This window comes from Hirundo rustica, chromosome 1, assembly GCF_015227805.2.
Source record: "Hirundo rustica isolate bHirRus1 chromosome 1, bHirRus1.pri.v3, whole genome shotgun sequence".
Classification (NCBI taxonomy): Eukaryota; Metazoa; Chordata; class Aves; order Passeriformes; family Hirundinidae; genus Hirundo; species Hirundo rustica.
This window is the reverse complement of record NC_053450.1, coordinates 88,389,840-88,461,928: the sequence shown is the minus strand read 5'-3', so window position 1 is coordinate 88,461,928 and position 72,089 is coordinate 88,389,840. Positions and strand designations below refer to the sequence as shown.

The 72,089-nt window shown below is 38.2% G+C and overlaps 1 protein-coding gene across 1 annotated transcript; it reads left to right on the top strand.

Annotated features, from left to right (window-relative positions):
* Positions 1–21,692: 21,692 nt before the first annotated feature.
* Positions 21,693–41,248, top strand: SLC35B3 (solute carrier family 35 member B3). The gene is made up of 10 exons (XM_040075483.1): positions 21,693–21,771; positions 25,950–26,228; positions 27,488–27,609; positions 29,431–29,585; positions 31,074–31,181; positions 33,232–33,329; positions 35,992–36,084; positions 36,489–36,600; positions 39,433–39,502; positions 40,593–41,248. Exons 2-10 carry the CDS (start codon positions 26,028–26,030, stop codon positions 40,741–40,743), a joined length of 1,110 nt encoding a protein of 369 aa, XP_039931417.1. The 5' UTR covers positions 21,693–21,771; positions 25,950–26,027; the 3' UTR covers positions 40,744–41,248.
* Positions 41,249–72,089: the final 30,841 nt, after the last annotated feature.

The following is a 72,089-nucleotide window of genomic DNA, read 5'->3' as shown; positions in this document are numbered from 1 at the left end:
GACAGAAAAAGTTTTTATAGAGCACACAGAAACAGAATGCTTTGAATATTAAAACATGTTTTTGTAAATTTCTTTTGTCTCAGATGATTTGCTTACTGAATCTTAAATCCCCCAACAACACTCACATTAGCAATGCTAACATTAGTAGATGACGTGCAATCTTTCCCCACACATGAAGCCCAGCTGAACAAAGAGGAGTTAAAGAAAAATCTGCCAGCTTCAGTGATGACAAACATTAAATAAAGCATTTATTTGACAAAAAAAAAAAGAAGTCAAGAAAGTGATAAATAGCAAGACTAAGTATGGGCAAACTAAACCCCAAATTTCTAAATCCCTAAATCCGTATGGAAAATTTTATAAGGTGTTTTATACCCATCTGTACCTTATTTCTCAGTGGAGGAAAAATAGTCAACCATGATGTATTAAATTTGATACTGTTGTTTGTCCAAGTAAACATGGAATTTTATGACTATGACTGAAACATGAACAACAAATCCGAAAAAATTCTGAAACTTCCACATGCCATCCTCAAGCAGTATTTCTAATTTTTTATTTGCTTTTCAACAAAGTAACTCCCACTTCTCAGTATGTGACAATTTTAGCATTGTTTGAAGCAGATCTCAACAGTAGAAGGCTCAAAATTCATGTTTCATATGTCAGTTTCTCATAATTTTAAATTATGAGATTTAAACTTTAAATTTTAAAGAAAAAAATAAATTATATATTAAAAGAGAAAAACAAATGAACAAACAAACAAAAGACCCCAAATCTAGAACTCCTGTAAGTCAGGCCTCCACCCTGTCAAGTTCATGGGTGTTAGAGTTTGGTATAGTTTAATTTTTAATTCTTGGTGGTATGAACATAGACTGTAACTTGATTCCATTATTTTAATTCCTTTCAAATCAGATCTAAATGAAACATTACACACATTATCTTATTGCCTTTCAGTTTGGCTTTCTAAACTTAATGCTATATAAAGTACTCTTAATTAGTAGCATCTATGGAGAAACAAACACAAAAAAAACCAACTCAGAACTGGGTAAGACAGAGAGATCAACTACCACACAGCTTCCGATTCTTTTTCAAAAGAGCTCTGATATAACTCAACACAAACTTACAAGGATTTCTCTCAAATAAAGCCCAGAAAAAACAGTTTAAATGCATACATCAAAGCTATAAAATTTTTTAAAGATGTAAACCTAAGGAAGGTGAAGATCTGTGGAGAAATTAAAAAGTTGGACTCAATGATCTTTGCAGGTCCCTTCCAAACTGGAATTTTCAGTGGTTCTGGGATTCATTGCCCAGCTTTAATTTTACTCCTTTAGAAGGTGGCTTAATAAAAGCCAACAGCCAATGACAGAGTCACCTTGAGTGTCATTCAGTTTTGTGGTCAGCTGGCCTTGATGCCAGATGCATCACTCCATGGGAGGAAAGTGCAGTGTTCAAGCTGTGACAGCGCTGTGTCGTGTTCCCTCATACACCAGACTCCACAGTGGCTGACAGATCTATCTCAACAGACAGCTTCTCAGACAGACCTGCATTTACAAGGGATGATTCCATTTATTTTGTATTTCTGAGGGTCTTTATGCTGAGAGGTGACTGTTGACATTTTGGCAGCTTGATGTGAAGAACATGAATATCTTTTCCTGCAGTCCTGCATACGACATATGGGAACCAGAACTCACCTGTCACAAATTGCCAACCATAATACGTAGTTTGTAAGAAAAAATAACCTCTGGGAATATCCAAATGATATTAATACAGTATGGCTAAGGAGACAGAGGCCATAGGCAGGCTTGGCATATAAGGGCACAACTCCCTTTGACTTTGGATGGGGTAACACTTGCTTACACCACAGCTGTACATGGTCCCAAGCGACTTTCAATTTAAAGGAATATCATTCTCAATTAAAGAAATATCACAATATGTGTTAATGACAGGCATAACAGCAAAAAGACATATATATAACTTAATTTCTTTCAGGTTTATTATGAAATTGGTAGAAGCAGACTGAAGCAGAAATCACCTTTAAGCTATTGCATGGCTTTCCCCTGAGTATTCTCACTTTAAAACCTATTTGCTGTTTCAGTGCCTAAATGATGGGCTCACTCACCGACAACAATTCTTACTACACTGTAATTTCTTTAAAAGTAAATAAAAATTAAAAAGTCCCACATAGAAACATATCTGGAAATAAAAATAATAAATTTTCTGAAAAAAATAGTTGGTAGAATATGGTTCTTCACACCATATTCACACCAAGTTGAATAATACATAGCAACAGCTGAAAACAATAGAAGTTGTACAAACTTCTGAACTGATAAAGGATATTTTTTATCTGACAACAAACAGCAATGAAAAAAAGTTCTGCATAAAACTACAGAGGTATTTCCAGAAATACAAGCACCTGTGAAATTGAAATAATTGGTCTCCTCCTACAAATCATCATGAAACAGTAGTGTATCAATCAATACTTCCAATGGAAGACAATAAATTGCCAGATGATTTTCACATCTAACCCTTTAAGAGCTGTCCCCTTTTCAGCTCCTCTCCTCCAGTCAAATCCTAGCACGTTCTTAACAGGCAACTCACATAACTTCTCACACAAGCAGTACTTTTCTATAGTTTGTTTTTATTCATTTTGTTCATCATTTGCACTGAAACAGCAGTCACTGTGTTATAATTCACATGCAAACTCACCACAAACCCCAAATTTGTACATCTCTGAAAAGCTTGCAAAGCCCAGTCACACAATATTTAACATAATTACATATATGTGACACCAGACCTGACCTTGCATTCCAAAAAGGGTTTCAATGAACCAAAATTCCCACTACAATGAGCAGAAGCAGCAACATATCTCATGACACCCGAAGTCTCACATCCAATCAGTACAGTCAATCTCAATACAACTTAATTTGTGGCTGAAGAAGCAGTTCCTGAGTGATGTGCATCTCGCAATGCTATGTGCTGCAATCATTTTTGTATCAAGCCTGTGTAATCACCACACCACTCTGGGGAATGCTATTGACTAAAGAAACAACTGATATTTTAATATTCAAAATGCACAAGCTCACCAGATACCTTAAGACCACTCCTGGTATTTTTTTATCACTAGAAGTTGCTGTTCCTGAGAACAGGGATCAAATTAAAAAAAAAAAGTGTACAAGTGTACTTATAATATTATTGTTAACTCAATTTTCCAATTTTGAGTTAACAGCCAAATTGTGTTGCAAAGCAGCTTAATCCTGTAACCTTCCTATATATGTGACTTCAGACCGCCTAAAGCAATATAGCATAAAAAGCTCCCCCATACTAAGTAGTTTGTTTTTAACCCCTTGTTTTTGCTATTAAGATACTTAATGTCATGAATTATGAAAGAGAATACACATTACTGAAAAATGGTATAAAATTCACAATAGGTGAAATTTCATTACAGAAAAAAAGGGCAACCAACAGGTTTAGATTTTTTTAGGATGTTGTACTATAGACAGGAATATAGAAATTAATGGCATGGGTTGTCTTTAGTTTCAAAAGGTTGGCTTTCTGTAGGTTTTGAGCCTTTTTTGATTCATGTACAAATAAAACTAACAAAAAATTTATCATCCTCTGTTTTTGTCTATTTGTGTGTGTGTGTGTGATGATCTATGGTACTGCCTAGATGATTATACCTCACCATCTGGTTAACCTTATCAGCAAGACACTAGAAAACAAATCCTGTGCAGTACAATTTTATCTATACTTCACTTATTCTGATCAGAAGCAGTTACCCAAAACTATGAAAAATTGTTATGGAGACTTGAAATGTGCTGCATAAACCACTTGTGATTGAATTGAACTAAGGGCTTCAGAACTATTCAAGGAAAAATATTATCTCCCAAAACTCCACTCATGATCATGGTTTTCATGAGTGAGAATATACTATATTCAATACCAGACAAATAGATAATACTGGTTGGTACCAAAGTACTGAGAAGGCAGAGCACCCAGAAGCAGGTTAAAGTTTTTCATACGCAAAAAACCCCACAAACATTCATATGCAGGTAACTTATTTGGAATTTAGAAAAGATAAGCAGGAATTATTTTTTGCATTTGATTCTTCAGGACAAAATGGGCATGTTCATCCTACAGATCGACAATTACATTGAAGGCCTTACATAGTGGTTATCCATATACACATGAGAGAGAAAACTCTTGAATTTAAAGCATAAGAACTAAGTAGAACTAAATATCTCATGTACCACATGACAGTCATGCTGACAATCATAATCTCTTAATAAGAAAGCTACTTTCTAGAGGGATGTATTTCTGTATTAATTCTTGAAAATGGATTTTTCTCCGTGTTTGAGACATAGAATCTCCTAAACAGGCCACTGAAACTTGAGAACAAATTTAGTCTCTGCAGAAAGTGAAGTTCAAATCATCAGGCATACTGACTGGTTCTCCTAATTCCTTGGGGAAAAAGATCTGCCAGAGCAGACTTTTTTACTTGTAGTCATTCTCAAAGAAAGCACAATGATCTCCTTTTTCTAAATGGCAGTGAGGGAAGTGTTACCTAATCATTTCTCCATTGCTGGCAAAGGGAGAAGCCTTAATGAGGGCAAACATTCTAATTGAAGTTAATAAAAGAATACATCTCCAAGAGATGCAAAAACCTTGCTCAGCTTTTCTATTGCAGCTTTCTCTGGCAAAAAATACCAGAGTCTCACTGTCTACTGTAAGGAGGCTTCCAGCTGTCACAGTCATAAAGAAACGAGGAAGAGAAGACAATGCGTAGAGAGGTACATTGTTACTACCTCACAAGAGTCATTCAGTGTATTCCTCAGGTAATTCTCCAAGTAGATTGTCCAGCCTTTACTTTTTTATGCAGTAGGTATTTTTGAAGAAAGTATTAAAATTTATAATAATTTGAATCCTGTTTAGTGCTATGTACCATACAAGGTCATAAACAAAGAGATTTGCTCTGCAAAAGAATGCAAACCTTTCTACTTGGATGTAACATTCCAGTAGTTAAGCAGAGTTGCTCGGATTAACCACTACTGATGTGATAAAAAAGAAAAATTAGTAAATCAGAAGGAGGTAGGGAGAAATTACCACAGGAAGGCAGCACAGAGTAAATAAAACTTCTTTATAGCCCATGCCAGGCCCTAGAGTACAGAGTAGGACTAGGTGTGTGAAAAGCTTGGATCTCAGTGCTACAGCAGATACACAGTATATTGCATCCCACTGCTAAAGAAAGGCTACAATGAATTACAGCACTCCACATAAATACTCTAATTTATGCCAGAAACTGTCATAATCCCTCCCTTGACAGAACATTCTTTATTTCAACTCTCAGGAGAGTTGCATCTAGTAGTCTGCTACACTGAGTCATGCATATTACAGATACACACATCCTTTACAGCAGGACTTCAATGTAGTGGGCAGCCCAGACTGTTATTTTTAGAAAGAACAAAGGCAGAATCTTCTGATAAACACCTCACTTGAAAGGAATTGAAAAATTTTTGTTTGTAAAATAAAACAATCCTGTGTTTATTGTCACCCAAATGAAAGGCCAGTAATACAAGTTAGGCTTTCCCTCAACATAAAATCTCAAAAATTACCTTAGAGGACCGTCACATGCTGCTAACACAGAATTCAGTGTTCTACATTCCAGAGGAATTCCATCCTAACCCCTATTACAATCTCTCTCTTCCTCATACCTACAGAACACCAAGAGCTTTGAAATGCATTAGTATGCAAATACCTTGGGTGGCTTTACGACACATTTATATTGCGGAGTAATCAATAAATTATTATTTCAATATTTATTGGAATCCCAGAATAAGAAAGAAGACAGATTACACAAATCCATCTTAGTTGATTAATGGGTACTCCAGCAAAAGGCATACACTGATGGAGTGGGTCAGTATGCAGACTATATTACTGAATATTTCAGCTCGGTTGTAAATATAGTATCTGTTTCTCTTAGGGACTGTCACACTGAGTGCAGTATAAAAGGCAATAAATTTCAACAGATTAATTAACTCTTTGGTTACTGGGGATGCATGTCACCTATCCTGGCACCTAATAAAAAATCCTTTAATGCCAAGACATAAAGAAGGGCCTCTTTGAAAATGAGTTATTAACAGCATTTCGTGAATAGATGGAGAAATTGTAGCCCAGCCATTTAAGTGTCATAAAGTGCAGCAAAGGCTGCTGGAGGCCTCTGAGGGACGCCAAGCAATACCATAACAATCAAATCTGAGATGGAAGAGGGATTGAGCTGTCCACTCAGAATTTTTATATTGTCAAAGAGCAGTGAGAAAATAATGTGATCAAGAAGTGAATTAACCTTGTGTGTGAAAGAAAGGGGATGATCTGATGGAAAAGGCAGTAAAGTAAAAATCACTCCATAATGCCTACATTGCAGACTGGTCATGAGGGGCCCCTAATGTCTGCAGGCTGTCAGGGATCAGATACAGCCCTCTAAGTACCATAAACCCATTACCTGCATTAGTCTGTAATTGGAATACATTTATTCATACTTTCAAAGTTCTTCGGGTCCTGGTGCTGGCTAACCACACGGCATTAATTTCTAAAATGTTTTCTGTTTCTATCCTTGTGATAGAACAGGGACAGTCTTCTGGGGCAATTTATACTCAAAAAGACCTGAAAGAACTTACAAACCCTGTTATATTTATACATACATCCATATCACACCATACAGTTTAATCTGGTTTCCTTGGTGTCAATTCCATATGAAGTTGTTATTTCCAGTAAATAACATATAGCTACAGAAATTTACACAGTTGGAATTGAGGCAGCCATATGAGGGGACTCCACCAAGGAGGAAATAACCCATACCAAGTTTAACAACGTTGCTCTGACCTAAAGGTCTTTAGTGACATACTAGTCAAGCAAGAGGCTGTGAAAGTCATACAGTACACTTCTGCTCTATAGGAGTATGGAGTTTTTTTCTTTTACACAAGACAAAAATTTTCCTTGAGCCACTCATTATGGAAATTATGGACAGAGCCCGGAAGTAGATGATGTCTATTTGGCCCAAACCTCTCGCATATACAAAACTCACAATGAGATGTAACACCAATGAAGTCTAGTATAAGAAAAATCTTAGATGGACACACATATCTATAGCGACCCAAAACTCTGGAAAAAGGACATGAAGAGTAGACTCACACCTGATATTTTGTATGTTTAAAAGTATCCTTCTAATCTTGAGGCTGCCTTCTTTATAAAAGAATTGTTTACCATTACCTCAAAGCAGAACATATAACTGTGCAGCAAGACCTAAGACCACCTAATTGCAGCATCTCTATATAAAGCAAGCACTAGAAAAACATCCTCTGGGAAGGTCTCCTAAATTTTTATTCTGACTATTACAAGTAGGCAGAATTACACAATATAAATATGCAACTGACAAAGGAGGTATGACTGATACCAAAGAAGTCTTCAAGCATCAGCACCTTCTTATCTAAAAGTCTCTCACACCTTTTCTATGTAGCCTCCCACAGGCAGCTCCACACAGCTCTGGCTCTTTATCTCCTTCTTCTCTCTTCCTTCTGCAGTTCCAGCTCACTCCTTCCTGTCCCTAGCATGGCCACCCAACCCTGTCTATCTCTCATACAACATCTTACCCTTTCTATCCCTCACATGACCACCTGTCCCCCCTCCTCCTCACAACACACCCAGCAGACTGCAAGTGACTCCCTCCCAGCCACCTCACTCACACTTTCATCACACACACAGTTGTGAGAACAAGGCTGCTCCCACGCTTTGGTAATTAACACAGCTGCAATATATTGGGGGAAAGATTGCCTTCAGCACTATCTCTATCTGCCTTAGTACATGGAAGTTTAACAAATGTTTTAAAATGTACCATGGTTTTCTACGAATTCTTACTTTGTGAGGAAATTTTAGTAATCCTCCATTCCTGTACACTGTAGTTCATCTAGCAATCAAAGTCAGGTTGAGAAATGCAAGAATGAAAAGTCTACTTGTTGCTGCTGGCAGAATGTGCCAAAAAGTTAGCAACTGCCATGAGAGGAAAGGCACAGGACTCTGGTGTTAGCCATCTCCCTTACCAGCTCATGTTCAGTCACCATCCTGGGGTGGTACTGCTGGGCGTTGTTCTCCTCTGGCAAACCTCCCCATTCCAGCCCCTAGCACTTCTGACTCTCAGCATCTGAACACAGTTTTAGTTTAACCAAGATAGTTTATTAAGGGCTGCTGTTGTACTTACATTTCAGAGGGCCTAGAGGAAATACTAGTGCAGGCTATCCTTTCCTTTGTCAAACTGTCATGAAGAAAACAGAGATTGCAACTGATATTTCTGCAAATATCACTTCTTAGACGAGCTTTTGTGAAACAGTGTGTTTGTATTTATGTAGAGGACTTATTAACATTAGAAAGGGATAAAAATAATAGTAATATACAAAGTATTTTCCGCCCGTGAATGCATTATCATCTTCAAATTCTATTCAGCAGGTCAATAACAGCAGGACTTGAATGAGTTTGGGACGCTCTGGACATACTTATATAACAGATTACATTATGAACATAACCATTGAGTTATTCTTCCCTGCTCCATCAAGATTGTCCACACTCTTATGACAAACAAAATACCTTGTGTCTGTCAGTATTATATACACCTATTACCAGAAACTGTACAAAAGCTGCCTCTAGGCACATCTCTCCAGGGCATGGAAAAGTACATCCTTAATCACCCTTTCCCTGTTTGGCTGCCGTTCAAGCAGCCAAATATCCAAAGCAACTAAGTGAGCAAAAACTAGTGGAGAATACTTTAATAGCTGCAATTAGGTTAGTCTCTTCTGACTCTGAAGAACAACAAATAATGTACCCAAATCCACTACTCAAGAATACATGGAATCAAGCTGCGCCTCGCTGAGCAGATTAAAAAGCACTTTCACAAAAAAAAAAAAAAAAAAAAAAAAAAAAAAAAAAAAAAATCATTTTTGCAACAAAATAGATGAATGAAAAAGTCTTTCTCCAGGTCTGCAGAGCAGCAGGAAGCACCAAACAAGGCTCAAGCACAGCAAAATTAAATCTAGCAGAAGTCCAGGCACAGACTGTCAAGTATTGTGCACAGCAGGGAAAATTGTGTGTTTCTTCTACCAGACTTTCAGTTCAGTAGTAGGTGAAAACACCTCATCATTTTTAGTAACCTCACACTGATAATCCAGTTGCTTGAAATGAAAAATAGTTTTGCCAAAGAATATTAAATTCAAGCAATATTTTCTGAGCCCTAATAGCACTGGAGCACATGGCCACAAATGTAGCAAGACCTAAGACCAAAATTTCAGACTCTTGCAGATCGGTGGGAAACAGGCACTCTGCTCCTCAACAAACATTACAGAAATTTAAATCTCCGTGAAAAGCTTGTTTAGTAGTTCAGTTGCATTTCAATTCCTTAGAATTCGTTACTTAATCCACAGGCTTCATTTTCTGGTAATGAAATGGGCACAAACTATTAGGAAAATTTACTTATACAATAGTACTATTCACATTCATGATCAGAGAAGCCTTATTGATCCAAAGTCCAACTAAAATCAGGTTGAATTAAACTTTTTCCATGACTTTTCTACATGCACAAATATTTCTAAAAAAAAAAAAAAAAAAAAAAAAGAAAAAAAAATAAAAAAAAAAAAAAGAAAAAAAAAGAAAAAAGTCACAGAACATAAACATACATATATGAGTAAAGTTTTTTAAAAAGTTACAAATGCACTGAGCCAGCAACATTTTGAAAACAAATACAAATATGCCTGTCTTCAACAGCAGATTAAAAATAATATTATAAGAATCAGCCTACATTTTAAATGGCAGAGTAAAGTCAAGCTGTCCTTAAAGGTGGAGCATTCTGGGACAATGATCACTGGGCTGTGAAAGGAATTAATGAGCTCTAACAGTACAGGTACTACTGCCCACTGTGTTATAAATGTTACACTCACTTCTTCAGTTTTCTCACCTATAAACAGGAGCTGGAATAAAACCAGCGTGGTGCTGAAAGACTACTTGTGAGACCTTACATCAGCTTTAGAAATTATCAGACACTGTACTAGATTAAAGTATTACAGATAAAGACTTGGACTAAAAGGCCATCTATGCAGATGACTTTTCACTTCAGGAAATGAGCAAACAAAACGGTTTTCATTCTTTTGTAAGAGAAAGTGTTAAAAATGGATGGTGTGTCATAAAACATCAATATTCACTGCTTAAGGTCATGTCTATCACTACACTCATTTTGAACTGAGCTGAGTAGATGTTCAGTTTTGTAGTCAAGCAACTTAAACAGCTAGGTGGACACTCCAGCATGTAAAACACTGAACATCAAGAGACTAAAGAATTGTATGGAAAATTACACAAAGGAACTTATTTCAATTTAAAAAAATACAGATATTTTTTGTTTTGGAAGAGTCACTGAAAAATGTCCAGACACCCTAGAGAAAAACAATGATCCTGCTAAGGAAGCCCTGGAAAACTGTTCTGGTTTTCATGCTGGATAGCGTGAACTATCAAAGAGTTCCTAATAGGGAGGTTCCAAATGACCACGTTGCAAACAGTTCTAGATACTTCCCATATGAAATGGCCTTTAAGATAGCTGAAGTGAAATATCTTATAAGCAAAGGACCATGAAATCAATTTTTTTTATACAACCAGGTGCTCTTCTAATACAATGGTAGTATAACATGTTTTCAGAATGGCTGATTGAGATTATTGCTCACATGAACAAATAGAATAATTCTAACCAATGTTACTGAAGTATTTGCCACAGCCATTACAATTAAAAGAACACTGCCTTATGTTAATGAACCTACAAAATTTACTTTTTCTCTTTCTACAAAAGAATCGATTCATCTTCAAAATTAAATGCCATGGGTACACAGGACCTAAAAGCCACTAGTTTCTACCTAAACAAAAATCATTTAACACTACCTTTGCTCCTTTACAGTGAGCCCTGCTGATTCTTGCTTGTAGAAGGATTTTCTGCCACCAGCTTTTGTACCCCAAGTAATTTTTATCTTTCTCACACACCATTAATAATGCTCCTGCTTCAGGTATCACTAAACAATATAATTAATGGAGCCCAAGAACACTGCAACCTAGCCATGTGCAATGTGATTTGGGTCTATAAAAAACATGTTGAGGGCTTTGGCTGAATTGGCCAGATTACCCCAAATAATAATGCTGTGTAGGTTCAGGAAAAGAAAAAAAAAAAATGCAGAAATACACTGCCTTCAATATACCCAAGCAAGCAGAATATAACAGTATTAAACTGAGAATAATATGCATGTTATAATGCTGCTTCACTTATTTGTAAATATCAGTTTCAACTGCTTAGCAAAGGAAAAAAACTTTCAAGATGGACCATAGGGGAAAAAATACTTTAGATTATTGGCCTAAGTTCAGAAGCAGAGTTAGCAATTTATGGACTTGATTATATCTTCAAAATGAACAATAACTCAGTAACTACTGCAGTAGAAAGGTACTAAATTTTTATGATATGGGGTAATCAGGTTGGCTACCAAAGACATAGTAGACATGCTGCAAAGAAGAAACAATCCACATTAAAAGAGTCAAGTAACAAATTACCTTCTTGAAAAGGATCTTTTTCTTTATATGATGTCTTTAGCAGACTGTAGGCTGTTTCTTTAAATGAATGCTTATGACACTTAATTTTCAGGCACACTTGGTTGCAGAAACAGGCACCACAGTGTACATCATGTTTAAAAATAAATAGAGCTGTCATACTTGGATTCATATTGACATTTACATCAGACCCTTAATCTGTGTAGATTTTACAGATGGGAAAAATTCAGCCACACCACATATAAATGACACTTACATATTCATAATCAACATATTTTTGGTTGTTTACTCATGAAAGCAAAACTAGTTTATTTTTACATCTCTATTATGGCAGTAAATAGTCTGACATTTCAGCATATTTGGAGATGGTATGCAACTTCTTTGCAATTATTATTTCGGGGGGGGGGGGGAGGGGGGGGGAGGCGGGGAGGGTGAAAAAATAATGGTGCTTTTAAAAAATGTAATCTTTTTCACAGAAGATTGAAAAAAAAAAATTCTTTGTTTCATGATGTAATGGGTACTCACAAACTGTGGAATTAGCAATTTCATGCAAAATCAGTCGACTTTTCCCTTCTATTTAGTGCATGATTTGTTAATAAAAATGAAATTAAAATGAAGTACTTATGATAACTCAATAGATACTCAAAGAAATTTAGTGCCTTATAATTACTTAATGTCTACAGGAGTTAGCAACTCAGTTGCTATAAAAATTATGCAAATAAAATTATAAATGAGAACAAAAATAAAATTCAATAAAATTCAAAATTTAATAAAAAATACCAAAAATATTTTGGACTGTGCTATGGTTTGATTGTTTCAGGTTTTGCTGGTTTGGGTTTTTTTTTTTCAATTTCTTGCTATTATCTAGAATTTAAAACACTTTTTACACTGTCCTGTCTTGAATGCTTGTGTAATGAGTTGAGCACAGATTTGGGAACAATTCCTGTGTAGTTAAATGCTGGATGCATCCATGAGGATTTTTTATGAAAGCATTGAAATCACATAAGACACAGGACAACTCTCAGGGAATTGCATTTAACTTTCTAGACATCAATTTACCTTTGTCAGCTGCATTTATTATGCCACAACGTATTATTCTGTTCAAACATTTTAGATAGATTTTGGATACATCATATCTTACCCTATCGTGAAAAGCCAGCCCTTTAAAAACAAAAAGAAAATTTACCAATATACTTAATCCTAATAAAAAGAAACCAACAAAACATCAATGCAGGTAAACATCAAGCTTTGAAAAGACAATGGAATTCCAGTTATCCTTGCATTCTCTCCACATAGAGCAGAAAATGCCCAAATAATAAGTGACCATGCAGAGGGTGTACTACACCAAATGGAATGTGAATCATATGACTTAGTATATATTCCCATTTTTTTCCTAACTTATTCCATATTATAAACTCCCCTGGTTAGAGAGGCTTATTTGCTATAAGTTTATGCAAATTTGACCACAACTCAAGCTCTTGAATTGCTATGAGAATCTAGATTATATTGTAGTAATAAAAAAGATACAAGCATAATTAGGAGACATTACTACTAATGGGAAAATGAGATACTTATATGTAACTTTTTTTTTTAATTGCTCCAAAAGTAAAATATGATGTATATAAAATATTTAGAGATCTTCTAGGACATCTGTAATAGAAAACGTTCCTGATGACACCAAATTATACAAGCCAACCCAAAATGGGACTTTTAGCAAAGAATATGCCAGAGGGTGAAGCTGGCACTTACAGAAATGTCTGGCTTTGACAGCTTTGATCACTTGAATTTTGCAGAAATTGAATGACATTTCTCACCAAAAGGACGAGAGGAAGCTGTACCTGGCACATGTCAGTTCAAAAGAGAATATATCCAATGACATGAAGACATCTTTGTCAGCTCTGTGACTCCTCTGGTAATTTCTCTGTAGTCTTTTCACACATGGAAGATATAATTTTATGTTGATTTGGGGCAGGGAGACATAGACTCAATTGCAAACAGTTCCACTGGTCATTCTTTGTTGTAGTATGTCATATGGATCCATTCTCAGAAAACTGCAGGGTAGAGATTAGTAAACCTTAACAGAAATTAACATTGAAATGGTTCAGCACTCAGAGGATGAGTTCCCAACCCTTGTAAAACACCAGGAAAAATTAACACAAGAGGGGGATCTGCATTCCCTTCTTACCTTAGATGCTGGAGTCCATTTAAATGTGAGCATGTCATCGTATCTTGTAGCATGCCAGTTCTGATGTCAATAAAGTAGTGACAAAACTATTTCAGAGGAATGCTGCTTTAGTTTTGAAAGATACTATGAAAACAATATAAAATATCATTAAAACCCCCATGAGTACAAAACAAGTGATGTGAGAATTCATTTCAATACTTTCCCATGCATAACACGTTAGGTACTTCAGAGTAAATTATGCTACAGAGGTTTTTCACTATCTTGCCTTCAGAAAATTTGAGAATACTTATAAAATCCATTATTTATTACACCATGTCTTTAGTAATAAATACAGTATATTGCTTTTAACTTCAACTGTGACTGTTCCCAGCTGATTTTATTTTCTACCACATCAGCAAAGTACACAGACTTCTTTGACACCAATTATTAACTTATAAACTAATTCAGAAGAAGAAACCAATGTAGTATAAAAACTACTTCAATTCTCTTCTAAGAGGAATTAAGATGTAATGAAGAATGAATTCCAGAAACTCAGGAGTTTTGTTTCAAATTGATTTCAATTCAATATAAAATATTTTTTTGCCTATCTAAAAGCGTCATTCTCCAGCCAAGCCTGTCCAAACTTATTCTCTCCCTAAAGTTACCAATCAGAAGTATAAAATATACCCCCACATTCTTTTCTTCTTCTGAGAAATATCAATCTTTCCAGTACCCACTTAACACTAAACGACCTGTTTGCTTTGTTTGCCAGGAACATATCCTGCTTGCCCAACACCAACTTCCAAGTTTATGTACCTGGAAATACTATCTAATGCTTATGTATAATGATAGAGGAAGCGGCTAAGCCCCTGTGCATCATATATAAGGAATTATGGCAGTATGATTATGTTCCCACCTAATGGAAAAGGGGAAATATAACCCCCATTTTCAAAAAGGGGAGAAAAAGAGAAGACCTGAGGATGTACAGGCCAGTCAGTCTCACCTCTGTGTCCAAGATCATGAAGCAGATCCTCCTGGAAACTATGCTAAGCCACATGGAAAATTAGGAGGGGATTCATGACAGCCAACCTGGCTTCAATACAGGTAAATCATGCCTGACAAATCCGGTGGCCTTCTATAATGGGGTTACAGTGGTGGTGAATGAGGGAAGAGCAATTGAAGCCTGGGTTTGTGCAAAGCGTTTGATGTCCCACACTATGCCATTGTCTCTAAAATGGAGAGAGATCAATTCGAAAGGCTTAATGGATAAGGAGCTGGAAGGATGTTTGCACTCAAACAATTGCAATCAATGGCTCAACATCCAAGTGGAAACCAATGACGAGGAGCATTCCTCAAGGGTCAGTGTTGGGACTGTCAACTCTAACATTTTCATCAGTGACATGGACAGTGGGATTGAGCACACCCTCAGCAAGTTGGCCAGAAAGCCAGTCATAACCTGGGCTATGTGAAAAGAAGTGTGACCAGCAGGTCAAGGGAGGTGATTCTGCCCCTCTACTCCAGTCTTGTATAACCCCACTGGGGTTCTGTGTCCAGGCTCTGGGGTCCACAACATAAGCAGGACATGGATCTGTTGGAACAAGTCCAGAGGAGGGTCATGAAGACTATCAGAGGGCTGCAGCATCTCTCCTATGAAGACAGGCTGAGAGAGCTAAGGTTGTTCAGCCTGGAGAACAGAAGGCTCTGGAGATGTCATAGGGCAGCCTTCCAGTACCTAAAGGGGGCCTGCAGGAGAGATGTAAAGGACTTTTTACAAGGACATGTAGTGACAGGACAAGGGGGAATGGCTTTAAACTGACGGAGGGTAGGTTTACACCAGATATTAGGAAGAAATTCTTTAGTGTGATTATGATGAGGCACTGGAACACATTGCCCAGAGAAGTTGTGGATACCCCACTCCTGGAAGCATTCAAGGCCAAACTGGATGCGGCTTTGAGCAAGTGGAAGGGTGTCCCTGACATGGCAGGGTGATTGGAACTAGATGATGTTTAAGGTCTCTTCCAACCCAAACCATTCTGTGGGACCTTCTCTTATCAATTCCATGACCTTCACAGTATTGATCAGCCCTGGATTCATCCAGACTGATAATCTGTTAGAGCTCCCTAACTGGGAGGCCAAAAACTTAATTGGCTTCAAAGCAATAGACAAAATGTAGGAGGAAATGTCTACTAGAGGCCATTAAACAACCTACATACAACCTCCACACAACTTACTAGCACAAGCCAGGGGCCTATGCTAAGAGAGGGACTACTTAATATATCCTCAGCTCCCTAGACTACACCACAGAGAATGACTAAACAAACCTTTGATTAGACCTAATATTTGTTCTTAGGTTGCTTCTCACACCCAGATATCCCTCAACATCTATCAAAACACACATCACATATCTCCAGGACGTATAAACAGCTTCCTCTTTACTCATCAAACCTTCCAAACCTTACACTTCAAGAAAAAACATCCATCACACCTTCACTTCTCAGAAGCAGGGCCTGAATTCAAACTTCGCCCAGCAGCAACATACTCTTATTATTTACAGTCTAGAAGGCCCTAAATTATTTCAAAAATAATGCAATAGGACAATGAGAAAATCTTGAATAGAAAACATCCTATCAATCAAACTGCCTCACTAGTTCTTATTCTGCCATTTTCCCCAGTGTAACACAATACCTGCAGGCGCAAGTGAGACCACTTTTAGTCCCTTGCTCTGGAGTGTCATCAGTGTAATGCTGTCAATACCAAGTCATAAGCCCATTCACAACTGTGTAGGAATAAAAAGAAGTTATTCAAAAGAAGTCTGCTTGTGGCCTAAACTGACTGATTAAAATTACTCTAACCACCGCCAATCTAATAGTACAAAACTATTTTGAATGCATCCTGGCTTGAGCGCAATTTTTCTGATAACAACCAGTTATGACTGCAAAATTCCCAACATTGTTATTCCAAATAGAATATTCTTGTAGAATATACATCTGGATGTCCACTTTCTCTGAGCAAATTACTTACTGTTTACTTTTCTAAGCACTAGCATTTATATGCGCCAGTGACAAGACAGAAATAATGAAGTTGTATCTAGACTGTTATCAACACTTGATAGATTATCTGTCTGGTCCTACGCTCCATGTTTTAAGTGCAATTTAAAAATTTAAAAATCAGTATTACAGTACTTTGTAATGTCAGAAGGCAGAACCTTAATTTAACTTTATAATTCTAGGTACAATAGCTTTCCCTTGAATATGAAATGATGTATCACACATTTCAAGCTCTGTATTCTATAATCATAGAGCTCTTTGTTACTGTTAAAGTCACAGTTTAGGTTCTGAGGCAGTAAAATGCAGTAGTACAAGGAATACATTAGAAACAGTTTTTAAAATTAGGTTGAGAAAAATCATTGCAGCTGGAATTTAAGTAGAGAAAATGATAGGAAAGTATTCAGAAAATATTTATTACAGAAGCCTAAACAACGTACACATTTTGATAATATATATATTAAAGCATATGGATTTTTAATTGCATTGATATTGTGATACTTAACTAGCCATCCTCAGTTTTGATGGGCGCTTATTTCTAATTTAAAAATATTCCCAGAAAAAAGACCATTGAGTCCTTCTTGTGTGTGCGTCTTATTTATTTTGTTTGCATTCTACTGTGTCTCAGAGTAACAGCAATCAAAACTCTACAAAGCTGGCATAAAAATTTTACTGTATTAAATTATCAGAAATATCATTATATCTGTCAACAGGAAAACTATTGTTTTCCCCCTTTTCCCCATTCTACAGAGGTAAACAGATGTTCTTTTTTCTGTAAGTCAATATTCTAGGTTTACCTAACTCCCACTAACTCAGCAGATGACCAGTTACAACAGCCAAAACACATTTTCATCTAACCAAAATACTTACTTTTGTGTAATTCTTAATTGTCTCAAATGTAAACCCTAAAACAAAATTCACAGAAAAATTTGTCACTTTGCATGTAATTCCCCATAATTTTGATAAAGATGATAAACCAGTAAATGACATCAGCTTTAGATATATCAGGACTCACAAACTTCATCCTCATTGGCTTATCCCCTGATTTAGTCAACACAGATTTTAAATATATTTATTCAAATAACACACATCTCTGAGAGGTGGGTTCAAGCATTTGAAAGTGCTATTAATTTGTCTTTCATGCTGAAATACAGCAAACCCTCCTCATTGTTCTGCTTCATTAGCTTCATTTTATTTATAACCCCGGTGAAAATGTTCATAGGTATTTCTGTCACTCATGGTATACCTACACACATTCTGTGGGGAAACACACCCATATTGGGTAATTTTGCCACACACAAGTAATATTTTTTATTCCTTTAAATTCTTAATAGCAACACACATTATGCCACTGTCCAAAGGTATTACTGTCCAAAGCCCATTGACAAAGTACCGAACACCTTTGTTCTGATTAATTCCCAACCTGGTGTGTGGGAAGTAGGTACATTTCACTGCAGAAAAAAATTAGAATTTCTCATATTTAATGGGCATGAAAATAATCTAGGCTAGACAACAAAGGAAACTAAGTCTACCAAGGATCTGACATTTCTAACTGTAGTGAACAAAAGCTTTTGTTAATAAAGCTATGGCCAAGAGCATTATTGTGTACCTTCCAGAAGAAAGAAAGAAAGAAGAAGGAAAAAAAAAAAAAAAAAAAAAAATTAGGATTAAGTTTGTGCACAGACTAAGCCTTCTTATTGGTACCTTGAGTTGGTCAAGAAGGAGAAGCATAGACATGGAGTGTGAGAACCTTGAGATCTTTAATATTTCCACTGCCTCTGCTTGTGATGTACAACATCTATTTCCTGGATAAACAGAGAAGTTAGGTCCCCAGAGCCTGGATCCAGTACCTTTCATAAGCCCTAACTTCATTTTTACAAATGATAAAAGAAAATGTAATTTGCTGTCCAGCTTTACCAGTAATCCATACGTGTTCATATTGCAGACTGCAAAAGCATCAGTGAGATCAATAATAAACATCCTACTCATCATTTACTCTTCTGCTTTATTTAAAGAGAACATTCTCCAGCATACATGCCACTTTCCAGTCAGAATGATGGAATATGGATAATAAAAATAGAACAATAAATTGCAAACAGCAAATTTTGTGCTCTTTAACAATAGGCAGGAGACCTCCCAAAATCAGGCAGCCCAATTTCTACATTTCTGAATTTAAAAAAAGAATACAATAGGATATCAAAAAGTCTCAGATATTAGGGAATATCAGATCACATCTGCCAGTGTTTCTCCTCAACACTCTTCCTTATCAAGAGTCTCACACACCCAGGTTCCTTCCACCCAGTTACAGGTTATTGAGTCAATCCAATTTAGTGGTGCAGTTTGATTTTTCCTGTTATCTGCCTGCTTCCACTGATTCAGTAAGGCACACTCAGAGAAGCGGAGAATGGGTAGGGTTAGGAGGGACCACTGGAGGTCATTTAGTCCAACCACTCTGTTTAAGCAGAGTCCCCTTGAGCACATTACTCAGGATTGTGTCCAGATGGCTTTTTAATATCTCCAGTGAAGGAGAAACCTGAGTATCTCCAGTGAGGGAGAATCCACAGCATCTCTGGGCATCCTGTTCCAGTGCTCAGCCACACACACAGAAAGAAACTTCTTCCTCATGTTCAGGCGGAACTTCCCCTGTAATTGCCCCACTTATCTCTGTAACAGTAAAGTTTATTACAGCTGACATATCTAGAGAATTTATTTATGGGAAACTAGAAAACTCCAGCTGATCCCATGCAAGCTTGAATATATTTACTGGAGTTACTGGGGTAGTTCTGTCATGGAGATGGTGAAAAGCATCATCCACATTGTTGCAAAAAAAAGCACAATTGTTTGCTAAATGAGAAATCCCTCCATCAGGTAAAGGAAACTCGAACCAAGAAGCACTGGAATTTTGCAGGGTGGGCATAAGTATTTTTCTCAATAATCACTAATCCAGTTTTTCAGAAAAAGCTAATTGCTGAAAGGTTTTAGGGGGTTGAAATTTTTGTTTATTTATTTGTTTTTAAGTAACCATGCAGTGCATATTTTCTTTCTGGTGTATGTCAAGAAATACCCTTAAAAATATGATGTTAAATGTTGGAGCAGTTATTGCTACTATCTGTAATACACACTGACTTACTACACTAACATTGGATAAGGTAAAAAAAAGAGAAAAAAAACAAAACAAAAAAAAAAAAAAGAAAAAAGAAAAAACACAAACCAACCTTTTAAAACATTCTAAACATAAAAGCTTGAATTTTCTAAATATATATACATTGTCCTGTAGTGATTACGTATAATGTTAAGCACCCCTGCACATAATTACAGAACACACAGAACTGCCATTTTATAGACTGATATGAATAATAAGTGGATTTTATGTATTTTCAAGCTACATCTAATTTGCACATTTCGCCCAAAATGCCTTTAGCTACCTTTCTTCTAAGTTCTTTACCTGATTCCTTTAGCCATTATGCTCTACGCATTCTGCCGTTATTGCTCTCATTTACCTTTTCGCCTGCCATTAAATACTTTTATTATTTCCTTCCTGCAGCCTCACGTGGAATGATCACAAGAATACCTCACTCTAAAAGCTGCTTTTTTTTTTTTTTTTTAATGAAAGCAGCTTTGAGTGGGTGATTCATCGCTCACATCGGAAGAGCAGAGCATCAACCAAACCTCGGGAAAACAAAAACTTTTTCAGGACTCCAAACAGTCTAGGTGCCACCGTGGTGCGAAGTACGATCGGCTGCTCCGGGAGGCTTTTCCAGTATTAAGGCAGTCCCAGCCGCTGCGGACCCGCAGCAGCGCCTGAGCGAAGCACACCTGGGAGGCGAGGTGACATCCCGCACGTCCCTGTCACTCCTCCTGGCAGCTGCAGGGGGCCCAGGCAGGCAAGGAGCTCCTCAGCCCCTCCAGGTGCTCCTGCCGCCCTGGGCTCCTTCCCCACGTCCCGGCTGCTCTCCGGCGGCACAGGGCACAGCGGAGCTATTTCCCGGCCAGCAGGACCAGCGGTAGCCTGGGGAGGGAGCATCGGGAAGGGCGTGTGCAGCAGGTGGAAGGAGGTGATCCTCCCGCTCTGCCCGGCCCTGGTGAGGCCGCATCCGGAGCGCTGTGTCCTGCTCGGGGCTGCTCAGAACACGAGAGACACGGAGTTCCGGGAGAGGTTCCAGTGGAGGGACGCAAAGATGATTTCGGATGCGAATGATCTCTCTTATGAGGAGAATCTGAGGGAGCTGGGGATGTTTGGTCTGGAGAAGACTGAGGGGGGGGATCTCATCAGTGCTTGTAATTAACTCAAAGGTGGGTGCCAAGAGGATGGTGCCAGTCTCTTTTTAGTGGCGCTCGGAGCAATGGCCAAGAACTGAAACAGAAGTTCCGCCTCAACACGAGGAAGAACTTTTTTACACTGAGAGTGGCAGAGCACTGGAACAGGCTGCCCAGGGAGGTCGTGGAGTCTCCTTCTCTGGAGACATTCCAAACCCTCCTGGACGTGTTCCCGTGTCACCTGCTCTAGGTCACCCTGCCTTGTCGAGGGGGTTAGGCTGGATCTCCAGAGGTCCCTTCCAACCCTAACAAATCTGTCATCTCCCCGGTGTCCCTCAGAGACACGTGAGTAAGCCCCCGGCAGCCGGGCGCGAGAGCGGGAGCCGGGAACGCCCCCGGGCCCCGCCCCGCCCCGCCCCTCAGGCGCGGTGGGCGGCCCCTGGCGCCAGGGCCCCGCCCACAACGCGCGCGAGCTGGAGGGCGTCGTCCCCGCCCGCCTCAGGCCGGGTAGCGGAGCGCCGAGCGAGCGAGCGGCGCTGTGTCGATGCGCTCGCTGCTCGCGCCGACCCCTGGCGCTTCCCGGCCGCCACTTCCGCCGACGCGGGCCCGCAGCAGGCAGCGATCCCGGCGGGCGGGCGGGACGCGCTGGCGGGGGGCGGCCGGCCGGAGCCGCCGTGCCCCTCCTCGCCCACCGGACAGGTACGGGGCCGGGCCGCTCCCCACTCCTTTCCTCCCTCACTCTCTCAGGGACGGGGGACGGGGTCGCTTCCTGCAAAGTGTGGCCCGGCATCAGGGGGCCACGGGCACGACGGTGAGGGGCGCCGGGGGCGGGGTGCGGGGCGGGAGGAGGCTGACACTGAGTGTCAGGAGGGGTTCGGCCGGCCCGAGGAGGCGGTGTCCCGCGGGCCCCGTGGGCAGCGAGGCGTTCCCTTTCCCGGGGGAAGGGCGGGGAATGGTGGCCTGGGGCGGCTGGAGAACCTGTGGGAGCCCTGCCCGGGCCAGCCGCCAGGCGCTCGAGAAGCGACACACCTGGCGCGGGCGAGTGGGCAGGAAGGAAGCTTCAGGGGTCGTGCTGGGCGCCATCCCCTTCCCTCTTTTGCCTCCGGAGCAGGAGGCAGGTGGCGTCAAGCAGAGCGTCCGCTCAGGTTTCCTCGCAGATGGACTTTGGCGTCCCAGTCACCTGGCGCATCCCTGTTGTGGTGCCAGCCGCTGTCCTGCCACCAGGCATTTCTGGCATAGTCTCCGGAGGATCGTGGCCAAGGCCAACGTGGAGCTTGCCTTGTGCGTCTCAGGCGAGCGGTTTTTCTGGGCGCTCTAAGACGCTGGTTTCTGCCAAAATTATGGGTTTAACAGATGTTCTTCAGTGTTAAAAAACTTGGCCAACCAAGGATCGAGCTCCTTCATGATGTTTTTTTCCGTGCTTGGTACAAGTCGTTAACTTTTTGGAGGCCAAAGAAATTTTGCTTTTCTACTCACTTGTTCATTTGTTTCTCCTTCGTGTAATAATCACTGTTTTGTGTGCTAGGTTAAAGTACTGATCTGCAAGGGACTTTTTTTTTTTAAGGGGAAGAAACAAAAAGTCTTTGATCTAAAGAATCTGTTGTTTACACTTACGCACGCAGGAGGAGAAAGAAAAGAGGGAAATTGGTATTTTGCACAAATCAGGACAGCTCTTAAACTCTTCATAAAGCAGATTTTTGCAGTGCATTTGTTCAAGATGTGAATTAGGTGCTTGAGGGATTTTGATAAGAGGAGTAGGAATAACTGTTTTCATACTTAAAAAGATAGCAGTTTGAGAAGTCACAGGGAATTTCAGGAGAGTTCTGTTGCTAATGAAATTACTTGTTGGAGGCTGTTTCAAATGCATACATACATTTACAGTTTTTTCAGCTGTTACATAATTTTCCCTGAAAGATGTAGAGAAAAACCGTGTATCATAATTTTATGGATGGTCCTGGGTATGTCTGGAGTGATCAGTGTTTCTTACCACTTTCGTCACCTCTTGATAATCTGCAAAAAATTAACTGGAGAGACTGTAAAACCTGATGGCGTTCCTGAGGAAATATTTTTAATAGGAATAGTTGAAAATCAAGGATTATGTTAATTGTGTGGTTTAATGCTGGTAGGCAGCTCAGCACTACACAGCCACTTGCTCACTTTACTCACTACCCTCAGAGGGATGAGGTGAGAGGAAAGGAAGAGTTAAAAAAAAAAATAGTAATTATGGGTTGAGAGAAATATTTTTTAAGAAGTGGACAAAAAAAATGGAAAATGAGAAGCAAACCAAAACAGATGATGTAAAGGTGATCACTCCTCCCACAGGTAGATCAATGTCCAGCCAGTTCCTGAGCAAAAGTTGGCTGACCTCCTTGAACCTCCTCTCATTTTTTCTTGCTGTCTGTGACACTTTATGGGATATCTCTGGTTTGTTCAGGTCTTCTGCCAGGTTGTGCCCCCTCCCGGCCTGCTACCCACACCCCAGGCTGTTCACTGCAGGGGTGGGCAGAGGGAGAACGAGAAAAGGCCTTGATGCTGTGCAAGCTCTCTCAACAATCACTAAAGCTCTCAGTTTTCGGACTCTTGAGGCACCAATGTCCAATGAGGTACATGTCCATGTGTTCTTCTGAGCATATGTCATACTCTGTTTCCACTTAGCTGAAAAATGAGGCTCAAGTTGGTCCTGTAACACTTGTTCCACTGAGAAACTGTGGCATTATCAAATGCTGGATGCCTTTCAAGAGGAAAGATATCCTGTTCACTGGACAGGAAAGGTCTGAGCAGGCATCAGTGGAAATACAAGTTCAGCTGAGATGCCAGCAAGGGATACGTTCCAAACTACACTTATTTTCCTTCATGGGGATTTGATCTCTGGGCTTGAACTTGGAAGTCCTGACTTTTCATGCAATTCTTTTGGAAAAACTAGTAATTCTTATCCTGGATCAAGTAAAATCACTAAGTGTCTTTGCAGGCAGCTCATTGGTGGGATGTTATAAACATGGGTTTAAAAAGGACTGCTCTTTATCATGCCCAATCTCAACAGCTGTACACAATGGCTTTTATAAGCTTCATCTTGAAAAAAAACCAAAAAAACCCAACAGTTCAGTTGTTCCTTCTTTCATTTTTCGCCTGTTCTAGAATACACATAGTCTGGAGATGGAAAGGGTTAAATTTGTTCATGATCATTTCATACCACTTGCTCTCACTCTTCCATCCTTAAAACTATTTTTTCTCCTTAGTGGTACTCCATACTTGTATTGAAAGCAGGACTGTTTTCTTTTCATTGGGATTTTGTTTGCCTAGACAAGTTACACTTTCATCTTATTGTAGTTCCTAGGATGGACAACCTGTTCCTCCATCCCGATAACCCTTATTTGCCATTGTTCTTTCAGTCTTTCTCTGAGAGTGATCAGAACTCTATTATACTGCATGTGAAGGCACTCTCATGCCTCTTTGTGTGACATTAGTGCTTTTCTGATTTTACTAAAGATAATCTAAAACTTTATTTTTCTCTCGTTTTATGTCTACTTCATGTTGGGATTAGCTAAAAATCCACAGGGTTAAACTTTCTACTTCTCACTTTTGATCTTCAGCTGAAGAGCTATGAATTTAAGCACAAATAATTATTATGGTCCCTAAACTTGTGTTATAGTCCCAAGATGTTCTTTCAGAACTCTAGTAGGAGTCTTGCTCCAACCTAATAGTAGATCATATGAAAAAAGGAAACATAAGTGCACTACTAATACCTCATTTTTCAGCTAACCTTAATTTTTTTAGTATTGTATAATATATTATATTCACCAGTGTTCTTGCAGACTACATTTATTGCATGATCTAGTGTTAATATGCTAGGACAGTTTCAATTTAAAAACAATGGGGAAGGCATTTTTTCTTTGATGAGGAGAATTATTCTTGAGCTGGGATAAATCACCAAACAGCTGGGACAAACACAGTTTGATTACTGACTGCTCACTGAACTTGATGCTGACCTGCACTTAAAAATATTGGGACAATTGGCTGACCAGTGTGTTTTACCTTTTTTAAAAAAAATCAAATATCGTATTTACTGTCTGCTGAGCTGGAGAACAGAATTAATTGTATCTCTAAGTAGTCTACTAAGCTGCTACATTCCTTCTCTAGGCTTCAGTCATCCAGTTCTGTTTTCTGTAACATGTGGAAATAACTGCATGTGATAAATATTAAAGGGATTGCCATATCATAGACCTCATCAGATAAACAGTCTGATTTTTGAGACTCATCTCAATCTGCTTGTTTCAATCTTCATGTTCTTTTCTGAAAAACGGTGCAAGAAATAGCAAATAAACGTGAGGATGAGGGGATAACTTCCACTTCCGTGCTTGTAACTGGTCATAGGCTCAAATCTGTAGTTTTTAGCAAGGCTTTCCCTGCTGTGGACTAGTCTGGTGGGTTTTGCTGAGAAGATGAAGGAAAGTAGGCAGAACCACAGTGCTTCAGTACCAGTTCTTTCACTGTGAGTTGGTCATGCAGATCACTTCTCTCCCAGGCAGTCTCTCCTGTGAGTACATGATGGGACCAATTAGAGCTGTTGAGAAACTCAAGCTGGTTTTCTGTTGCTGATGTTTGGGGGTTGATTGATGGGTTTGTTCGCTATGTCGAGTGTAGGAATGAAGCAAAACTGCTTTCATAAAGTGTTGATGGCCTCTGGTGTTTACTGTGGTGTTAACAAAGTTAACTGGTGTTAACTTTGGACATCAGAAAAGCTAAGTAGAATCTGTGAATAAAAACAATTCAACAAAACTCTGTAACCTTTACATTTTCCCTACTATCATCACACTCATTTACTCTTGTTGTTGGAAGGCTGTATGTTATGTCCCATCTGACTTTAGCATTTCTTTCAGCTTTCAGACAGAAAACACACAGAAGGAGAAAAGCAGGCAGAAGCCAGCAATAGCGCCGAATGCAGCGAACCGGGAGCCATGGATCTGAAATTCACTTCATCGAGAAAATACATTTCCATCAGTGTACCTTCCAAATCCCAAGCCATGTCTCCCCATATCAAATCAGTAGATGATGTTGTAGTTCTTGGCATGAATCTCAGCAAATTTAACAAACCCACTCAATTTTTCATCTGTGTTTCTGGAGTTTTTATGTTTTATCTAATCTATGGCTATTTACAGGTAAATATTACAAACTTGTGTCTTAGGCCAATTCGTCCTATCCCTTTTCTTTTTCAATAGCCTAATAATATAGTGTGTATTTTAACATGTATAGATGTTTAAACTAGATATTTATTGCAAAGTCAGCCTTTCAGTATTCAAGAACAGCAAGTAATATATAATCTGAGTTTCCATTATGGTTCATTTGCCTGTAAAGTTTAGATCACTTGGGCTTTTATAACCTGATCTTTTACTTCCGTGTGCAAGATAAACCAAAGTCTTCACTGATGCTAAAACCTTTAGATTCCCTAAGTTCCATGAGTACTGTACAGTTACAGTCATCTTATTTTCCTCTCTGCTCTCAGGACAGTGCTGAAACATGTACTGTGATAGTTTGTTAAACAGAAGCATAATGTTTATGCCTTCTTAGTTAAACTTTTACCATTCTGCTAATCTTTTCTCTCTTATCTCGAGCAGCTACATTTCTGTTCCTTTTTAAAAATTATTATTAAATTCATTGAGTAGTCTCAACAAAGTGGTGATTAAAAAATTTGATAGTTAAAAATCATGTTTCTAAAGCAGTTTTCAAAAGCAGCTGAGAGGTTTGTTAACATAAAGTTACTTCAAAAGAGTTAAGAGAACATGATCAGTAATTACAAGCAGATTCTCAAAAAGACAAACATTAGGTAGCCTTTTGTTTCTATAACTGATACACCTGCATAAGTCTTTATGCAGTGTCTGTATTTTTCCATAACAAATTGCTCTGGTTTAAAATATTTCTACAGCATGCAAATTTATGAACTCACAAGTGCTGTTTAATGTAGGCACTCAGAATATTAATTGCTTGTTCCTAAGAGGTGAAAATGTTCAGGATGTCTGTTAGAGAAAATTTGCATTAAATTTATCCTGAGATGTTTATAAAATCTGAAAAAAAAAGGTCTGCTGAAGTAAATGAAGTGAAAATCAGGCAGGAAGCTATCTGTAATATGAGATAATTACTAATGGATCAAATGTATTCCCCTAATGAATTGATTCGTTAATTTTAGTGTATTTACAATAACAGTAAATTTTCTTCTTTCATTTTGGAGAACCTAAATTGTCTTTCCTTTTTCAATACTTTGCAAGTTACATATGGCAGATAAATCTAGTTAATAACCAGCATCTGCAAAGGCTAGATTTGCATGTACATGGAGGAAGAAGGTCTGTTAATTTTTTTTTTTTTTTGTCCATTTAATATTTTGGCGTATGTACATGACTTTGGTGGGTTTTTGTTTTTATAGGAATTGATATTTTCAGTGGAAGGTTTTAAACCTTTTGGTTGGTACCTCACTTTAGTGCAATTTGGATTTTATTCCATTTTTGGACTAATAGAATTGCAGTTGATTCAGGACAAAAGAAGAAGGTATGTGTTTTTCCAAGCATTTTACCCACTGTCCATGAAATTAGAAGTATTTGATACTTATAGTAAATTTAACTTCTGGTCTTTGAATATGAGTACTTTGAGGCATTGCTAGCAGTTCTGTAGATAAAAGAAAGTGAATTTACTGGATGATGTTAGAGAATATTTTAGAAGCACCAGCTTGGATTTCAGATCTGTAAGTAGTGTTGTTGACTCTGCTGCCACTTACAGAACACCTTAAGGTGCCTGATAGAGACTGACTCGTGTGTGTTGCTTGGGATTATCACATCTAGAATAGAGCCAATGCACTTCACAGCACTCGGAGCCGTCTGCCAGTGACTTTTCCTCTAGCACTCTGTGCATCTCGGAGCATGTCAGAGGTCTGCTCTCTGCTTGCCGTGTGGCCAAGTGGCTTTGCTTCAAGGATGCGCCAAAGTGTTGTGGTTTTCCTTTAAGACAGCACTCATAACACTGCCACAAAACTGTTCCATGTTTTCACTGCAGTTGTCCAAGGAGATTTTTGATGGCTTGAATCCCATGGAAATGGGATATTTTGTGACTCAGTGTAGCCATTCTGCAGCCTCCTACCCATCTATAGCCTCTGGAAAGTGTTTATTGAGGCGCTCTGGAAACTTGAATACAGGTTGTCATGGTATAGTGAATTTTAAAGTTGCCTTATATTCTAGTTGAACATAACTAGTTTTCCTTATCTGCGGTCAACCTTGGATAATTTTACATAGTCTGGTTTTAGATTATAAAATTTTAATTTAGCCAAACAACATAACTTTGATAAATTATTCCTTTTATTTTAAACACTGATGGCTTATATTTCAAGTTACCTGACTTCTTGAGATGCATCAGATAATATCGCACAGTTACCTTTTGGGTTACTAGTATTTATGGGATTTCATTACCAGTTGGTAATGCTTATAGAGCATGACCCTTCAAGTAAGTTGCATTGGAAATGCAGATCCTAAATATATTTTACATTTTATTTTCTATAACCTAGACGTCTTCTTGTAGATATCCAGAAATCTATATTTCTTAAATTTTAATTTTTTTCTTGCATACCTCAGAGTATGTGTACATCATATAATGAGATACAGATAAGACAGGATTGCAGCAAGACAGCTCCTTATGTTCTTAGCATGGTTCTTAGTATGCATGGAAAAATAGCTGAACATATGCACAGCAATAACTGTAAAAATATCATAAAGTGAGCACAGAAGTAACTGTTGGATCATCTGTTGTCAGGTGATAATTTCATCAAATTGTGAACAAAATATCTGAAAATGTTCAACGAGCCTCTCTGTTCATGGTATCTGAATCACTGCTCTCTTAGTTTCATTGAGTTTCATAAAACAGTGGTACTTTTTTCAACTTTCTCCATGTTAAAAATGTCAAGGTTCATGTGAAAACTTCACCAAAGAAGTTGTCACGGTGACCTGTGGCAGAACTAAGATCTAGGTTGTCTCGGTATAGCAATCTTCCGTGTTTCCATTGACAAATAACCTGAAACCTTTGTCTTGATTCTTGTGTAAATAACATACCTTCTCAGGAGGAAGTTAAAGAATTACTGCTTGAATACTTCATAAGCCATAAAGTTTTTATTGTCTTGTATTTGTGCTTTTAATTCACAGTAATTGAAAGAAATGAAAAATGAAATCAGGCATTTATGCACATTTTTAAATTTTTATGAAGTGAAATTCAGTGAGAAAGATGTTGAGGTTGTTGAATTACAAAAATATTTCTTTATCTGAATCTTCCAAGCTAAATCTCTAGATGAGTCTGTAATGCCAAGATTTGTATGTTTATGTTTTGTAGAATTCCTGGCAAAACCTACATGATAATAGCATTTTTGACAGTGGGAACTATGGGTTTGTCAAATACCTCTTTAGGGTATCTGAATTACCCTACTCAAGTCATCTTCAAGTGCTGTAAGCTAATTCCAGTTATGATAGGTGGGGTTTTTATACAAGGTAAGTGTTAGTCTTGCTATTAGATGATTTTTTTTAAATTGTTTCTTTGGGAAGCAGTCATAGATGGAATCCTGTATTTTTTTAATTATGCTGGTAGATTTTTTTCCTATAGGAGGAAAAATGAGAGTTTCTGAAGCATCTTCTGAGAAAATATAAAAATATAATTAGATCAACAGAAAATATGGGGAAAAATATTCCACAGATCACTTGCAAAACTTCATTTTTACTCAAGCTTTCTTAATGTTTTAGAACTGTAAGTTTGTTTTCTAAATTAAATCACTTCATAAATGAAACAATTTCAATATTGAAAAGGAAAATTTGAAGTGGGAAAAAAAAATCCAACCATGAGTTGTGAAGAAAATCCCTGCTCTTGTTTGAGAAGATTAATTCTTAAATTTTGATTGCATGTTTATCAGAAATACACCTGATTTTGCATGTCTTTGGCTAGTCCTAAAGTCATAGTGCATATTCCAAGAAGAGAAAATGGAATATGGAGAAAAACTGACAAAGATTATAGTTATGTGAATAAAAATACTTCAGTGTTTCTGGATTTAGAAGACTTAACTATTTTGTAAAAGTTTGTGTTAAATACACAAAAATTTAGTCAGTAAAGCTCCACCTGGACGAGTACTATGGAACAAAATCTAGAATGCTCTATTTCTGTTTCTGTAGGTAATTTTGATCTTCTGGTTAACAAACAGCTGAATTTTCAGGGGAGAATTCAACTTTACATATGTGCATGCCTACACAGTATTTATCTTTTATTAGAAGTAATTTTTTATCATTCTAATGCAAAGTGACTAGTATTTCCCGAAAGCCTTGTGAAACTTTTTATTCTGTTGTAGTAGTGTTGTCGTCTCGGAAGCTTTTTTTTTTTTTTTTTAATGTTATTGTTAAAAACATTCAGTTCAACAAAGTTCCCTGGGAAGCTTATGTTCAAAGCTCAGCTTCTGAGCAAAGAATATGTTGTTTCAAACAAGATATACTAACTCCTGCTTTTTCATGTCCTTACTTTCATTTTCCATTCACTTCCACAACCTTTCGCTCCCAAACTACAAAACAGTGTAGGGTTCTCAGAGTACCAAAATTGTCTGTTAGTGTTTGGAATTGACTTCTCTCTGATCAGTAAAGGCAATTGAAATGTCTTGTATAAGGGGAAAGTATTGAGAAACATCTAAGCTGTCCTGAAGTTGCTAAGAGAATGCTTTGTCAGGGAGGATGTGCTTTTTGTCAGGGCTGTACCTGTGGACTCAAACCAAAACTGGTCACAGGAATCAGATATTTCCCATTACGGTCCTCCCCTGTAGTAGGAGTTTCTGTTGTAGAAGAATTTAAGTTGGATTTTGAAAGACCGGAGCACTGAGTCTTCTGTTTAAGTAGAAGAATGGCATTGGAACAATGTTTCCTTTGTCTTCTAGTCTGTTTAACAGGATAAACGTGAAATTCTGAGAGTGCTAACAGTCCGTTCTTGCTCTTTGTATTTTGTAGGAAAACGTTACAATATTGTAGATGTGTCTGCTGCCCTGTGTATGAGCCTTGGATTAATATGGTTTACTTTAGCTGACAGCACAGTTGCACCAAACTTCAACTTGACAGGTAAAGACATATTATATTTTAGAGTTTAAAAAAATGGTTGGTTTTTCCTACAATAAGCATTCCATAGATGTTCTGAGTTCTTGTTGGAGTGCTTTCAGGTATCCTACTGAAAATGTAAGTTTCATTGTAGCTTTTCTCTAGCAGAACTCTATCTGTGGCAGAAGAGACTTTTATTCAAAATGTAAGGTCTTAGGTTCCTAAAATTTCTGGAAACTGCACCCTTTTGGTTGAAATGTCTCGTGTTCTCAAGAAAGACTTGCCCCAGTACATATATATTAAAGTAAATATGATCAAATTCAGTTGGAACATTTTAAAGCTTAAAAAAATTACTTGTCTTTTCTAGTTAAATTTTTAAGTATTTTTCCATTTCAGAACCATTTACTTTTTATTAACTGATGATCTTACTCAGATTTGCTGTAGTTTTTCGGTGTTCTCACATTTTAACCTTTTGATACTGTCTGAAATCAGAAGCAAAGCAAGGATTTTAACCTGCTTGGATTTAAAAACTTAGTTGAATTTCTTTCCCAAATGACAAAGGTTAACTGAATTCCTGAGTTCATTCCAATGATTTGTGTAGAACTGTTTTCATGCAGATTCCTTTCAGAACTAATTTGGGTCCAGTTTTTCTGATTGCTTTTACTCATGCTTTACATCCAGTACAACCCTGCTGGGACTCATCCATGGCTTTGCTGCTGCTGCTTCTACTCAGCACTGCCATAGTGTGTGGAACAATTCTCCTCACACTCCAAACTGTGTAATGGGTTTAAGATTAACATTTCATGTCCCTGCATTTCTCCTCTCCATGTGCACTGGTGCTTTAGGTTCTAGTTAACCTTTTCATCTCAGTCCAGTGCTGGACCGTGCATTTGTCCAGTGGTGTGCCTGGGCCATTAAGCGCAGCTGGAACATGAATCATGATGGAGAATGCCCATGGAGACATGCATCCATCACTTTACAGGGTGGAATTGCTGAGCTGGAGCTGTTACTCTGTCTTTGGACCGGAGCTGAATCCATGCAGATGAGATATCTGTATTTTTAGCATTACCAATATTATTCATGTTACTATATCTTTTCCATTGTTACACCTTTTCCAGTGCCTGATTATTTTGAATGATGAAGAGTCCTGGAAAGTCTAGCCATGGAAAGGAAATGGTTCCCAAACTAAAAACACTGGTTTAGAAATTCTTGCCAAGAAAATACCACCTTAAACTTTGTGGGCCTTAAAAATGTTAAATGTTCCACCTCTGACTGTAAGAACATAGGATTAAGAAAATAAAACACTGCTTGTTTCTAGTCTTCTAGTCTTCCCTGACATGATCTTTTAAGGAACCAGGAATAGAGCCGGTTTTGATTTGCATTTTGATGATCAGTGTCTTCTGTAATGTTGCCTACTTAGGAAAAGTGGTATTTCAACCTGTGTTCATCATTAGATGCAACAGTCATGAAAGTTCATAGGTTGGGAAATGAACTGTGACTGACATGACTAGAGTTATCAGTTTTTTGTTATCAAAAGCTGATTACAGTAGTGACTGTGTGGTGACTTCATTGTGAGCCTAAAGGGTAACCTAAAGCCATGGGGTTTGTACCTGAACAGTAGGGTTTTTTAAAATTAATGTTTCAGTAATGAAAGGTTTCTACTGTCAATCCTCTTGCATTCATTTTACCATTACATCTAACATTTCTATTTTCCTCTGTCAGTGAAAAAAAAGTGTGATTAACTACTCAAAAAGAGTATTTTCTCTGGTTATTTATCTTCATTAACTAACTGCAACTGATGTCAATCTTACTACTACAAAAACTACAGCTGGCTTATTTATAGCAATGTCCAGATGTTGCCATCAAGCTTTGAGACACACAGTGCTCAGGGGTTAGTTGATGGAGGGAGAGTGGAGGTAGGCGCTGCTTTGTACTGGTGTCATGAAATATTTTTCCTGACTTTTAGAATATATTACTGGGGAGAGGTGGTTATTATTTTTCTATTCCTTGGGCTTCTTGTCACCATTTTGCTGGTGGATGTTCTGAAGGTGTGTGTGTTTGTTTGTTTTAATAGGTGTGGTCCTAATATCCCTTGCCCTCTGCGCCGATGCAGTTATAGGAAATGTACAGGAAAAAGCTATGAAGTTGCACAATGGTTCTAATTCAGAAATGGTAAATACCACATTTCCAGTTTTAAAAGAACATGTTTCATCATAGACAAGGCCTACATTGACAAAGCATGGGACTTCATGTGCTTTTCTCTTGCTTATGAAAGGAAGAGCTCTTGGTGTTCTGTTTTTGGGGTTTTCTGTTTGTCTGAGGACTTCTGCTGATTTTTCTGTTTCATTTTTTAACCTTTCAAGGGTGCTGCTTTCTGTGTGGCAACTTCAAATGTATATTGCAGCTACAGAAACACTTATTTCTGTCTACAATTCCTTTGTCTATCCTGCAGGCGTGAGATCAATATAGTGTTTTTTGTATGATCATGTGCTTAATGTCTGAAAAATACACACTGTTCTTCTGGTATAGTTGGGCATGTGTTACATGGAACATGTTGCTTTTCTTACTTGCTATACTTCATATTCTGGAGTGTCCTAGCACTTGGGAGGCAGAGTTTTTTTTAAATCTTTTGAAATCTGTAAAATTCTAGGTGAATATTTTTGTTCCTGATTCGGTAAAATGCATAATTTTGAAAATGTCGTGCTCAGTATTTTTTAAATACTTACTTGGAATGTGGATTATCTGTTCATATGGTGTGAGGTTATTTTTCTTTGTTGACAAAACTTGTTTGAATTTGGCATATTTTTCTCTGAGGTTGAATAAATACAAGTAAAATTTTTACTATAAAAGGCATGATATGAATATGCCACAGGTTAAAAGTTACTGAAATTTATTTTCTGTATTTGGCATGTATTTGACATTTAACTAGAAAAATCTAGTTTCTCATGAGAATTAGCTTCATGAATGGAGAAAAAGTTAGAAGGAATCTTCATTTAAGACTAGAAATGATTTAGGATGGCTCAAGATATTTGAGGTACAAGTTTCTGGAAAGTGAAAGAATATATGCCTAAAACTGTCACTGTATTCTTGTTTTTATTCATGTACTTTTTCTTAGTGCTCACTGTTTACTGCTGCTGGGGGCAGGGATTTAGCTACATGAACTGCTGCAGCCTTCTGTAGGAGTCGTTTCCAAATTCCAAACCAAAGTGCAATCTGTAGCTGTTTTCTTGCCCACTTTGTGTGTGACACTTGTTGCTGCCTTACCTACAAAACACCTGCTCTCTCCAGAAATTTTCTTTTTATTCTGCATTAATCTAACAAATGTTGGCCCTCTTGTAGGGAGTAGTGGTTTAGAATATAAAGGTTTTGTTTTATGGTTTAGATATTACACTTCAGGATTTTGTTCAGAGAATTCAGTGCAGAAGTAAAAGCAGAATTTTTGAAATCATTTTCTATACTTGAGACTGGGGGTAGAACTTGAATCTGAATTGGAGATCATGTTTAATGGACAGTGATCTGAAAAGAAAATTGAATAATAAAGGAGCCTGTCGTCCACAGGATCTCTCTTACTCTGTCAGATGTGGAAATTGCTCTGTATTTAAGCAGTTGTGAAAAGGGGAAAGATGTCTTGTGGCTGAAATAATAACCGCTATTCTGGAAGGTGATACCTGATTTTTGCCTTATGTGTCATTCTGTGGAAGTGATGTGTATTACACTGCCTAACAAGGAAATAGGAATGTGGTGCTTATTCCTCGTTATGAAAAGTGAAGTGCTTGGGTGCTTAAGGAGACAAGCTGGATGCTGAGGCAAGTGATGAAGTAGAGACTGACTTCTGTGTGTATAGACAGTGTCAAGTAAAAGGTCTGAGGATCAAGTCATTGTTTTTTAAGTGTTTGAAAGCAGGTCTGCTCTTCAAATGCGTATCCATCTGGAGCAGCAATAAGTGTTCTGTTGTCTCATGGAATTTCTATCAATTTTTAATAGATTTTTTCCCAACTGAGATATTACAAGAAGACACAGAGATTTGAAAGCATAGTAGATCAGTATGTTTTAGACAGTATTGTGTAGAGTAGTTCTGTTGACTCATTCCCTCTTTCACAAGAAAAGGCTGCTAAATGTTGTTGAAGCAGCTGAATGCCTCCTGCTGCATGGGGGATGGGTGGATGGACAGTACCAGTATCTGCTTCTGTTGGCTCAACATGGGAAAGGATAGACAAGGATTGTTTTGTTGCTTGATGCAGCTATGAATTGAGTAAGGGTGCAGACAAAAATAAAGAGCTTACCTGTTTCCTGAGTGTTCTGAGCACTGAGCTGGTCATATTTGAAACTCCTGCGTGCCATAGCCATAATGCATGTGAAGTGACACAGATGAAACTTACGTGACACTTCTGGCAGTCCGTGGTGATTGTGTGATTGTGTGCTACCCTTTGCACATTTAATGTGATGCAGTTCTTTACTGTGCTGGATAAGTAGCCGGTAATGAAGGATGTGTTACGTGTTCTTCAGACTATGAAATTGCATAGTTGTGGGGAGTCTTTAGGTTGTGAAATCCTGAACTTGAAGGATTGACACAGTTGACACTGACCTCAGAATGTTATTAACTGACTCGCTTTCCAGACTTCTTTTTATGTTGTTGTGAGTAGGAAGAATGTATAACTGTTGACTTTTCACTGTACATCAATTATTCTATAAATGCTAGTAAAAATACCATGGAACTGTGCAAATTCAGCTCTGAGAAGCTGAGTGTATTAATAAGGCCAAACATCTGAAAGCAATGAATTTTGTTCTTTTGTACAGTATCACCTAGTAATTTTTTTTTCTTGCACTATTCTAGGTTTTGTATTCCTATTCAATAGGTTTTGTGTACATTTTGTTTGGATTAACCTGCACTAGTGGATTAAGCCCTGCAGTAACATTTTGCTCAAAGGTAGGTGTAAAGATTTCCCTTTTTCTATTAAGAGCCTCATTGGAAAACTGTGCTCTGTATGATTTAGAAAATCTCATCACTTCTCTCTCTAAAGTTCTATTTTCATCATGTAATGGTTAACTTGTATAATTCATACAGTAAGCAAGTTTTTCCAGTCTTTGATGTATAAGACAGGGTGATGTCTTAAAAAGCAACAAAATCACAGGACCAGATTTATGAGCTTATAATTTCATTATTATTTTTCCATTATTTAACTAAAATTAAATAAGGATTTTTGCATGAATGCATTGTTGAACAGCTTATTATTGCTCAAGCAGTTGATTAAAGTCTGTAGTTTTGTGTCATTTTGCAATACCTCGGGGTTTGTTTTACATTTTCCTAACCAGCTTTTTTCATTGTTGCAGCATCCAGTTCAGACTTACGGTTATGCATTCCTTTTCTCCCTGACTGGGTATTTTGGCATATCCTTTGTTCTAGCTTTGATTAAAATCTTTGGTGCCCTTCTTGCTGTAACAGGTATGAACAAATGATATTTTTACTGCCTTTGTATAAAAACTAAGTAATCCTAGTCTATTGTTTAGGACAGAGCTTTTGAGAATTGTTCTTACTCTGGCTTTTTTTCCGTTCTTTGTGCTGAACGATTTGTGTAGCATGGGTCTTCACATGGTAGAATGTGTTTGAGAGCTTCCTGATTCTTTTTGTGCCAGTTTCAACCATGAAGAGCCTGTTAAGTAAACTTGTGCATCTAGTCCATGCTATGTTTTAGTGCAGAAACACTAAATGGAGGAGCTGAATCATTTGGGATGTAACGAACTTCAAACACCATCTAGTTCCAACTCCCCTGCTGTGGACAGGGACACTTTCCACTAGACCAGTTTGCTCAAAAGCCCCATCCAAGCCTGGCCTTAAACACTTCCAGGGATAAGGCAGGCACAGCTTTTCTGGACGATCTGCATCTCAGCACGCCGAGAGTAAAGAGTTTCTTCCTAATATCTAATCTAGAGCAACCCTCTTTCAGTTTAAAGCCAGTTCCCCTTGACCTGTCACTACATGCCCTTGTATGGATCCCTCTCCAGGCTGAACAACCCCTAGTCTCTCAGCCTGTCTTCAGAGGAAAATACAGAAAGGAAAGAATGTGTATCATATAAAATGTAAAAGGAAAATTAAGTATGTTCTAGAAAGGCATAGTAGGCAGTGACATTGTTTCTAAGCGTGTGAAACTACGAGCATTAGTCACAAGGGCCTGGTAGGGGGGAAGGTGTAGCAGGATGTCATGTAGCTACTTTCTTCTTCCCCTGAAAGACACCCTGGTTTATGTCAGGTGATGCTCTACTTCATTCACATAGTGGAGGGGAAAATACATCCTTGTTCTCTGACCTGACGGTTGCATGTTCTGATTTCCTATCAGTTATTTCCTCTGCAGCATATCTGGTTTGTATTTGCTTTTCACCAAGTTCAGTAGCTCTCCTGACTGGAAATTGACCCAGAGGAGAGGGTTGTTTCATGTATTGAAATACCTCTTTTTTTAAAAAAAAAAGAGTCTCACTGTACTAAAGAAGTTTAAAAATGCTATAGAATAGTGAACCTTTTCCCAGTTTTCTTATGCCTGACCTTGACAATTCTAACACTTCAGCCCTTTCTGTCTTGCCTGTAGCAATATGAAAATGTTTATTGTGCCTTGGAAGAAAACCACATTCATTACTGTCCCTCCTACCTCCCCCATCCACCCTCCCCCTTCTTGAGGGGAGTGGGGTGAAAGAGTTTAATGAAAATTGTATTTCTATTAGCAGAATGAGAAATTATCAGACTTAATTGGGAAAAAGAAGAAAAGGCACTTAATTTAGAAGGAAATGGTTACATAAATATTTTAATTAATAACTGATTTGAAAGAACAGAAATAATTGTAATTAGAAAAACTGAAGTAATTTAACCATTTTTTAAATTATTCATTTGTAAACTGTTTTCTAATTAAAACTCGATTTTCCTTTCCATTCTCCTTTAATTTTTCATGTAATAGAAAATCATCTTATTTAATGTGCATAAATTTCTTAAAACATAAAAAGAAAATTATTACTAAAAAGTTGAATTTGGGGCAGATGAAGCAGTAGTGAAGGCTGTTTCTTCTATTATAGAACACTCTTAAGTGAATATTTGTTTGTGGGATAGCATTGGGACGAATGAAGCTTGGTTTTTCTAGCCAAAGCACTGTGAAAGTACATCAGTAGTTATTGGTTCCTTTTGCCAGTGTGTTCCAGTAAGACTAATTCGGATGTAGTTACACAAATAGGACTTTCCAGTTTGGTATAGTTAAAAGAACTTCATGGTAAGCTAAATATTTTCTGATATTAACAACACATATTCTTCAGGTGCAGATCTACTGCACCTTGTACTGGGGTCTTTCTCAAGTGAGAACCCAATGCCATCGTGTAGAATAACACCACCTCAGGCCCTTAGCCTCCATAGCTAAACTTGTGTGCCTGGCTGCATTCTTACTTGGTTCTTAAACATTTTCTACAACTTTCACTCATTTGTTGATTTTGTTCCAGTGGTAAACTACACAGGTTTCTTGGTACACAATTTGCTAGTAATTCTTTATCCTTGTTCATTTCAGATAGCATTGAAATTGTTAAAATACTTATTGGAGCTATTGTTAATTTCAGAACAACCAAAGAGTTTATCTCTATTTTGGAAACAGGATTGTGTTCTCCACTCTTCTAACTACTTTGATTCTTTTTAGTGAACAGATCACATGTAGAAGAATGTCTCTTAGTGATTTTGAGGAAAACTTCCTAATTCAGTCATTGAAGTCTGACATCCTGGGTCTCTGAGGCTTCTAAGCAAAATTGTAATTCCCTGCACTGTTAGGGAAACTTTTAGTAATTTCAAAAGAATGATGAGAGGATAATCCCATTCTACTCAAAAATAGAGCCCAAAACACCATGGAGTTGTAATAACATGAGGAGGAAATGGCAAGATATTTGACCTTTGGTCTACATCCAATCTTTAACAGATGAGTTTATATCTTCAGCTACTTGCACGTTCCTCTCAGAGACTGTGGATTGATTAGCATAAAGTTATTAAATAGTAAGTCTTGTTCTGGAAATTTCCTTGCTGCAGGTAGTGTGCCTGTAGATGGTACTACTGACACAGGGTACTTGCTTTCAAAAATCACATGGTTCCAGTGCTGTTTTGTGCTGCACTGGTACATCTGCATTCTGTGTTTGCACCAAGAGTCTGATCATCATTTTAGTGAGAAAATTATTTTATGAGGTTACCTGCTAAGTCTTTGTTATGTTATTTTGTTGTAACTGAATTCTTAAAGAGGTTAATGCTTGTTTTCCTCTGCAGTAACAACAGGAAGAAAAGCAATGACCATTGTGCTTTCTTTTTTGTTCTTTGCAAAGCCATTCACGTTACAGTAAGTATTTATAGCTTTTAGTAGTTTGCAAAGTATTTTATAAAAAATTATGTTCTTCCTCATGGAAATAACACACTAAATGATCATATTCAGGGTTTAATGCTTGTCTTTTCATATCTTCTAAAAATGTTGACAATCTACTGTAAATATTGACTGGCTTGTTGATGCTAATCATGAGAGAATCATCAGAGAAAAGAGTTTACATTTTTCTGAAGGTCTGGAAGGCAACAAAGAAAATATAAGGAAAACCTTACATAATATTTAGTGCTTGTGCTACATAATAAATTATTTGGGTACTTTCTCTGTGGTGGAAAATTTGGCTAAAGGAAGGAATTTTCTCCATTATGGTATTGTTCCTGCTTTTATAAGCACAGATCTGAATTCTTAGCTAGCCCTTTTAAATAACTGTATTATCCTGTTATATTAAATTGCCAAATGTTTGAGCTTGGGTTTATTCCCTATTTTTAATTTTAAGAAACATCTTTCATTGAAAAATGCAACTAAGTGCTACTTTGGTTTTAATTGCTTCAGGTTTGAAACAACATAAAATTCTTTTTTATTTCTATATAGAAATTGATTTAAGAAAAAAGCTTGCATGCTAATCCCAAATGGAATTTACCTGAGCTGAAAATACTGAGGCTTAAGAAAATGGAGAGCTGAAACAAAAATGTGCCTACATTGGGAAGTACAGATATAACTCACTGAGTGAGAAAACATATTGGGCTAGTAACAGACATAGTTTTATGGTTATGAGTATAGTTCTCATAACCATAGGAAGGAAAAACATACTAAAACCCCTCAGTATTATTTTATTCATGTGAGAAAAAAACAAATACTGTCTAATTACTATTTAACTTATAAATGCACTTTAATAAGCTCTCCAGCCAGGACAGGAAAAAAGAAAGATGGAAGGATAATAATAATAAAGATTCGGGGAAATTCTGTCTCAGAGCTCACTGATTTTTGGGGGATTTTTCTTCAGCTCTTCTCTTCTTAATGTAAGGATTGTTTAATCCACAGATATGGGTATGTAATTGCTAGAGATAAAGTGCTAATAGTTAATTTTTCCCCTTCTCTGCTTCTCCTTTAGGTACGTGTGGTCAGGCTTACTGGTTGTCCTTGGTATATTTCTTAATGTTTACAGTAAGAATATGGACAAAATCAAACTGCCTTCACTGCTTGGTCTTTGGAAAAAAAGTGTGGAAGAAAGAAAATCAAGGACGTTGTCGCAAACTGTATAGGCAGTGGTTCATGCCTTGTCTAGAGTTTGACTCACTATTTTATTGGAACAGTCTTCAACTGATTCACTTTCCAAAGGGAATGTTATTAAAACCAAAGGAGCTGAAGGCATATTGTCTGCTTGCAGATTGCTATAAATGCACACTTTTGTGAGCCCTTTCTTCAGAGCACTTGAATCATCACAAATGGTGTTGTAGGCCATTGTCAGATGGTTTTATCGGCAATGAAGGACAGCAGCTCCTGGCAAACCGCTGAGAAGCTGCACCCGAGTGGGACACAGTGGAAGACTAGTTTGGGCATTTTAATAATTTTGGCCATGTGGCTGATTGAGATTAGTGGTTCTTTGTAATTGTCTAGGTGGGGCAATTTAAATGTAATACGATATTAATCACCAACTGGTTGACCAAATTGTGAATTTAAAGGTGGAAGGCTTAGAATACAGTATGCTGTCGCTCTTATATTTTAAATAAAAATGTTGGGGGGGCTTTTAAGTTATTGTTTAGATCATCACAGAACTTGGTATTTATTGTAATAATTGAAATTTGTATGAAAATGCTAGTGTTACTCTTTTTGAGTATTGCTTGTAAGTAACAAAACTGAGATTGAGTTTGTGCAGTCAACACTCATGCTTTTCCTAGGGGGAAATGGGCTTTTTGGCCTGAATAAGGTGAGATTAAAACGGTGGTGTAAGAAACTGTTATTTGCTTAATCTGTGGTGAAATATTTAGTGGCCTATGGCCCTCTCTATCATAAGGGTATAAAGAGATATGGAAGTTCTCCTTAAATTCATATCATCAAATCAAAATTATTCAGTTTCAATATTGGAGTAAATAATAACAGCATCAGCTAATGTGATTGGAATATGTATTGTGTCATCTTCTGATGAAGTTAAGAGGATTAGGGTACAGATTACGATTTCTTTCTTCAGTGACAGGAGGAGACAATGTGCTACCAGTCTGTCTTTTTCATCATGAATTTAGGAAGACTAAGTCCATTTATCTCTCTTTCATAGTCAAGTTGCTTTTGAATCGCATGCCATCTCTTTCATTTTATATGTTTAACAACAGCACTTTAAAAATACTAATCGTCTTACAAATCATTGTTCTTACATGGTCATGGTTTTTTTTGTTCTTGTGTCCCTTAGATGCATCTTGGTGTGTGTTCTTTCAACTTAGACAAAAATTAATAGGATAATAGAAATATATAGGCAGAAAGAACATACAAAGAATTTAAATATCTCACAGGATGGCCTTCTGTCAAAAATGCTAGTTAATGAAAGTACTCAAGATGTACAAAATGTTTTTCAGACACTTAGGAAGAATTGCTGTTCAAAGGAGCTTGTAATCAAAGCACAGATACAAAATGTGCCTTAAATTTTTCTTATTGATTTGGTAGCTCACATCTGCCGTATTAAGTGTGTTATGGAACAGAGCACGGAATAGTAGCTGTCTGAGCACGATGGGATGAACAGGAGAAGAGCTGTGCTGACATAGCTGCACTGTTCCCAGCGCTGGCACTTCTCTGGATTGTCAACCAAGCCTCTCAGCATGTACAAACCCACTGTTGCCAAGGCGAGATCATTTATTGCGTGGCAGTTTTGGCTTTTAAATTCCCAGCTGCTGCTTGATCAGTTATGTCCTGGATGAGGTAGAGAGGTGAGAATTTGATGAACAGATACACCTTGAGAGAGAGAGATGGCCTGCCATGACTGTCCATGTTCATGTTGCAGACAAACTTTTATGGTAAGGTATGATAAAGCATTCCAGTTTCAAATCTGGTGTAAGAGTGCATTTGACCAAGTCAAGGGGATTGATACACTTCTTTCCCTGTAATATTTATCAACTCTTACATTCCTTTGCATTCTTTTCACTAAATTAAGTTGGTCTTTCCAGCGAGGTTAAGAAATTTTACAGCCCTAGTTCTGCCATCTGTAAACTCTGCCTGTTGCTAAACTTTATTAACCTTCAAGAAAACAAATTATGTGACAGCTACAATATATGCAGAAAGTCATAGTAAATATAATTCATTTGGCATCTGTTTTATTTAAATAGATGAGAAGTCATGAAGTTTCTGACTAGAATTCAAATGTAGTATGTATGTTTCAAAACAGTTTATATAATTCAGTTTTATCTCTATTGTCTCTCTTTGGAGAGAATAGTAATCACAATAATTCATCTTTTAATTTATTTTCTACTGTATACAGGACTGAATTAATGAGCTATCATTAGGGGAAGTTTTGATTTATTTTTTTAATAATTTTCTTAACTGTAGAAGTGGATGTTTTGTTTTACTGTATACTTTAAAATTATTTTTATCTAAAAATGGATATTGTAGGTTTACTATTAATAGCATAGATTTAAGAGTCAGCTTTTTGTTTTCATAGGTGTGAGTCTACTACTTGCCAATAAACAATATGTAAGTCTGTTAAAGAAAATGCACACACAAGTGAGAGCAGTTCATAATTTGCCACACATCATGGTGTGTGCAGTTTTATGCCTTCATTAAGAAAACCTTAATTTCAGTGAACTGCTCTGTGATGTTGTGGGGTTTTTTTTAATAGCTTCATAGTGCATGCAAGTTAAAATACCTTACAAACCTGCAGGTGTTCTTACTACAAAATTTTGGGGTTGAGTCTTCTGTGCTGTATATGTATGTTGGTTTTGTGTTGTCTATGAAATATGAATAAGGGCTTGTCCACAAAGTAACTGTAAATTATCTCTTTTGTGTGTAAGAGCACTTATACTGGGATGTTGGTTAACCCCTCCCAATGTTGAAGGCTGGTCATACTAACTATTTCATTTTATACTTACTGTCTCCTGGGTTCTGCAGTAGGCATGGTGAAACTATGGAAAAAAACATTCAATTCTCTCACCAGAAAATTTGTTAAATATAATGTGAATTAGTTGCTTCTTATTCTTCTGCTACATAACTTTTTCCTCTATTAAAAAAAATAATAATAATCTGTGATGTAGAAATTAGTTATAACAGTATTGAAATTCTCAGTAAAATTTAAGTCTGACCAGGATCTCCATCGATGTCAACAATCTACCTCTGTGATACCTGCTTCTGCCTCCTCTGGAAAGCTGAGGGAGCTCTGTTTTCCTAAATCAGCATGCACTTGCAGTTGCTTTCATATTACATTTTTGCATTTGTCTGGCACAGTTTGGTCATGAAGTAATTGTGCAGTGGATTTCTTCAGTATTTCAGTACGTCAGTATCATCAGAACTGCTAATTATGCAGGTACCTGTGTGAATACTAGTGTGGAAGAACTAATGCCCTGCCCTCCAAACCTTTCCTCATCCTGCATTAAACTGTTTTTCTTAATCTTGTTTTACCACTCCTGTGCTTTGAACTTACCAAACATTTTAAGCTAAAGCTTGGGCTTTATGTAATTCCTACTTGTCTTTCTTCCTTTTGGATGTGAACTTCTTTTTCAACATATTCTGGTTTTGCACTATGGATTGTTTCAGGTTTGTATTCCTGCATTTAAGGGCTTACATCACACTGTTGCAGGTTGGTCACGTTCCAGATTTTCAGTTTCATATAATTTATAACCATCTGGATGATTATTTTATATCCTTTTTTCTACATGAAAAAATCTTTTGTACTTCTCATTATTTTTGGAAAAGTCTTGATGAGTACACGTGTGAGCTAACTCCTTGACCTCGTTCCATCTTCCAAGAAAATCTCTCTTCTCCTTTGTCTGCCTGTGAGAACTAGAGAAAGAGGAAAAAATCATTTCAAGTGCTCTTTTTTTTTTTTTTAATAAGTGCCTTCTCACTAACCTGATGTGTCTTAATTGTTTCTTTCTGCCTCCCATGCTCTCAGGCACAAACAAGCCCCTCTCTCATGTTTGACTGCTGCTTGTTCAATCATGGAAACTTTTTGAGTTGTTTACTGTTCTGAAAAGAGGTATAAAATTGCATGTATACTCTGGAGGGCAGGAAATAATAAGTAAACTTCACAAGTTAAGGAAGTAATTAAATGGATTAATACTTTTTTCTGGAGGGATTTTATTTATGGTTTAGTTAATAGCTCAGAATTAGTTAGTGGAAGGGATTTTCTTTTACATTTTACCTGTTTAAAAGTCTTTATATTAATTTTAATATTTAATATAAAACTCCTGACTGTTCAAACAGTTTATAGAGATTAATTTCAGTCTTGCCTATAAGGCAGAAAAGCCCTATCTCCATTTCCGAGATGTAGCATAAATGATACCTTGCCCAAAGTTGTCGTCGTAAGTCTGTGATGAGCAAGGAATAGATGGTAATACCCTCACTTATTCTGTGCCCCAAGTCCAGCAGGGCCCATCTGTACTGTAAATTAAATGGAACCAATGTAAGCCCAGTTTTCTTCTACCCCCAGCATTTAGAGATGTTAACTTGTTTCTGTTCCTTGTTCTGTACAAGGATAATTTAAAGGGTAAATAATACAGCCATAAAATAGCTTTTCTGCATTTTATTTGAAGCTTTTTTACATTATTTTCTTGTTGATTTGTTGTGTTTTCTGTGAGCACGGCTGTGGAAGCAAACCAGACACAGTAGCAGTTTTAGGAGAAGTGTAATATCCTTCGCTTAAAGGTGACTGGTTCACCTTGCTACTAGTGAAAAGCTGCTGCCTTGGGAAAACTGAGGAATTGTCATCACATGAGGAATTAAGCATAATAATGCCTTGTTGGGTCTGTATCACTTTGCCGTTCACTTGTAGAGAAGCAAAGATTCTTGCAATAAAGAACATTCATGCACAGATACTCAGCTGAGAATACATGGATGACTTAACACTTCTCTACACCTGAATTGTGCTCTTGTGCTGGTTTTTTGAGATCTGTTAGCAATGCATTTATTGCTTTTCTCTACTTTTTGTTAATTCTGTGTTTTCTTTGTTAGATTTCTCAGTTTTATGCTTTCTCTTCTTATTTCCCCTATCTTTTTTATTACTTAATGTTTTAAGTGTAAAGTTTTACTTTCTAATTTTCATTACACCTGTAGTGCTGTGTCCAGTTGTGGGCTCCCTAGCGCAAGAGGGAAATGGGGCTAGAGGAGAGAGTCCAGCAAAGTGACACAAAGATGGTGGACTTGACCATCAGGAAAGGCTTAGAGAGCTGGGATTTTTCATCCTGGAGAAGAGAAGGTTGAGGGGAATTCCATCAATGTGTATAAACATTGAAGGGGGGGCACAAAGATGGAGGGGCCAGGCTGCTGTCAGCAAAGCCCAGTGACAGCGCTGGGGCCTTGGGCACACACTGAAACACAGGAGGTTCCCTTTGAATGGAAGAAATCCTTTCTTACTGTCAAGGTGATTGAGCACTGGCATGGATTGCTCAGAGACCTTGATACGTGTCCATCATTGGATATATTCAAAAACTGTCTGGATATGGTCCTGGGCAAGGGGGCTGTGGGTGGTTTTGCATTGAGCAGGGGAGGTTAGACCATGTGACCTCCAAAGGTGTCTTCCAACCTGAGTCACTGTGATCTTAAATCTTGCTGTCTTTGTCTATCTTCCATTTTTTTCTTTTTTTCTTTTTTTCCTGTTTACAAAGTGTTAATAAATGCACTTAAAATGAGTATCTCTGAGTTGGCTACACTAACTGCTGGAGCTGGCAAAGCGATGATGAAGACGCCTGATTAGTGTGGTTCTGGCTGAGCAGTGAGTTCCTTTGACCACAATCCCATGGGGAGAAAGTTGCCTTCATTTGCTAACTACTGCTCAATGCAAAACAAGTGTGAGCAAATGTAAGGCACTTGTAGAAGAAATGGGTACTATCAATACAGAATGAGGTCAAAGTTGCTTTTAATTTTCTACATTTAGATCTTGCAAAGCGGTTGGCTGCTGTAGTGCATCACCCAGTGTTGCTACACTGCTTGCTGCCTTGTCAGCATTTTGCATGAACGTGAACAGCTGTGATAGATGCCTCTCACTTGTTGAGAACCTGACTATAAACTCCACTTAACTACTGTTCTGCAGTAACAAGCATTAATGCGAGCAGATCTGTGCGAAAGTCCAGTACATAACGGGGCCTGCAAGAAACATGGACAAACTCTTTATCAGGGGCTGTTGTGATGGGGTAATGGTTTCAAACTAAAAGCGGGTAGATTTAGATTGGGTATAAGGAAGAACCTGTTTACAATGAGAATGGCAAACAAGTGGAACAGTTGCCCAGAGATCCAGTGGATTCCTTGTCCCTTGAAACATTCAGGGTTTTGTGGGACAGGACTCTGAGCCACCTGATCTAATTGAAGGTGTTCCTGCTCATTGTGGAAGGTTAGATTAAGTGATCTTTAAAGGTCTCTTCTAAACCAAACTCTTCTATGTTCTCAAAGATGATTTGAGGGCCCCAGAAGGCTTTAATGCATAAAGAAGAGTTCATATAGGCTTGAGGCAGCAACAAGCATAATTTAAGCTCTTTAGGCTTTAACATGCCTTTAATCTTTTGTTGATTTAGCCTTAAGTTAGGATTATTTATTTTATGTACTATCCAAATTTTGGTTCTGGAAAATCTTTTTAGTGAGAAATACATTAAAACTTGCCCTTAATAAGCAGTTCAAGCTAACAGCTGGTAGTGCTGTATACCTAGTTTTCACTATCCTGTGCAGTGCAGCAAATAGACAAAAACTGAGTGAGTGCTTGGCCTCTTCAAATGAAGACTGTATCCTTGCTGTTAGGAAATATATAAAAGAAATTCTGTGTAGCTTTGCAGATAAGAACTGATTTAAAGGTAGCTATTCCTTACCATGAGTCACACCTGATTTCCCTGGACTCCTTATCCTTTATAAATGACTCATGCCTGGCTGTACAAGCTTGGCTTGCAGACTTCATCTTTCCTGGGGTTAAAGCAGCCTGAGATTAAGCTATCATGCTTACATGCTTGCCAGGTATGAGGCCACTTAGTGCCGGAAGCTTTTGGATCCCCAGGCACATTGGTAAAGGCTGCTTGAATCGACCATCTTAGACTTTGTAAAATTTGCATCGAAACACAGCTTCAATAGAAACTATTCTTTGATAGATAAGAGCTTGGGGTTTTTTTCCAAGAAGCTGAAGCACAGGCTGTGTACAAATGATACATAGTTTGGCTTCTCAGTAAAAATGTCACTTGTGATGAGAGCTAGCTTTCTTCCTACTGAGAGCTAAATTTGTATGGAGAACAGGTGTAGCTGTGTATCAGAAAGGTGCGATGTGCTGTCTTTTACGAGATTGTATTTCTGCACTCTGCACTGTTGTATGATAAGGAAAGGAGTGAAAATCATGGTGTGTTGCCGAGCAATAACATTAATTCTCGGCTGCCCTACTTTTACATTGTATAATATTGGATGCAACAAATACAAAACAGGTTACAGAAATCAAATGAAGTCTTAGGCATTTTTCAAAGGAGTTGAAGACAAATACTGTTGAGCCTTTACTACTTTACTGTTCTGAAAATACCAAGTTCAACCAACCACCAAAGATCGTTAGACTGTCCCTCTCTGTGCAAAGCTTCTCTTCCTGCCTGTGGAGATCCACTATGAAGACAGATTAATCTTAATTGTGTATCTTGCTTGATGTAAGTATGCTGAGACTTCGTGGTTGGAAAAAGGATGGCTTCTGTCACTCATCTTCACTGCAGGTCTTTCAAAACTGAGAATGTACAAAAATGAAAATGACTGGTAGGTACACGGGTGGCTGAAGGGAGCTGTATATTTAGTGTGTAATTTCTTCAATATGCTAGGTTTCTTCTGGAGCTCTGGTTGTTTGATCAGATCAACTGTTCTTTTTCCGCGAATGACTTACAGTGTTGTTTTTTGTTTTGTTTTGTTTTGTTTTGTTTTTATGCAGATACTTGTGTTTTGCACAGTTTAGGAAGTTTAGATTGATTCTATTTAATTTATTTTCCTAATCAGAATTCTACAGTGCAGGAGATTATTTATAAATAGTTTTCAATATTAGGCTTTTATTCTCTTTAGTTTATTTATTGAGACTCTCAGTAAAAACTGTCTGCATCACTTCTTGTCCATGATCATTTCTATTATTGCAGTCTCTCTTCAAGAGAATTGGTAACCTGCATTATTTTCTCAGCATCATGTAGTAAATAATGGTACATGTCTGAAACTCATCACAACAGCAAATAAGATGGTGCATAGTGCATCATCCTTTCCAAACTGCCACAGCAGGGAGGCCTGGCAATACATCCATTACCTCTGTTATTTCTCACAACAAGCTTAATTTTGCTTCCCTTTGATGTTGTAAGGCAGCGACAGAAAAAGAGCTGAGGTAGCTACCTGGGCATGTGAGCCTTTGGGATAATGTTATTTTATTTTAGTCAAAGGATTGCTTGTGGCTTTATCTCCATATTTGCTCCTCTGCCTTTACACTTCATTTTCTCATCACTGGGGAATGCTTTTAAAAACCTGGCATCCTAGTTACTAATTTTGTGCTGTACAAGTTTTTGGTTTTTTTTAATACAATTTTGTATGCCTCTCACCATGACAACTACGACCTTATTGAATGTTCATTTTGTTCTCCTTTTGAGCAAATGATACATGGATTATTTCTTTATGCAAAGGTCTTGAATTATTAAAAATAAGGACCAGATCCCCAAAAATATGTAAACATTTTGCTCCTTTCAATGGATGGACAGCAAAGAGTTTATGTCCACAAATTCCTGTGGTATGAGACTCAGAAAAATTCCGCACATTAGTAGCTGCCCATGTGGGCACACTTCTCACTGGAAAAACCCATAAATTATATGTATTGAGCACATAGCATGTTACTGTGGAATAGCTGACAGTAAAAGATCACACTCTTCCACACCTTGCAGCTGCTTTCATGTGACCCGTACTGAGTTACATTTTGCAAAAAGCTGTGGAAGATCTGGGAGTGAGCAGAGGGATGCAGCCAATGCTTCCTTGAATACATATGTAGCCTCATAACCTCAGGAGTCTCTTTAGCAAAAAAAATCACAGCAAAGACCCACTGCTTGTGGTCTGCTAATGTCCAACTATCAAAACAGCAGTAGCAGTAGCCTGTGAGTGCCCACTTCTGTAGGGAGGAACATTTCCCCTCTCTGCTAAACCAGTTAATATTAAGTCTGAATTTATAACTGTTATATTATCTTACTGATAAATAAAACCAACACATTTTTCTATCAGGTGTAATTTCATTTCTGTTAAAGTGTGAGCTACATCCTGACTCTCTTGACTGTATTGTCAATTGTGGGTTTGTTTTGATGGTGAAATATCTGACACTTATGAGTCTAAATTAATTTGCTTCTGGAATTCTGGTATCAAAAAGTAAACCAAGTGATTCGAAGTCTGTGACTGGCACTACTGCATATTATTTTTTAAACAATGTATTAAATTTCTGTTCAGATGCAACTCCCTCATTCTGCACAGCTGTGAAAATCTGTGTTGTTAATTTGCAAGAAGTGCATTAACTACAAATTTGTCCAAATTCTATTGAGTGTAGTGCCCTGCACTGTGTACCATAAAGCCTGTTGACACGTATGAGCGGCATGGACTGTAGACCTATTGTTATTTCACTGCAAGAGGACTGTAACTGCTACTTACTTTTCAGAAGAGAACAGGATCTCGTATCTTTGGGATCTCCTGTTGAAACAGAGGAGTTAGTTCTTCTGCCAAAAAATAATATCTTTCCTGAAGAAAAAGGAAGTATTTGAGACCTTGCCTTGTAAATGGAGGACAGCACACCTGTAAGACCTTGTATGTTTAATATGCATTAAATTACTTGCTTTTTGCAGAAAAATGAACAACAATTAATGATTTTTAAAGAAAACATAAATACAAATTTAGACTTGAAGAAATTCTTGAAGAAAAGCAAAAATGTATGGATTACCACAAAATGAGACCAACATCTCCTCCCTGGGGCTGAGTTTCAGCAATTTAAACTCCTTCAAACTCAACAGCCAAACTGGAGTAGTCACATGTATGATTTGGCTTGCGCTGAGGACAAATTTCATCCATAGGGAAAGTGTAGGGAATATTTTGGTGGTAGAAAGGGTAGGAAAAAGAAAAACCAGGGAAGAACAGTTCAGACTTACTGGAAATAATGTTTGATCTAAGACAAGTTGTTACATTTCTAGTTAAGTGCTGGAATAGACCTTTATCCAGTGATCAAGTTACCACACCAGTCATCTTGGCTCCTGGAGTCTCTTTCAGTCCCTTTTTCTTGAGAAGGCAGTATTGATAGAAGTTCATAGAGGAGGTTTAAATGAGAGGATGAAACAATGGGCAATTTCCCACTACATTGTGGAGCATTATTTACTTGGACACTTTTGTAGCTAGGAGAGAACGGAAATAAAAGAATTAGATCTTCTATGTAGGTTTTATATTAAAGGTGCATTGTATCTTACTGGTTCTACAGGACAAAATAGAATCAGCACACATTATTCTTTCCAATTTTATTCTTTATATTTCACTGGCATTGTATTTGGAGCATCAACACATGGGAATCTGATCTTCACATTTATGTTACTCCTCCAAAATAAGGCTGGAATGGCAGTTGTTTTGTTTTACCTGTCCTTTCAAGATCTTTCCACTGAAAATCCTCTAAAACAGCAAGTACATGGGAGAAAATTTGTCAAAATGCATACTTGTTTCTCTGTGATTTTGCTCTAGCGCCTTTTTTTTTTTTTTTTTTTTTTTTTTTTTTTTAATTGGAGTAGAGGTCAGCATGAGTGTACTGGACTTTTTTTTTTTTTTTTTTACATGGTGCCTTCATTATGAATATTGAGTGCTAGTACATAGTAGAGTTTCTTATAGTTTATCCTAAGAAGTCTTGAGCCAAATTAAATTTAAGTTCACATTTTGATAATATAAATGCACAGAATATAAATTTTGTGGGGAGGTTATAACTATACCCAGCCAGAACAGCCCAGTTTGTCACTTTACCCACCTACCCACCCTCCTAATCCCAAACACCCCACACCTTTTCCCTGCTTTGCATCCAGACATGCAAAGGATAAAACACTGGAGGAAAAATGTACAGCATTGTTTTAAAAGTCCTTAATTTGAAGATCTAAAATGCCTGTCTGTCACTGAACAGTTACAGCTCTGAGCATCTGCAGGCTGAGGTGAGGCTGAGGGCTTTAGTTACATTCTCTGCTTTGTTCTCCATAGTCTCATAAGTGTAGCTTTGATTGAATTTTCTGGATTTACCATACTTATCTTACGGATGTTATTTGAACCACCTAGCTTTGGCTGTTTGTGTTGGGGTAACACTTTACCCAGCTCTGCCTTGCAAACAGCCCTGTGGTGCAAAGTCACCTTTGTCATGGGAAGCATACCAAACCAACAAGCTGTCAGCCATGTGTGAAAAATGACAAGATATTTCTTCCCATTTCAGAGGAAAAGAAGAGAGAGTGACTCTAATGTGGACCTGCTGGATCTTAGCCCAGTGCCTTTGTACCATAACCTCTGTATTCCTCTCCCTTTGTTTGATAGTTGCACCTACAGTCAGTGCCCTTATGCTGCTGTTTTAGGGGACTGTACAGCCTGGCTTTATTCCCATCAGCTGACAGAGATGTGAGAATTTCATTAGCTTGATAACTGCTCTCATTCTAGCTGATATAACATGAAAAAATGTAGTTTGAAAATACCTTCCAGGGCTGTTGTGGTGGCCCAGATAGGGCTGTGTCAGAGACCCCAATTCATTTCACAGCCTTCCAGTCCTCTGGATGCCACATTTACTAACTAGACTCCCACACGTTTCTCCACGGCAGGCAGAAGGGCAGATGAGCAAGCAGAGTAGTCAGTACTTCAGCAAGTGTTTGGATATTGGATGGAGTTTCACCAGGAAATGCTTCAGATGCAGTAACTTCCTCAGGCTACCTTAATTAGCACATAGGTGCTTCACTATGCCAGGATGCTCTCTCAGCAGCAGGGTAGAAATAGGTCTCCCTCTCACTTTACTACAAAGGGAGCTGTGAGTCTCTTGGGCAATGTGACCTCAGAGCAAAGAACTCCCATTGTCATCTGTGAGTTTTGGATTAAAAGGTTCACATACTCAACTTTATTTAAGGGAAATAATATTTGAATCTTGAAAGCATGAGTGTTCAGCAAGCAAAATTCAAAATGCCCTGACTAGCTACCATCAAGCACCCAACTCTTCCTGGATAAACACCAGGCTACAAATACGTCACCAAAAAAATGGAAAATAATGTTGAATTATAAATATATTTGAGAAAATTGTACTGCACTGGCTGACAATTCATTTTAAAAGAGGAGTTGAAATTGATCAAATGAATTGTTTGTTACTAATTATTTGCCTAGTGCTAGCTGTGATGTGAGACCTTGAGGGTGGGAATAAATTATCTTAATGAGGGATTAGGTTAAGGCATGTTATAAATTCTCATTTCAAGAGCTAACCCCACTATTAATATATTTGCCTATAACTGTGAATCTTCTTTAATAGCTGCCTGTCTTTTTTTGCACTGCATAAAATGTTCCTCTGTTTTTAAATCCATCTTCTGAAGAGGAAGTGTTGGCCTTCTTGGTTTTACCTTTGTTAGAAACAACTCAGAAATATCAACAAGGAAAGAACAGTAACGTAGACTCTAAGTTATATTTCATTAGGGAGAAAGAAATGTTCACGTCCCAAGGGTGAAGTACCAGATACCTTCACCGTGAGCTGAACACATCCCTGCTTTTGGAAGACCTGTTGTGTAGAGCACGAAACCTTAGAGAGAGATTTCCAAGTGAAATGAGGATTGAGAGATGGGGATAAACTGTTTATACAGCCTTGAAGGAAAAAGAGGAACAAGGAGGCATGTATTGCTTCCTGGTAACAGAGGCAATAATTGTGCCTCTTATGATCCAAACGCTGTACAGGCTCACCATGGTTTGCCTCAGACAATCTAAGTAGCAAGGGTTTGAAATCTTGTCTTCCTCCATGAAGCCCCTCTAGTCACGTTACTATCACACTTAATTATTATAACTGCTATTAATAATTCATAGCAAATTCCAAGGTAAATCATAGGCAGATTGAAATAGGGACCATTTCTCTTTATGTATTTGGGCAATGTTTCTTGAGTTGAAATGTTAACACAATCTAATAACCATGTAATCATAAAACATGACATTTTTCTCTCCCTGTATCTTTCCCATTTTCCTTAGGTGTCCTCAAAATGCTCTTAAAAGAAAAGGCACGTTAATAATCTGTATTCCTACAGGCAGGTCAGCACCCACAGTCACTCAGCAGGTCAGTGTGGCAATCAACACTCACACACCTCCCTGTGCCTCGTGGGCAGCAGTCCTGTGCATGATCTTTTCCTTAGACACTGCTTTGTCACAAGGCCATCAGCTCTGGCTGTTTTCTGAACTGGGAGTGGAGAAACAGGAGGATATGTTAGAAGTCTTGCCTTTCTGTGAACTTGCTTTGTTTCTGAGTTAATTTCATTTGATTTCCTCTGTATTTTTAAGGCATGATATAATGCCTCATTTTGCCAAGGGCTTTAGAGGACTTTTTAAAAAGGCACTTTTATTCCCTTTTTTTTGTCTTTTTAAATATACACTGCTGGTTTTGACTCGTTATGTGTCTCCCCCTTTCTTTAGCACTTGGCAGCTCCTGGACCACACAGGAGATGATACACTATCTATACTTTTTGTCAGAGTTTCAGGGGATGCTGTTCATCTCACTGGAAACAGAGTTGGGCCCTCTCTACTATCAGAGAGACTTTTTTCCAGGCACTGCCAAGCCCCTTGCTGTTGAAATTCAGAACAGTAGTAAACTTCCCAGTCTTCATTATTCTGTTCAGTTTCAATTCAGACACAGCACTTGTGTTTGGTTTGTGCAGGAAAGATTCATCACATTCTTGGGTCAGCTACCTTGTCAGCTCCACAAACACAAACACACGCACACGGACACACAGAGAGGAAGAAAAAATGAGCCTCATATGCTTCATTTATGTCAGAACTCAACAACTTTAAGAGTGCAAATATTCTGCAGTCACTCATGAAAAGAAATTTTTAATAATAAATATCTAACAATTAATGGGCTGGTAGCTGCAGTTGTCTTCAGGGCATAATATCTAATTTCCTTGCAATGTTTCATATCCTTACTTTTCATGCTGCAACAGTCTATCATTAAAACCAAACGCAGGTTTCTATCACTTTTATTTATTTTTCAAATCAACTTATAAATCAGTGCCAGACCTTGTTACAGATGAGTTCCAATAAATTATCAGCTGTGGACAAATTCTGAATGTTAAACATGCTCTATTTTTTTCCTTTTTTTTTTTTTTCCACCCCCACATACAGTGCTCCTGTGTTACCCTCTGAGACTGGAGCTCATGCAGGAGTTTTGGAGGGGTTTTGCCCTCTTAAACAAGATAGGAACCTGGCTACAAAATTATGTGCTATTTAAATAATGCAAAAATGTAAAAATATTTGTTTTTCAAAGACATGTATTAAAAAATACATAGGGAAACAATTTCACAAAATGTGCAACAAAATTTACATCTCTGGACTCTAGTAAAATAGACATCATTTCTTCTACTTCTAGCTGACAGGTAATTCTCAGAGCAACTTGTAACCCTAATCTAACTCACATTAATTCTTTTACCAAAATGCTCTGTCATTGCCCTTCGGAAGAAGGTCATAAATGCTATCATGTGCTGATGCTAACTTTTCCTTAGCTGATTCGTCACTTCTAAATTGGATTGTTGCAATTAGCAGTATATTGCTGGTTTTGATATGACTCTATCAGTTAAGTAAATTTTATTGCTAGTTTTACCGGTAGGCTGAGATACATCAAATGGCCTAAAGTGGCATAGCCTTGCATGGCTGATGGGAAGCTCTGAATATAGTAATTAGCAAAATAACCTTTAAAAATGTTCTTGGTTCAATTAGCCTGAATGAACTCTGTAAGATGTGAACATATATGGAAGTAAAGATGCATCAAAAAAAAAAAATTATTTACAGAAAGCCCTCTCCAAAATGTTGTGTTCTCTCACAGTTTTCCAATTTTGGGTCACCTCCATTCTGCTTGTTTTCTCTCTCTCTCTTTTTTTTTTTTTTTTTTTTTTTTTTTTTTTTTTTAATCATAATTCTTCTATTTTCTTTCAGGTCTCTTGGGTTTTCAGAACTTTCCCTTTATTGTTAGACATCATGGATTTCAATTCCCACAGACAGAGTATGATTTAGTTGATTTTACCTTCTTGAATTCAAGTAAACTTCAACCCATTCCAACCTTAAAGGGAATCAAGTGGAAATTACCCAATGTTCCTTTATATACATATATCTTTTTTTTTTTTCCTTCCTTTTTTTAATAAAACCCCTTGTTATTAGACTCTACTGTTACTTTATCAAGTGGTATTTTTGGTCATTCTCTAACATTTACCTTGCTGGGTAAATTAGGTCATTTGAGCAACAGACGACATTAATCCTTCGCATAAAATAGGAAATCCTTGAAGAAAAACACGAAGAATTTCTACACAATGTGGCTAGACCATGGTATAGATGAGAGCCAGAAGTGCAGATTATTCAGTGGTTTTAGACACTTTCTACCTCAATTAAAAGAAAAATCTTATAATTATACAGTGCCAACTTTTGGCTTCATCTGAATGCAGCAAGAAAATCCTTGGTGCGTGTTTGAGGTCTCTTCTGATTCCTGCCTAATGAATAATTTTTAGTCTTTTTTATGCATCTCTTCCCAAGTACCTGCCATTATTTCAGCAGAGCAATTACTTTTTTCTTCTAAATTCTTCATTTAAATACATGTCCTTGTAATCGGCCGGATGAAACTGCCTTATTCCTATGGCAAAGTAATTATATGTATGACTTGTTTCTCCTTGTCCTCAGATGAAATTCTCTTTAGGGCAAAGATGCTGTTGGTTTCATGGTCTGCTCTGCACCCACTGTCAGCACAACAGCAAGTGCACCAATGAGCACAGGTACAGAGCTGAGTCACATAATCTCCCTCTGATTAAAGATGCAACTTTATCTGCTCTACAGAAGCACTTTGTTCTGTTTATCAGTCCCCATGAATGACTGACAAGGAAAATCAAGGATCTCTTGAGTTGCAACTCATGCAAATCTGGGGACAGAGCAAAATTTGAACTTTGCTGCCCTGCCTTACTAAATTTCAGTTGGCCCATTTACACTGTTTGTGTGATACAAAAAACTGCCTAGAGCAAGTACTGAGCTGGGAATGTGCAATTCACAGCTTTCCTGAGGAGGCATATTTTTAAATCTGGACCCAGTGAGGAAGAGCAATTGATTTGATCCTTCCCCTTAATTGTATCTGCATGGCAAAGACATTGGGGTAAGAGGCAGAGACAACTTTTTCCATTCTCTGTAGTAAGTCGTTTGAGTTTATTTCAAAAATATTTTATATTGCTGATAGGAGTGCACTTATATATCCATTTCAATCCTGCAGGGGATAAGCAACAGGAGAGATGTAACCACAAAAATGAGGATGAATTTGAGCTTATCGAAGGATTTGGGTTCCTGGGTATGAGGAAAACCTCCCAGTGCTTCCATAGGTCTTGTCACTCCTACACGACTCAGGTGATGCCACTGAAGCTGCACAGGACTTGGAGCTCTCATCCGTGGTTCTGCCTGACAGCCCAATCTGTTTGCAGCATGACCTGTGAGATGGTTCTATTATTATAAAACAGACATGTTGCACCTTAACTGCAACACAAACAGACAGATCAGTTGTACATCAAGAGAATACCCAGTTTCAATTACCTGTGATACTGAATTGCCACCAGTTTGAATCCCAGATGCTTTCAACAAGAAGTTTAAATTTGTACTGATATGCCTAGATTTAAACTGAGATCTAGCTGTGTATGCTCAGTGTCACTGAGAAGCAGGGCACTTTTATTTATGTGTTTATACAGAAGCTGATTTCAGGAACCCAGACCAAAAATTAATGGCTGATATGGATATTTAATTTCTGAGGAATTTCTTTCTCCATCTTCTAAACTCCGTGTGTTCTTTGCGCTGTATAGATGAAGTTGCCTTATAGTCTGACTTCAGGGAAGAATGAATGACAGTTTCTATCCACAGCTCTCCCATTGACTTCCCATGGAGTTTAGGGCAAATCTCGCTCTTTTCCCACCTACACTCTCTCAGATCCCTCAACAGATTGTTGGGAATGCAAAGTACCAGAATTGCTGTCAGGCTTAATTAATTTTCAGGATGCTTGGAGTTGTTTAAATGAAAGGTGCTATAGAAGGGGAAAGGTACCGACTGTATTATTATTGTTGTTGTTATTTCACAGGAGCCCTGTCCATTGTTCTCAGGAGCAGCCTGTGCCTGGTGGAAGATTGCCTTCCAATCTTTCTAGACACAAGCTCTATTAACATACAAACGAACAGGTCACACTATTCTTGGAGCAGAACTCTTTAGCATGTTAATGACAGATTCACACTGGCGGCCCCTTAGTGCTCTGGAGAAATACAGGTTTAGCTTAGTGCTTAATAAAAAAGGCCATCATAAAATATGTTACTTGGGACCAATGAATATAGTCGCAAGAGATAAAAAGGAAGAGGAAAATTACATAGATTTATCTTTTCCTGGGTGCCAAGTGTGGCTTCAACTTGTAGTGGAATCTCCCTGTTACTGTAGCATTTATTCACAGCCACTTGGCAGAGGCATACATGAGGCTGAATTTTCAAGTGAAGGCTCCAAAAAAAGGGCTTAATTTCTGTTTCTGGGTACCTGAAATGACAACCTTTATCTGTGGCTTAGAAAAGAGACCATAGTCAAAATGCACTAATGTGGTGATGGCTTCTAGGAGCCATGGGGTGGATCCACAGCCATCATATCCTGCCTTAAGGCCACCAGAGGACTGCTACAACTGATGTCATCTGGGGACTGGTCTCACAGCTCTAGCCACGCAGTTTGGTCCTTCTGTGCAAGATGAGCATTTCTGAACATCTGGTCCTGCATATAAACAGATGAGATCTTTTTACATTTATGGCCACAGTAATATGCAGTACTTCACAGGTTTAGGTATATTTTAGATGTGACAAGGCATAGGAAAAATTCCTGCTCCTTATTTCCTACAACGCACAATTTACAAAATACTTTTTTGGATCAGGGATTCTACGCACCACTTACATGAGTTGTGGATGAGAGAAAAAAAAGATTTGTTTGAAGGGCTTTATCCATACCCTAAAGATGTAAGCAGAAACCACTCTCCTTGATTTTCTTGGATTTTGTAGCAAGCCCTCAGTTAGGAATGACATTTTATTGTTGGGGAAAAAAAAAAAAAAAAAAAAAAAAAAAAAAAAAAAAAAAAAAAAAGTTTGGTAGCAAGATGTGTATAGTCTTCTGTTAAAACATTCTAGATTAATTTTCCTCTGTCATTTTTAGTTAAGAAGTAAACAGCTTCAACAGGGTGCAGGAGTGCACAGCAGCGTTACCCATATCCAGTGCTTGTTGCTTGCTACGTTGTCCATTATAGCAAAGGTGAGTTGTTCCATAAGGGGAAAACACTTTAGGGCTTCCAGCAGCCAGGCAGCGAGATCAAGCAGAGCTCTGCACCAGCCAGAGGCTGTCCACATGCTGCTCCAGCCAGAAATGCTCTGTACACACACTGAAAATCGTGGCAGGGATTTCAAGATGTCACGCTGACACTGATGTTGCCATTTTAAATTCAATCAATTAATATTCTAAAGAGGCAAAAACATTGCAGTGGTAGGTATACCACTGCTGCCCTCATGCAGCTAAACATTATAACAAGTGCTGGTACTAAGTGGTTTTCTGAGTCCCATAAAGGTTAGATCATATCTTTGAGGATTTCATGCATTTCTTTTTTTTCTTTCTTTCTTTTCCTGATTAGTTCATTTTTATTATTATTAGCTATAGTAAGGGAGTTTACCCAGAAGTGAATGAGAAAATGAAACTGAAAAGCAGTTAATTGGTACTTTAATTGCACAGATACAGGCTTTGAAATTCAGCAGCAAACCAAAGTTACAATATTTACAGGGAAAAGAGTAACAGAGGTATTTCTTTGCAGGCTTTTAATTGGAATCCTAATGAAATCACCTTGTGAAGGTGTGGGATGCCTGAAGCATGTACGTGATGGCAAAGGAGGTGACTCTGTGCATTAGCATTCACAAGGAGTACAGCCTGTGACACGGTTTAGGCACGGTCTACCCAAAGTTTCCCAGCTGTGGGGAAGAGCAAACTTTGCCACCCCAAGAGAAGGAAACTGAGTTTCCCAGTATCTCTTTCTAGGCTTTCTTGGCAGTGGGTGGGAAAAGAGAGATTCCTCCAAGAGGCAGCAGTGGCTGCAGGTAAGGATCACGGTGAGATGGGATGGGACTCTTTGACTTTCATTCATGTGTTTACCCATAGGAAAACCGGAGCCCCAAGAAGATGGGCAAGGCTGATTTTCACATGGAAAGAAAAGCTGACACAGAACATGGCCTGTGCCCAGCTCAGTACACAGGAGAGTTTTCCTGGGCTCCACAGAAATAACCTAGACCCATATCAGGCTTCTCCTCCAAATCAGCTTCCTGTCACACTCCATCAATCAAAGAGGGACAAGGGCCAGAACAGATAACACTGAATCAGTGTGGCTTGGGTGCTCCTGCAAGTGTAGAATAACAACCATGCATATTTCCTAAGGAGAGATAAGTCTGTTCTTAGTCTACTGCAACTTTGGGAATGGCAGAAAAAGATTAGGCTTTTTATTTTTCTGCCAGTGGTTTTATGCAGAAGGATCTATCCTGACTCCTATGAAATTGCTGTTTCCGTAACTATGAATGTACCAATAGGAGTACTCGGGTGCTTACAAGAGTAAACCAGCATGAGAGCAACCTGTTAATGTTTGAAAATCTTGGCCTGGAATAAGGAATATTTGTGTCACATGGAAGTCTGCCTCTGAGGGAACAGTGTTATTTTGGTCAGCATTCTCAGGTTTTTTGCACCTACAATGAGCATGATGTTTCAAAGATGTTGCTTACCTAGCAGGCTACATTAGGACTTAAGAGAACTGGCTTTGATGAACATTTTGAGACATCAAATGAGAGACATTAAATAAGGCTCTACCTGAAAACTCCCTTTTTATCTGATTTTAACTCCCTTCTAGTGCATTGTTTTATCACAGAAATTTTCCATTCCTACTACAGAGATAGAAAAGAGGGGGAAGAAACTAACTTATCAGCCCAACTGAAGATGAGCATGACCTCACTCATTCATCAAACAGAATCAGAGTCAAGACAACGGTGTCAGTAAATCCCATTTAATGATCTCTCACAAAAGCCCCCTTACTAATGTACCACTTTGAAATATAATTCACTACACAGGAAAGGCTCAATAAGCCACCCAGGCAGAAAAATTTCTAAGAGAACCTCATGTTTTACCAAAACCACTAAAACAGTCCAAGGCTGCTAAGAGCAAAGACAGTAGCTAGTTGAAAGGTCACTTTATCCTCTGGTGTCTGGTGAGAGGCCTCTATTAAACAGTACATTGGCAGGGGAATCCAAGATGTGACACTGCCCAGATATCTACTGCACTGCTGGACTAATAGCATGAAACCTTAAGCAAAAATTTTGTTTCATATAAAGGGTTAAATTCACTTTCAGATGAAAGCACCAGTTTTTATATGAACATCTCAAGTTCCTGTTTCTCATCCTTCATATCTTCTTCCCTTTGCAAAGCATATTTTTTAAAACGTAACTTTCAATCAAAGATGCATGTGGGTTTTGGCTTGCATGACAAACAAGCCAACAATTAAGTTGAATTAATGCCATCAATTGCATTGTGCCCATGCCTACTCCCCCTGGACTCAGTAGGAGGCTGGTGAGAGCAGAGATCTGAGTTGTTTGGCATCAGCAAGGATTGTAAAGGCTTTTGGAATTTATGGGAGCACAAGAGGCCATATCTATGTATGATCTCATCCCAGTGTGAAGAGTAGGAGAATGAAAACAGTGTAGGAATATTTATATAAGCTAGCAAGTGACATTTTGTGGCTAATTTTACGCAGGAGATCATTCTCTTCCATTCTGGTCTTAATACATAGACTAGACAAAACTAGACTAGACTAGACTAGGAATTTCTTTTGGAAGGAACCCACAACAATCATCAAGTCCAAATGCCTGCTATAAAACCACTCCGTTCTCTCTTCCTCCATATGGGACATTTATATGCTGTCTGCATTCTCCAAATAAACAAAAAAATGTGCAAAATCAGACATTATAGAATTTAATTATAAATTTAGTGATACTAACTTTCAGACAGAGATGGGTTATCCATTTCACCATCTAAGAAACCTTTTGATGTACCTTTGATCTACTCATTTGCAAACATTCTTCCACGCTAAACTTACAGTCTCTCTTTCATTTGGATTAATTCAATTGTGCAACTTCAGGGTATTTATTTATGAGTATTTTAGAAAATCTTTCTGAGAGCCCGTAAAGAACACACAAAACCTTGTCTCTGAGAGTAAAGCAGTATGTGTCTGGTTAGAGTATTCTGGATGTTCCACAACTAACGTGTTACTGTATTTAGGGGGGGGAAAAAGACTAATTTTTGCTTGTTGGGACAGATCCAAAACACACCGATGTAAGAGGCCTGAGAGCCTCTTACACTGAGCTCTGGATGAAGCTTCCAGTCTAGGAAGAGGGATGCTGCTGTGCACTCCAACAGCAGCAGTAGCCCTGGCAGTTATCTTCGCCCCTAAACATATCCAAAAAGCAATTTAACGCACCAGCAGCAGTTGCCTATTAATCGGGCTAGAAAAAAAGGTAGCCTGGGAGAGCGGGTTTAAAAAGAGGAATGTGGCACTATTATGTATTGCTTGCAAAGTAAACAAGCAACATCAGTATAGTCATTTCCTAATTACGAGCTGTTTCATAAACTGTAAATGCTAACATGGGAGAGGTAAATCATAGCAATTTAATTAATAAAACACTTTAGACAATTAAATCCATATGTGCATGTCCTGGGGCACAACATCAATAATAGAAGCTTGCAGGCATATTTTGGAAATTTTATGCAATCATTTGCAGATCTTGTAGTCAATAATTGGTACAAACTGTTTTAACTCTTCCTTGCCCAGTCTGGAAAACTGAAAGGAATTGCTAAATACTATTATTATTGATTTCATTACTGTTATTTTGTTTTCCATTTTTCCATTCTATATGTATATTTTAAAATTAGTTCTATGCAGGCTACAAAATGAATCTGATTTCTTTCTTACATGTGTGTTAGTTTTCTACAGAGTATAATGAATTAACTTCATCCTGGGAAAGCAATAGACATGTTTTTCTGGTCCACAGAGCTAAACTAAAATTTGTACATACTCTACAACTTTGGGCTCTGAAGACTGAGTACAATTTCTGAACAATGGGACTTGAACTCTGTAGTTCGAGGATCTATCTGTAAGCAAAGATACCTTTACAGCTTTTGGAGACTCTAAGCACAGAGCTGAAAGGTGATTTGCAACTAAAAGATGTTCAGAGAGGCTACCTCATGTGTGCAATAAGGCAGACTCGTGCGCAGGCTGTTATCCTGATACTTCACAAACCAGGCTGACGGCAATCCAGAAAAGAAACTAAACTCCTCTGTACCAAGGAAGTGCTGGGGTCTTCCAAGGCTCATTAAGCCTGGAGAAGGAAATAGCATGGATCCCATCCTTACACTGGCTTCCAGCTATTTTCCAGTGTCCATTTAAAGCTTTGTTCTTACCATTTCAGGCAATAATGGATCCAGCCCTGGCAACATCAAAGCGTGGTATGATCTTTGAATCACTATAACTGCATGTCCTCTGGGACAATGCAAATCACAAAGACTTTTAAGGCAATTAATGGATTCAGCCCCATTTACATCAAAGTTCCAGTTCTGATTTATGCACTGCCATGATAGCAGTGCCTCCTGGGGACAAGATGGTTCACAAAGTCCCAGAAGCAGCACATAAATGCTGGGGACATCTTCAGTTAAGGGGATCTCACAGTGCCTAGTCTTCCAGTAGAGATCAAACAGATGTTAAATCTCAAGGGAAAACAGCCAAGCCTTCTGAGAAACTCCACTTTGAGCCATACACATAGTTTAAGCCCCTGAAGCTTAACTGTCTACACACTGTAAACCTTAGATGTCCACCCACTTCCCAAAAAGAGACAAAGAAGAGATTTAATCCCAAAAAGGGAAGATTTGCCAAAGACGTAATGAAATCCACCAGAGGTTTCACCATGTCTGTTGCTGTCATATAAAAAACAATGGATGATGATTTAAAATTGTTGAACAGATAAGTAGAGAGATGGATTAGCTGGCAAAGTGTCTTTGCTCTTTACTTATATAGTATGGGGGGAAAAATCCGTTCTCTGAGAGCACACTACCAATTACCACGAATTCCACCTTCCCTTGAATTTTTGTTTTCTCAAGTCGTGTTAAGTATTGCTATAACATTTCCCTCTGCAGAAAATCAAGAGATTAAACATATGTCCCTCTTCCTGATCTTTACAAATGATGTTTCCACTGCCTGTTTTTATATGCGGGATCAGAATTTCATACACTTCCATCTGCAGAGCATTTGAGGCTTTCTGAGAGAGTAAAGTAAGTATGAATCACTGGTGCTGTTACTGATAATGATGCAAAAATGTTTGTCTGTTTGTAGGGAGAGAAAAAAATCAGGAATCTTCTGGAAATGTGGATTAAAGAGCCTGAGAGGTTTAAAAATTTCATTGTTGAATTGCAAATCATTGTAAATTGAAGCTTAGTTTTTTCAAATTCCTTTTAAATTATTATTATTCAGTTATTTAGTAATTCAACAGACCATACTACAGCAGTTCTATTTTAAACTGTGAGGGCACTTGTGGCATGAAATTCTGACATAAGGGATGTTGGTTGTAACTATGTGGGCCATTATCAAGTAAATTACCAATATATAATAATGACTATTTGCTTTTTTGTTTTATTTATAATTGTTTTTTCTACCCTGTAGAACACACTAAAACTCTTCTGGCTCATGCATGTTTTCACAGCATGGAACGATATCAAAATGAATAATGTTGAGGTGGTTACTAGCAAAGCATTTTAGAGAATATGTTTGTTTGACATCATTTGTATGTAAATCCTGCTCCAGTTCATCAAAATGTTAGGCAATTTCAGAGCCATGCTGCACTGCCTTGCTACCCTCTATCAGGAGTTTCTTCTCTTACACTGCTTAGATTCCTAATAGAGGCTGGCCTCCTTCCTCGGATGAGAAGTGAGCAAATGCCTCCACCACACCTCAAGCCCCATCACTCAGCTAGGCTGGTGCACGTTGCCTCTGATAACACTGCTGCTGGCTCCTGCTGCCCCAGATCTGTCTTGGCATCTGAGAATAATTTTCCCATCTTTTTTTTTTTTGGTGACTCAATGCTCCTTCACTGCAGAAAATCTTGAATGAAAGGGGAGAACATGCATGCAGTGTTCTGAACTGGCACCCCTATTGTCTGTCTCCGTTCTCCAATTTGGAGCTGTGAGAGAGCTGAGACATCACCTTGTGTAGCACGGTCCCTAGCGGGGTTCTGCAAGGCTCCATCTTCAGCCCTGTGGTCTTCGATATCTTCAGAAATAACTTAGATGCAGGACTTGAAGAAATACTAACTAAGTTTGCAGATAACACTAAATTGGAGGAGCTGTCATCTTCCTCGAGAGGTCCTGCAAAGACACCTCGACAAATTAGAGGACTGGGCAATCACCAACTGTATGAAATTCCACAAGTGAAGGTGACAGATTCTGCACCTGGGATGGGGCAACCCTGGACGTATGGACAAACCAGGGAATGAGATCTTGGAAAGCAGCCCCATGGACCCCGCCATGGGGGTCCTGGCCCATGACAAGTTGAACATGAGCCAGTAGTACCCCGGCAGCCAGGAGGGCCAAACGTGTCCTGGGATGCGTCAGGCACAGCATGGCCAGCAGGGCAAGGGAGGGGATTGTCCCACTCTGCTCTGCCCTGGGGCTCCACCTCAAGCCCTGGGAGCAGGTTTGGGTGTTACAATATGAAAGGATATAAAGCTATTAAAGAGGGTCCAAAGGAGGGCTACAAAGATGGTGAAGGATCTGGAGGGGAAGACATACAAGGAGCAACTGAGGTCATTTCAAATGGTTTCAATTTTTATTGAGTCTGAGGTGCAGTAGCAAACCATCCCATGTGACTTAAATTCATCATAGACAGGCTGTGCAAAACACAGGCCTTGCTGTGAGATGTGGCCTACAGAATTCTGCCACCACAAAGGCAGCACCTTTTGCTATGTGCCTACAAAAAGGAGTGAAACTCCCAAACAGCGACGATGTTGGTCTTTTTATACTGCATGAGCCTGCTCTCACCTTTTTTAGATAAGATATTCATAAAACAGTAGTTGCTACTGGCAGCCTGATATGCTCACCTGTAAAGAGAAGAAGCATCGTGACCCAGGGTGAATCTGGGAGGAAGCAGTGTGTGTGTTTGACAGCCTTCCCTCAGGTCCTGGGCAGCTGAAGGGAGGCCATTGCAAGGGAGCTGGTTGGAGTATTCCATTCCAGGAACGGAATGTTGTCCTTCTAGACTGGATTCCCTTCTGTCGTCACCAGATTGATGTAGAATCTTACAGATGTTCCAGATACTGAGTATTTTTGTGGCCTCCATCAGGGAATGGGGACACCTATTTGTGGGGTATAATCATCATCATCTTCATTATCATGACTGTAAAATATCGCTGTTATTTTAGTAATAGTTCTTATAACAATGACAACAGTAACAACAAAAAAAAAAGAAAAAAAGTCCTCACTGATGCTTTAAAACAAAGTTTTCTGGCCAGATCATCGAGATTTAGAGAACACTGGAAGTGTTTAGCACATATGCTCAATTTTGATGGACACATTTGTTTATTAAAAGGAAGGAATCATTACTAGAGAGTGGTGTGAATCCCAACAGCTCCCTGATATACCCAAAAGTGATTGCAGTCAAAAAGTAAACACGGTCTATTTCTCACTGTAATAATGGGGAGAGGGTTATTAAAAAATATTATTTCAATCCATGAAAATGTTCTCACTGTCAAAATTTAATGTTTTTTCTCTCTTCACTTCATTTGGTAATAATAAAAATATATTTTCAGGACATTGTATGACATCATGGGGGTGGTTTTTTGGTAATAATAGCTACATGGGTTTAGATATCTCTCCAGTAAATTATAATTTAATTTTCAGCTATTTAAAGGTCACTCTGAATAATAGATATGCTGCTAAATAATCAGTTAAAATAAAGGCACCTTTCAGGAATGAAGGCTAATAATAAAAGAGTTTTGCCTTTGCACAGGTCTTTGCTGTTTTCATTTGTTGTATGATCAGTGAAGCAAGAGAGAAGTTCCCCTCATATGCCCAAGCCAGATCTTCAGTCTCTCTTTCTTCCTCTTTTTAATGGTAGGAACAAAAACCTTTTCATAATCAGCAGTAATCTCTCCAAAGGTCTTTTAATTTAAAAAGTCATAAGTGTTAATTAGCTATTATTAAGTGCCCCCTGTATAAATTAACGTGATTGATGAAAAAATTAAGGGTAATGAAAAATGTAGCAATGCATGTATTTTTAAGAGACTATATTAAAGATGAAAGTCCCCAAAGACAGAAACTAAGGCCTGCTGCACCCGTGCCCTGCCTTTATTAGTATTAGTAATAAAAAATATATAGATATATATCTCAGGAATGCACATGGATATGTTGGACATACCAGTTTTAATATACTTCTCACTTCACTGAGCTTTGAATACCTCTTTGTCACAAACGCTTAGTTCAGTGCGATATAATGCCCAAATTCTCTTTGGTTTGTGGACCAAAATGAACTCCTTTGAAACTGGAAACTGAGATCCAGGGTTAGAAGGAAAAAAAAACTGAACTAACTGAATTACTGGTTTTCCTTTAATTTCGTATATACCTCAGCAGGGCACTACTGTATTTTACAAAACAAGTTCTTGGTTTTTGTGTTATCAGAATAATAATAATAATTAAAAAAAAAAAGAGTAAATAAAAAAACAAACAAACCAAAAAGTAAAATAATATTTTATTTCTCCACACAGTTGATTTTATTTTCTGTGATACACAGTTTCTATTTGCCACCTGTTTGCCTACATGAACCTGATTGAACCATCATTTGTTGTAACAGCATTTCACAAGCAACAGACTAGATTAGGCCACAGTGGCTGCACATCAAGAAATATTTTCCAGTGAAAAACATTTGAATAAATTATATCAAACCTGGATATTTTATTTGCTGCCTTCTCAGCTACCCAGAAGATATCACTTACATCATGCAGTCACTAGTTTACTTGCATTTCTGGCCTCACATGAACTCATAACCACAGTAGGTCCTACACTATATTAATACCCATTAAGAAATAGTTCCCACCAAAAACTAGGCTGGCACTGCAAAAAGAAGGACTAGGAGAAATCATTGCTAGCCTTCTTACATGCTATGAGCTCAGAATCCCTCTCAAGGAAACAGGGATTAACCCTAGACTACAGGACTCCGCTGCGGTGTGTGAGCAGTAAGAGGTTTCACAATCTGCAGCTGTGACAAGGCGTGGTTTCAATGACACCGTGCCAGGTAGTGTGACTCTCATACCCGCATCATTCCTCTGTTGTTCCACCTCCTGCTGCCTGGTCAGCAGGCCAGGGAGCAGTGAAGCTGTGGGTTGTGTGCTGGCTGGCCAGACCAGGGATTCTGCACGGTGAAATTGGTTTGTGTTTGTTGGCTCTGGGTAACCTGCAAAGTGTCCAGTTTTTCCCAAGCATGCAACCCCTAAAAATGGCTTCAGGGGGTTCATGAAGTCTCCTCTTCTTCCCTCAAACCAGGCCCCAGTAAATTATTATGTGGAATTAACATGGGAGTATCTGTCTGTAATCTTACCTGATGAATCTGAAGCTGAATGTGATTCAAGGTATTGGATGAACAACACAAACTTATAAGACTGTTCTTATTTTATTTTTTTTGTCAGTCTGTAGCTTCTTCACCCCAGTTCTACATCTTGTTAGCTAGACTAAATGGGATTTAAACTGCATTGTTTTACAGACTGTGAGCCCTGGAACTCCAGACTAACTTACATGGTTTAGAAACCACCATAACTCAAAGTATTTGTATTAGTGACATATGGTATTAAACCTGTCCAACATCTTCCGGCATGAGACCATATTTTTCATTTGCTCATCACCTTTTTTTCTTATAATTAATTAAGTAATTGTAGTGAAATCATTTTTCAGGGCAAGAATCTGTGTCTCGCTAATAGTTTTAAAGCAAAAAGGGCTAAATATTTTTGAGAGAAAATGTGGTTTTCTGGTTCTAATAAAAGAATCTTGTAGTTGTTCGTTGATTATATGCCCCACATTTTATGCTCTAGTGCAAAAGTTGGAAAGTGGGAAGAACATACTAGATATATGCCTTTAGCACAAATTTGATCAAATCTCTATAAACCCTCTGTGAAGTCTGCTGTCAAGAATTGGAAAGATTTTGACAGCTGAAGTCTCTGAAGAGCTTTACTGCATTAAGCAGCCCCACGCAATGAGCAAGGTGCACGTGCACTGCTCCCAGAGGGCTGGGCATTCTTTAGCCAAGAGCTCCAGGGGAGAAGGAAAAAAAAATTATCTCAACATACCAGAAAAGGAGAAAAGACCAAAAGAACAGCTATATTAAGTCAGATCAAAAGATCATCTAATCCAATACCTTCTTTCTGACGGCAATAAATAGCAGATGTGTAAGGAAAAGTATAAGAATAAAGTAAGTATAAAACAATAGTAGCCTTGAATATACTTAAGTTTTCTGAAAATTTGCAATTCTGGAACTTTTTGAGTCAGGGGTAGTTCCTGTTTATGAAATCATCACCAGATTTCTCCTTGATGAGTCCAGTCTTGGACTCCGAGTGAACTTCAAGCTTCCGTAGTACTGAAGGAATTACTTTGACAAACATTCTTCCGTTTTGAATTTGTTCCTATTCCTCTCCCAATAGCTGTTGTATTGGAAGATGAACAAATCTGTCTATGGTTTTAACTTTCATTCTGCATGAACAGAAGTTGAGTCTAGTGAAAACCCAGAGATGAACACAGGATGTTCTTCTAATGTGAGATAATATATAGAAATGACATTTCAGTTGTAACAAATCTCTGCTTGTGAGATTAAAAATACTTACACAAAACCATAGAATAATTAGACTAGAAAGGACCCATGTGGTAGAAAGGCTTAACCCCAGCACAAAGCAGGTCCAGCTAGGTGCTTGGAGACTTGGCCTGACAAGTCTGGAATATCACCAAAGATGAAAATTGTGCAGCCTCTCTTGGCAACATGTTCCAATATTTGACTGTTCTCATTGTGCAAATTTATTTCCTAATATCTAAACAGAATTTTCTTATTGCAACTTGGTCCCACTGCCCATCATCCTTGAAGTATGAGCCATCCTTATAGTTTCTTGGATGGTAGAAGACAGAAATAAAACCTCGCCTCAAACTACCTCTTTCCAAGTGAAATCACCTAGTGAACACCTCAGCCATTCCTCATATATCCTGTTTCAACAATCTTGTTGGCCCTGCACTGAACTCGTGTCAGTATGACAATGTCCTTTTTATAGTGGGAAGACCGAAACTGAACACAGACCTCAAGATTCAGTTTCATGGGTAATTATAGGGACATGTCCATTATTTTTATTTCCAAGTAGTGTCCCAGGGTCCCCAGACCCCTAGACAGGTTTTATATTTGTTGTTAGTGAACAGGCATGGAGTGAGAGCACTGGGAAGAAGTTATTGGGTCACTGGAAGAAGTAACTGGAGGCCAGCTTCCAAGAACGCAGCAGCCCTTGAACCTCATCTGGTACAAACCATCACAGCTCCACTCAAGGCTATGGAAGCATGTAAATTTATATTAGCTGAGAAGGTGATGGGCTGCCCAAGCCATGGGAGCATTCTAAAGCCAGTCACGAAAACTATATTTCTTTTTCTCAGTGACCCCATAACAGAGTAAATCCTTATTAGCTTGCATTTAAATGCAGAAGAAAAATACCCTCTGAAGATCTAGTAGATCTGCTGACTTGGAGAAAAGTACACAGCAGCAGAAGAAAGACTCCCAGTAATTTAAGTGGACTATATTTGACTTTTTCATTAAATGAAACACTTCGTTATCAGGTACTATTATTCCTCATAATCTGTAATCTATAGAATGACAAGAAGTCATTCTGACACAGATCTTATGCCGCCTATGTGCACAGAGTCTCAATTATTCAAGAGCAAAGTACTTTTAAACTTCGTTTAATATGGAAAATAAATCGACCGAACCACCAACCCAGCATTTAGAAATGAGAAAGGCTGGGGGTTTTTTGCTAGAAGCCAGTAGAAATATCTATCCACTTCAGTAAAATCAAAGAATGCTTTTAATTGCACAAGGCCTTACTTTGTGAAAAAGAATACCCTTGGATTGTGTTTGAACATGTACAAAAATCTGCAAATTTTGTGCCTCTCTATGCTATAAATCACTTCTCCATGATAATGCCTTCCTGTCCAAGCACACTAATCAAATCTCTTCCCTGTCACTGGAATTATTACATTTTAACAAGCACAGGATTTAATCATCAGTGCAGGCTTTTCACGCATTTGCTTCATTCAGGTCTTGACAGCAAAATTTTACTCATGAGTTGTCCTTACAGTGGTGGTTTGATTACCATTTTGACTACTCATGTGAGTAATACTTTCCTGTGTCAGGCCTCTAATTAGCTGAATGCTTTCAGAGATATTTCTATAAACTGCATTTTCTCCGTGAACCATGGTATCCTTTCTCCCTCCCTCATGTTAATGACTTGGGCAGGTATGTATTTGCCCGATGTATCAATCACTTTCTCCTCACTTTCTGCACATATAAAGTCTTTCTGATTGCTTCTCATGAATTTTAAGAAGCTCCTTTGATAGAAAAGACCTTGGCATCTGTACTGCATGTGATGTAGGATTTAATCTTTTGTGACTGAAATACAGGGCACTGCCCAGCTAAAACATTAGCCCACGTTGTTCTCAATCAAGCTTGCCAGCTGCTTTGCTTCTTTGTCTTTCTAATGCCCTCTCATGGCTTCTGCAGCTTGGAGGTCATCAGTGCCTGTTCACAGGTCTCTGTCAGCATCCAGGAGTGACTACAGATGTTGCTAATTGATGTGATTTGTTTAATTAGATAAGTAGCTGTTCATTGGCAGAACATGCTGCACCTGGGACTAACAATGACTTTCTGTAATATATTAATATATTCCTGTTAGAGACTTGATCTGAGAAAGGAGAAGGAATGTATAAAACTTGATGAACTGTCTAAATGGACTTATTATTCAAAATGATCCATTTCCTATATCAACTGATGGATAATCAGAAGTTAAAATTCATCTGCAAAAGCAGGGATGTCCTGCAGCCAAATGTTGGTTTGCAGTCC

Bases quoted from the DNA above. Each gene is read 5' to 3' on its own strand.
- SLC35B3 (XM_040075483.1), top strand. From the start codon at position 26,028: ATGGATCTGAAATTCACTTCATCGAGAAAATACATTTCCATCAGTGTA. The intron at 31,182-33,231 runs GTAAAGACATAT...TTGTTTTAATAG, and splicing joins ACCAAACTTCAACTTGACAG to GTGTGGTCCTAATATCCCTT. The intron at 36,601-39,432 runs GTATGAACAAAT...TTTCCTCTGCAG, and splicing joins TGCCCTTCTTGCTGTAACAG to TAACAACAGGAAGAAAAGCA.